The sequence below is a fragment of the Artemia sp. Qi Xiang Cuo genome, chromosome 1 (genome assembly GCF_049724085.1).
Source record: "Artemia sp. Qi Xiang Cuo chromosome 1, ASM4972408v1, whole genome shotgun sequence".
Lineage (NCBI taxonomy): Eukaryota > Metazoa > Arthropoda > Branchiopoda > Anostraca > Artemiidae > Artemia > Artemia sp. Qi Xiang Cuo.
In genome coordinates, this window is record NC_142794.1 from 1 (window position 1) to 67,500 (window position 67,500).

A 67,500-nucleotide genomic window follows, 5' to 3' on the forward strand; every position below is an offset into this window, starting at 1 on the left:
TGCATGTGTTAAACTGTGTTAAAGCCTTAAACTGTTTTTGTTGGTATGTGTTATTATCAGGAAAGACGATATTGTCAACAAAAACTTGAAGGAATGGCAATTTTGATATAGATCTAAAACATGACAATTACGTTTATTTAAGTGATCGATGTTGTTCACTTAACGTTCTACTCCTAACATCTCATCACAGCACTTGGCCGCCTGAATGCTGTAAAAGATGTGCTTAATACCTCCCTACTGCATTCTTTTCAGAACATCACTCTATGATCCATCCATAGAAATTCTCACTTTCTCTAAATCTGTTTTTATGCCCCTCTTCCATTTTGATGATCCCTGACTTTTCATTTTGGTACCAGTTGGATTTCTGAAACGCACCCCTTTGGCAACCTCTGAAACTTCATTCGTAAAATATCCGTAACTGGGAAATCAGTTGAAGAATGGGACAAGCTGGCGCGTTGGGTGACTAAATGGGATGTCTATTCAGAAAATGTAGTTTTTTTTTGGTGCAAACACCAAGAGTGTATAATCTTCTTAGATCAAATGACACTGTTGAAAACTTTCAATCCATTCTAAATAATTTGTTTACACCATTGTTTGAAGTCACCTACAATCCATCAACTCACCCAGAACTACATCGTTTCTTACAGAATGTTGTTGGTTTTGATTCTGTTGACGATGAATCGAAGCTAGAACAAAATAATTTTGGCTGTGAAATCATAACTCCACAAGAGTGGACTTCAACAGAAAACCCACCCTACTGGTACTATGCATTCTACACGTATGCAAACCTTTGTGTCCTGAATCAAGCCAGGAAAGACCATGGCCTGAATGCTTTTACGTTCCGTCCTCATTGCGGAGAAGCTGGGTCAGTTAAACACTTGGCGGTCGGTTTTCTCCTGGGAGAAAACATCTCTCACGGTATTATGCTGGAGAAGGCCCCTAGTCTTCAATATGCATTTTATCTCAGTCAAATTGGGATAGCGATGTCACCTATATCAAACAATCTGCTGTTTTTGAACTATTCCAGAAATCCACTACGGAAGTTCTTGAATAGAGGCTTAAAGATCAGCCTCTCTACTGATGATCCCCTGCTATTTCATCAGACGAAAGAACCTTTAATGGAAGAATACTCAATTGCCACTCAAATGTGGAAACGTTGTTAGAAGAACTTTGTGAAATATTTTTAAAATTTATTGACGAAGAAAATCGTCAATAGTCGACAGTTCTACGTCTATTGGCTATCTAAAAATTGTGCGCTTGATAGAATTTTGGCACTAGCTGGGTAAAAATTGTTGTTTTATGGCAGAAATCGGATGTTTGCTACGGCGCGGTGTTTATCTGTAACACGAAAACTGATTGGCTGGTTCCATTTTGAAACCAAAACGAATCGAGGTTAGACCACTTTTATTGGCCGTTTTCTCTCTTCTTTGAAATTTACTGCTTTCTACTTCAAAATTTATAGATAATTCACTGCTCTATACATGTCTGACAAATATGTGATCCCTAAATAAGAATACTCAATTGCCACTCAAATGTGGAAACTCAATGGGCCAGACTTGGCAGAGCTCGCCAGAAATTCAGTTATAATGAGTGGATTCTCGCATGAAATGAAAAAAGACTGGCTTGGTTTGAATTACCAGGAAGAAGGTATCCAAGGGAACGATAAAAAGAAAACCAACGTCCCAAATGTTCGCATGAAGTTTCGACATGAAACGTTGTTAGAAGAACTTTGTGAAATATTTTTAAAATTTATTGACGAAGAAAATCGTCAATAGTCGACAGTTCTACGTCTATTGGCTATCTAAAAATTGTGCGCTTGATAGAATTTTGGCACTAGCTGGGTAAAAATTGTTGTTTTATGGCAGAAATCAGATGTTTGCTACGGCGCGGTGTTTATCTGTAACACGAAAACTGATTGGCTGGTTCCATTTTGAAACCAAAACGAATCGAGGTTAGACCACTTTTATTGGCCGTTTTCTCTCTTCTTTGAAATTTACTGCTTTCTACTTCAAAATTTATAGATAATTTACTGCTCTATACAAGTCTGACAAATATGTGATCCCTAATAACTTTACTTTCACAGTTAGGATAGTTTCGTTTTCATTTTTTTTTTTTTTTATTTATTAATCTTTAGGCTTTTCTCTTACCGTTTTTGGGTTGCAAACCTCTTATCACCAGACAAATAACCTACGAAAGCATTACGGCTGCCTAAAAGCAAAGGACAAAAACTAAAAAACCTAATTTTTGCAGAAGTTACATTTAAGATTGAAGACCTATACGTCTTGTCTAAAAAATGGCCAATACTAAAAAAAAATATCAATTCAGGAATATCAAATCCTTAATTTGTCTTTTTCCTTCAACTCCAGGTCTTAAAGTACGACAAATTTGGCAGCACAAAAATAATCCAGCAGCAGTGTTTTTCACTTTCTTAATTTCCTAGTTGTAGTTCTGTTTGAATGCTATGTAAATTAATTAATTTTTTGTATAATGTTTTTGTGTAAGGGTTGCATATATTTGTCCATAAAATTGTATTAAACTGCTATATATACCATTTAGGATTTTTATACTTATTTTGATCCATGTCATCAAATCATATTTCCACGATTAGTAGCACCTGCAACAACAGCCCCTCCCCATCTTCCCACCGGCTTTGTGTCCGTGTTTAAATAGCATTTAAATTGGTATTCGTGTTTAAATAGGTACTCAGCAGCAGTGTTTTTCACTTTCTTAATTTCCTAGTTGTAGTTCTGTTTGAATGCTATGTAAATTAATTTTTCGGTGTTCCTTACTTCTTATATTGTATTTTTTGTTTGTGTATTTTCTTTTTTTCTTTATTTACTCCGTTGTGCATTTTTAATGTTTTTAAAGACTCTATTTTTATTAATTCGAAATTTTTTTTGGCAACTTTAACGAATTCGCTACTTCGTTTAATTTTTTTTTCTGTGGCCACAAGACACAGCACAAAATCCTACATTGGACACAAGTAGTCATTTTCGGCAAAAAATTATCCCCATAGTGTATATGCGCATCACCCCATGATATCTACTTTTCCAACTTCATTGAAGAAAGAAAAAATCTGAGAAAAATAAACCCAATTCTTTTCTTACAAGCACGTTTGAGTGCCACACATTTGAGTGGCAATTGGGTATTCTTCCATTAAAGGTTCTTTCGTCTGATGAAATAGCAGGGGATCATCAGTAGAGAGGCTAATCTTTAAGCCTCTATTCAAGAACTTCCGTAGTGGATTTCTGGAATAGTTCAAAAACAGCAGATTGTTTGATATAGGTGACATCGCTATCCCAATTTGACTGAGATAAAATGCATATTGAAGACTAGGGGCCTTCTCCAGCATAATACCGTGAGAGATGTTTTCTCCCAGGAGAAAACCGACCGCCAAGTGTTTAACTGACCCAGCTTCTCCGCAATGAGGACGGAACGTAAAAGTATTCAGGCCATGGTCTTTCCTGGCTTGATTCAGGACACAAAGGTTTGCATACGTGTAGAATGCATAGTACCAGTAGGGTGGGTTTTCTGTTGAAGTCCACTCTTGTGGAGTTATGATTTCACAGCCAAAATTATTTTGTTCTAGCTTCGATTCATCGTCAACAGAATCAAAACCAACAACATTCTGTAAGAAACGATGTAGTTCTGGGTGAGTTGATGGATTGTAGGTGACTTCAAACAATGGTGTAAACAAATTATTTAGAATGGATTGAAAGTTTTCAACGGTGTCATTTGATCTAAGAAGATTATACACTCTTGGTGTTTGCACCAAAAAAAACTACATTTTCTGAATAGACATCCCATTTAGTCACCCAACGCGCCAGCTTGTCCCATTCTTCAACTGATTTCCCAGTTACGGATATCCGCATCTCAGCGCTCTGATATTTATATTCTTCTAAGTCATTCATGACTTCCTTTATAATGCAAGCGAAATATTCGCCTTGCATATAGTTGTCCGTTTTGAAAAAAATTTCTCGTAGCCTGCTACTACCAAACGGGTTGAACTTCTTGTTGAATTTTTCGAAACACTGGAAAGTATTTCTATCACAGTGCATATCCAAGGAATCGACAGTCAAATATGGGTAAGTTAAGTTCAACTCGTCAAATACATCTTTCAATGTTTTACAATTACCATCTTCATCAACCTCCACCACCCGATCGCCTTCATCATGCAATTTCTTTTGCACAAAACTAAGAAAATGCTTGGGATTCATGCATGCAGCTGCATGGACATGCGTATCCACCTTTCGTGTCTTATAAAAGTCTAATTATGAGATATTTTTCTGCTCTGAAAGTTCTTGCTGCTCGTTCAGCAATTCATGCATGTCAAACTTGTGATCCAAGGCATTTAAACGATTACAGCTGAAGTTATTCAAATGTTGATTATCAATCATGGTATAAATGTTCGAGTATTTGGCTCTCTACTTTTTCTTCTGCCCTAAAACCAATACGAGTTCTACAAAATCATGCAGTAAGAATTTTAGCCGGTATATCTCCACGTATGTCTGTTCGAAGAAATTTACCTAACTTTAAAAATTTTGCCGGCTGCAGGCCTTCGTGAATTCTATGTATTGTGGTTTATTTTTGGACTGCAGCAGGATGTTCAGCCTACTTGTTTTGGTGATTTATTGTCCACTAGGTCCACTGTTCATTCTCATGATACAAGGGGTAGCGCGGACTTCTGTGTACCTAGAGGTATATCTTCCCGTTCATGTTTTTCTGTTTTTTATAGTGGTACGCGGAAATGGAATAGTTTGAATAGTGATATTAAGACTATTGGTGACCCCAATATTTTTAGAAAAATCATTAAGGAACTGCTTTTTGCTGAATATGAGTTTTGACTGATTAATTGATTTATTTATTGTGGGGGTTTTGTTGATATGATGTTCCCAGAGCAAGTATAATATATGATATTATTTTGTATTTATTGTTTAGTGTGATGGTATTAGCGGTGTCGGTGGCCAAGTGTTCTTTGTTTTAAGGATTTTGTTTTCTCTACCTCCCCAACGGACAAGCTTTGCTTTTTAGGGCAGGCAGCAATAATTTTTGTTGATATGTTTTTTTTCAATAAATCCTTATTCTTCTTAAAAACCAGGCACTAGAGTAAGAAATGACTTTTTCATATTGAGATGGTTTTTCAGATGAAGGACTGTAAATCAGTTCTTAAGATTTTTGGTCATGGCAATTTTATTGGTATACTTTTCATTTTTATCCGACGCCATTTTTCATGGTTTGCAGACTATTTTTAAAAATAGCAGAAATTTGCTTTCGCACTCAAAATTTACCTAATAAGAGACGTAGTGTTTTATTTTGCTTCTGACTTCTCCCTTTAAGTAGCCCATAAATAAAGTATTAGTCTATCGCGAGAGTGGTAAATTCGACCTATCTATGTTCATCCATCTATGTTTTTTATACAAATTTGGGCTTTGTGTTTAATCACTATGTAGGAAAGATTTTGTAACGTTTGTCTTGATTTGAGTTTTCTGGTGAAGTCATAATTCTAAAAAGTCAAAATCTTGTCGTTACCTGATTTGAAAGTAGCACTCGTTATGAATGTCATTATTTGTTGTTCCTTTTTATTTGTAGTTTGTAACCATTTCTCTTGACTATCTCCTTTAATATGAATGTATTTAGACTGGGCTACATGGCCGGGCAAAATCAAAACATCTTTTATGTATTCTAAATGTATTGAAAGGGACTTGTTTTGACAAAATCAAAACATCTTGTTTTGGCAAAATCAAAACATCTTTTATGTATTCTAAATGTATTGAAAGGGACTTGTTTTGACTGGATATTCTAGATTTTACTTCCCAGAGCAGTGTGCAAAGATATCAGAGGCCATGATTGTAAATTATAAAGTTAAATTTTTAACAAATATTGTTCTTAATTTTTAATGTGTTAACTGAGAAACAAAAACTAGTGTCTGATAAAATAAGAAATTCATTTTTAGCCTATAAACAGAAATTCCGGAGCTTTAGTCATGGCCGTGTCCAGGATTTTTGTCAAATTCGTACAAAAGAAGCAAAAACACATGTAATATATGTCCACAGAAAGATTTTTTTTATGTAATCCTCCCCACCCCCCAACGAAAATCCTGGATACGACCCTTACTATAGTACATAATACGTTTAAGTAACTTTAAATTTTAATCAAATAAGAAAATAAATTTTTAATGTTTATTTTACATATCTTTTCCAATGAGATGCCATTTAGCTATAGCAGATTTTAGAAATACATCATATAGGTAACAATTTGCGATAACAGGATGAATGAAATAAATCCATTGGTTTAAAGGTTACCTGATGGAAGTAAAGAATCTCTTCCGCTGAAGTTGACTGTAAGAACAGTCAACTTTTTCTAAGCTGTTAATTAACTAATCGTTCCTATGCATCTCAATCTCCTCTCTCTCTTTCTCTCTCCCTCTCTCACTCTCTTTCTCTCTTTCTCTTACTCTTTCTCCCTTTCATTATTTCCTGTAAGTTGACTGTAAGAACAACTTTTCTAAGCTGTTATTTAACTAATCATCTCTACACATCTAAATCTCCTCTCTCTCTCTATCTCTCTTTCTCTCTTTCTCTTTTTCTTTCTCTTACTCTTTCTCCCTTTCCTTATTTCCCATGTGCAATTGCTTTGTACGTGTTCTGCTTTCCATTTTCTTCCCTTTTCTTTTGTATAGTTAGAATGAAATGTTACATTCCATTTGAGCCATTTGTATACTCGTATAATTTCCAACATGTATGCGTCATATTTTGTTTCAGATTAAAAATAGCGTGATAATAAACCTATTTAATTTAGAAAAGAGAACAGAAGGCTTTCATGTTTTTGTTGTATTAATTAAGTTATTAAATATCATATTATTAATGCTTGAAGATTATAAATGAACGAAAAGAAGTATATGAGTCAGAATAATTGAATATCAAAATAAAATGAAAATAATATGAAAATTTGACTAAAAAATAAAATAAAAGGGAAAGCTTGAATGTTTCTCATCAGAAAGGCAGGGGCGTAAGTTGCTATGGGTAAGAAGGGTAACTGCTCCCACAGTCCGCCCCCCCATATTAAATTTAGTTTATTCAAAAATTTTGACAAAACTAAGATACGCCTACATAATTCAAGCATCCACAGTTATCTAGAGTATACCTTTGCCTTTATGGTCCTATATAGCCCATTTTTCATTTTTCGCTTGGTGTCATTTTTACTTGACTTGGGAAAATTGGCTCCAAGTTTGCTCTCCCTCCCTCCCCAAGATTTTGACGAAATTGCGCCTCTGTAGATAGATTTTTGGCATTAATCCTTATTTCTCGTGAATTCCCTTATACCTAAGGCATTAAGAGAACCGCTTCGATGCTAAAACCTTTAAAAAGTATAGAGGGGAACTTGGTTAAGCTGTCCTCCGAAGAATTGAAATACTTGTCCCAGTGAGAATCTATTCCATTTTGATTATCCCGATAGTGTTTCAAAGAATCGTTATCAATATTTTTTATTTTTCTTCGTTTTTGCGCAAAATACAATCAATCAATCAATTTATTCAAAAGAAACACATAAAAATTACAGAACTTTAGACCCCCACAAACTGTCTTTGGCTTGAGAACCCTATTGTAGAGGTTTTAAGCTCCTATCTGCAAAAATGTGGAATTTTGTATTTTTTGCCAGAAGAAAGATCACAAATGTGTGTTTATTTGTTGTTTTTTCCCAGGGGTGATTGTATCGACCCTGTGGTCCTATACTATCGGGCATGGGCTCATTTGAACAGAAATTCAAAGTTCCAGTGTCCTTTTTAAGTGACCAAATATATTGGAGGGTAACTAGGTCCCCCACGCCTTTTTTTCGTAAAATCGTCAGATCAAAATTCTGAGATAGCCATTTTGCTAAGTATGGCTAAAAGGCCAAATAACTTTGTCTTTGGAGATATCATGAACACCCACAGCACTTGGGGAAAGGTCTTTAAGTTATAAAATTTGTCCATTGTTTACATATAGTATTTGTTATTGGGAAGTGAGCATATATTTTTTGGTTGGGGGGGGTGGGTGAATTTTCTGTTGGGTTGATTTGCCAGGGGGAGAATTTTGTATGGAGAGAGAAATATCCAGGGGGTGAATTTTTCAGGGGAAATTTTACACTGGGGGAATTTATCAGAATTCCTATATGAAATTCTTCTTATGTCTTGCTTTCTCTTTGTCGTCTCAATTTTACGCGACGGGATGTTAAGGTTAATTGTCCAAGATAAATTGTCAAGGAAGATAAGTCTGCAAACCAAGATTATAATTTTGTAAGCTATAGTGATGACAGAGGTCAAACATGGTTCTGAAGCATGGGTGCTCCGAAAAGCAGATGAAGATTAGCTAGATGTTTTCTAAAAAAAAACTGCCTACAGATTGTTCCGGGTACCTGGCTGACTGACTGTATTTCAAACAGTAGGCTGTACGAAAAGTATGGTTAAATCCCGTTTTTTACGGCTATAATGTGAGAAAGGTTGAGATGGCTAGGGCACGTTCTGCGGGTAAAGGATGACAGATTGCCGAAGATTGTTTTTTTCGGCCAACCGTCTACGGCTAAACGGAAAGCAGGTCGTCCACTGCTGGGGTGGGAGAATGTCCTAAAAAGGATTTAAAGAAAATGGGAACTGCCTGGGAGGGTTTAAAGAGGAAGGTTTTGAATAGATCGGGATGGAGGAAGAACGTGTGTAGTTGTATTGGCCTCAGGCGGCTTGGTGCTGCGGTGAGTTGTTAGTAGTAGTAGTAGTTGTATTGAAATGTCTAGAGAATACAACCTTGGAGAGGAGGGATTTTTCCATGGAGTTGAAGCCAGATATCCTGGCATTATTTAAAAAACAAGTTTTTTCAACTGAAAGTAAGGGGCAACATTAAAATTCAAAACAAACAGAAATTATTACGTACATGAGGGAGATTGCTCCTCCTCAACACTTCGCTCTTCAAGCTAATGTTTTAATTTTGTCCAAATTCTTTAAGAACAACTCCTGAAACACATGGTTCGTTTAGTTGGAACAATACGAAGCTTTTTTTAAGCACAAAAAACTTTTGCGTAAAGAGCGAGGGGTTTGAGGAGGAGCACCCCTCTGATAAACGTAATAATTTCTGTTCGATTCGAGTTTTAATGTTGCTCCTTACTTTCAAATGAAAAAACATGTTTCTTTATTTAATCATAAGGTAGAGTTCAACAAAATATATCATTTTTGATTTGTTTTACTATTTGGAAACAAGCTGACGTTTGGTGGATGAATTTTATCATTTATCAGCGACTCAGTAATGTATGAAACAAAATTCAGTATAAGATAGTCGAATTGGGAAATATTAAGCAAGAATTTCAAATTTTGTTCCCCCCTTCCCCCCGGAGAATACTCCCCCCTTTCCTTCGGCCAAAAATACCCTTTTCCCCGTGGCTTGTTGGTCTCCAGTCACTTTCGACTTAAAAAAAGGACTAAATCTCAATTTCTGACGTAAGTAGCACGCTCTGAAGTTTTTGCGCCTATGAGGAGGAGGTGGGGATAAGGAATGGGCAGTCCCCCTCACATACGGAGTAAGTTCTGCTCATTTTGGGGTTTAATGTTATTCTTTACTTTCATAATAACCGCGTAAAGTAGAAATATTCGCAAAAATCAAGAGGGATAAAATATCAATTTCACATTTTTGATGCGTTTTTTAAAAAGATTTTTATACCGAAAAAAAAGTCCTGATTATGGCCCTGGGGATTATACATCAGTTTTTCCTCAACCCTCCCCTCGTCTCGCCCTTAGAACTAATTCTGTGATTATCTGAATGCTCAATGAGAGCTGGGAAGTTTTGGTATTAAAATAAACCTTTTGATGCATCTCTCTCCCTCTCTAACTGAAAAAAAAATCTGAGCACCCCAGTGTAGAGGTTTAAAGTCCTTATATGCAAAGGCTGGGAATTGTCAAATAACAGGGAATTTACCCAAGACAGTAAAATTTGTTAAGACCTTAAAAATATTTTGGCCTTTAATATTGTTTTCTTAACATGTTTCCTTCTGAATAGCCCCAACTCTAGGCTAATACTCCCGCTGTAACAAAGAAGACATGACTTATCACGAGATGATAAACAATGAAGATATATATTGTTTAGGATTATATTTTGGGTCATCATGGGGAGGGCTGCATTGCGAGAAAAGAAACAATTATATTTTGAAAGAGCGTAACATAAGGAATCTAAAAGTACTACTTTTCTTTGTTTATCTGGTTTTCTTCAGAAGTGGGCAACCACTAGCCTATATAATTTTTGAGGATTTTTGAGGGGTATCAGGATCCTTTTCAAAATGTTTGGAATCCTTTTTTTGTGTTCTGTAATTCGTAACATTCGATTAAGTTTTTCTTTTTGTTGTTATTATTGTTTTGTTTTTATTTTGCCATTTGTGGTATTATGTTTTTCAGCATTATATTTGTTTTGTATTCTGTTGTGTCAATCAGTTGGCACTACGCTAATTGTTTAAATAATTAAATGAAGACTCATTTTTAAGTTTATTGTTGGGCATCAGTTTTGCATTCCAATTTTCCAGAAGGAAACACTTCAAAATTTTTGAAGTCAACGGGATTTTAGCATCTTTTATGCCGTCAGAGATTTTTTCAAGCAACTATCTTTGATATATATATATATATATATATATATATATATATATATATATATATATATATATATATATATATATATATATATATATATATATATATATATATATATATATATATATATATATATATATATATATATATATATATATATATATATATATATATATATATTTTCGAAACGAATTTAAAGGGATTGAAAAGGAAAAAGAAAACCATTTATCACAGAAAATCATACATATAAGATTTTTTATACGGTTAATTTACACTATGCAAATACATCAAACTAGAGCTAGGATATCTCGATAAAGAATTCATTACGACCTGTCAAGCTAGCACGTCCTGACGACGTTCAAGTTTCCTTTCCATTCAAAATTTTATCTCTACCTTAGACGAGCTTAAATATCATTTTCATTGTGATGACTGGTCAAATGTATTTATAATTCCATTAAGAAGTACGTTATTAGAAATTAAAAAAGAAGTACGTCGTGCTGTTTCTCGTTATGGCAAGAATAAATTAAATTACTTAAAACAGAGCAAGACTCAGCAATGGTTTAAGAAAGTGAAAGAAATAGGGGTCGGTCGTGCAAGAACCTTGAGTTTCTTTTGAATGAACCGCCTGAACAGACAGCAAATGAGCTTAATAAACACCTAGCTAGCATTGTGCAAACGTTCCCCCCTCTCTCGAAAAATCGCCTAATCCCTGAAACTCCAAAAGATAAAATCCCGGAAATTTCGGCGAAGCAAATAATAAAAAAAATATAGAACCTGAAAAAAACTAGTATTTGTCCCATTGATATACCAATTGATATAATAAAAGCATTCCCTGATAAACTATTAACACCCCTTGTTAGTATTTTTAATGATATTAGTAATTCCGGATGTTACCGGTTGTGTTGGAAGCTGGGCTATATTACTCCAATCCAAAAGAAGGAAGGCATGAACGATCTTACTGGAGTTCGACCGATCAGCTTAACCCCGGGTTTTTTAAAAATGTATGAGGGTTTCTTAGCTAATTGGTTAAAGGCAGAGATTGTTGAACTTATGGACTTACAACAATTTGGAAACCTGAAGGAGACGTTTACTTCACACTATCGTGTTAGTCTTCTTGACACCGTTCTTAAAAACCTTGAAAATCCTGATACATGGTTGAATCTTTTATTAATTGATCTCCAGAAAGCGTTCGACCTAATTGACCACAATATCCTCTTAAATAAACTGCTGACGGAGTTGCAAGTTAGTCCCTTTCTGGTTAAAGTTGTTGCCTCCTTTTTAAAAAATCATCTTCAAGGGCTTAAATATAAAAATGTTTATTCCGATCCCCTTCCAATCTTTTGTGGGGTGCCCCAGGGAACTCTGATGGGTCCCATTTTATTTCTTATAATTGCTAATAGCCTCTCGACTGACCACACAGAGCGATGGAATTATGTGAACGAACTGTCTGCACTTGAGGTTTGTCGACGAAATTTTAAAAGCTCAATTATGACATTACTTGACGATGTCACGAAGGAGGCTTCTTTGTCGAAGATGAAAGTTGATTCTAATAAATCGTCAGCTATGACAGATATTTTTTTTAAATCACCCCTTCTTTCACAAACCCCATTCCACCCAAAATCTCTGTCACTTGCACTAAACTACTTCGGGTGACAATTACTGCTGACTTGAAGTGGGATGCCCATTTTCAAAATATCCTAGAACAAGCTTCCCCTTCGGTTTCCCTTCTAAACCTTTTGTTAAAACCAGTGTGGCATTTTGGTCTTTCTTTAGTGCATATTTATAAGATTGAAAATGTCCAAAAACGAGCACTTAGTATCATAAATGCTGAAGGGAAGGTTCCACATCATTATCTACTAGGTAAGTTCAATCTCACCACGTCGGCCGTGAGAAGGAACCTCCTATGCCTTCGTTTCGTACCAAGACCCTGTCTGTTCCTTGATTACGTTCCATCATCCCCGAACCCTACATTCCCGCCCGCAACAGACCGTCCCGTATAAAATCCCGATAAGTCCCCAAACTGACTCGGAAGATATCGGAAGAGTTATGTTCCGAGTTTTTTTGGGTTATATAATTGCCAGGAAAACTAGTCTTTAATTTTATTTTTATCTATTTATCTTTTTTTTCTTTGACTTTTTAACTAAGTTTTGACTCATCATATTTTTTTTATGTATTTTCATTAATTTTATTGTTTTCTATTTTGTTTTTATGTTTGATTTTCTAATTAAGTGCTGACTCTGTGAAAGAAATTCTAAAATAAAATTCTATTGTATTCCATTCTATTCTTCTATTCTACATTTAAATAGTTTGCATTTTTTTTACCACAAAACGTGGGAAAAAAACTATGCTTTCTGTATTAGTACTTCACTTAGCGCACACCTCTTTAAAAATTTCTCCCCAGTCAGGTAGTTCTTCCTTCTTTATTTCATGTGCGACCATTGGTATTTTACTTCTTATACACCACCCAAAATAGCCAAATCTCATGGGATTCTAACAGGAATATCAGATGTTCTCTTTGCTCTTTTCGATTTCGAAATTGCCAGTGTCACACTCTGAGTGGGTATGGCATGGCTCGAGGAACTACTGATCGAAATGTGACAGGGTGCTACCACTTTATTGAGATGTGTAGCATAAAAACATTATCGACCCAAACATATTTCTGTTTTGTGAGCCACATGTGTTAGAATAAAGGGTGAATATCTAGGTGGCGTAATAACTTAGCTAGGATGAAATTGAAAACTTTATTTGATGCTTTTTCTTATGCTTTTTCATAATTCAAGAATCGCTTCTGGAGCTAGTTGCATCTCGAGCAATTAAATGGGCCCCAAATATATCTCATTTTTGTAACCACACAAAGAAATTATCAACACTAGTTAAGCTATTGAAAAGTATAAAAATATATCACTAGTTTAAAAATGAGTTGTTCAACAGTAATATATTAAAAAAAATACTTATTTATAACAGTTCAAACCTCATTTATTAGGTAATTCAAATATAAACCGTTTTCCTACCGTTTCAAGTTTTTCGAATGCCGTCAACAAAAATAGCGGGGAGTTTTATGATTCAAAACTTTGCCGTCTACAATCCAGGGTATATTCCAATTCAAGGTATATATTTGCACATTAGGAGGGTGAAGGTTGGTAAATTTCATGGTAAATTTTCAGTGGACCATATAATTGAGCTAGGATGAAAGTGAAAACATCATTTGGTGTGTTTTTTATTATCTTTCATTATTCATATAAATACCTACGGGGCCCCTTTAAGGGTTCAAAATGTAATTAGCCCCGGAAGCGATTTTTAAATTATGAAAGAACATAAAAAAGGCAACAAATGATGTTTTCATTTTCATCCTAGCTAAGTTATTGCACCACCTAAACATTTACCGAATAAAGTGTCAGGCTTTCTAAAGACTCGGCAAGATAGAAAGGCCGAGGAACAAGCATGATGCCACCTCACCTGCCCCTGTATCACCAATTTCTTCATGCCAGAGGTCGTTACTGAACCATGTTTCATTGTGAGAGATAACATGAACTGTAAGATTGTAGATTCAAGCTGCCATTTATAAAAAAACGAGTTTTGTTTTAAGATTTAGTGCTGGTAGGCACTGCGGCAGGTCAAAACACCAGACATCTTGTGTTCCTTTACTAATTTTCGCTGATACTATTTTTTTTAATAGTATGCATTGGTAAAAGCGGAATGATGGGTGGCTTCTTCTGTTCTGACTGCTTCTTTAGCCTAGTCCTTGGTGGCAGAGGCAACGAAAATCCTATGCTGGTGTAGTAAAAAATAAAAAATCTTTTATTGACAGAAAGACTTTCAAATTCCTTTCCATCAGTTATCTAGGCTTCAACACAAATTTTGTTGTTATTTAAAATAGAAGAGAGATACTTTCTCTAAGTAATCTGTCTTGAATAATGAGATTCGTAAGCTAGGAAACTCCCGATTTGTTCTTTTATTTATTTCACACTTTCTAACATGTTTCATTAATTGCTGCTTCTGGAGGAATAGAAGATATAATGCCTTTAATTGATATTTTACAGTTCCCAGCTCTCTTCTTGTCAAGCAAAAAGTTGTCATAAAAAATTTCCTGCAAACCTTTTGTTTTTTTACCCTTGTTATCTGACAAATAATATTTAAAAATTACTGGACTTTTTTGGGGGTTCTCTCCTTTATTTACTTCTGTTTAGGTGACATCCATATCTTTAGGCTATCATCACCCCGCCAAACCAAGGTCACCACCACTATCTTGTAGGGCAACTGGTCGCCAAACTCTATATCATTATCTTGAGGCAGAAAGCTCGCTGAAAAAGTTATAATCTGCTTGATAGCTAGCTCCCAAAACATGCTGAAGTACTAACCTGTGTATGGATAAACAAAATTTATGAAATATTTGACTAAGGTCCTTTCCTTCATTGTAACACTGATGGTGATGGTAAAACTAGAAGTAGTCAGTCGCAGATTGTTGAAAAAGCCAAAATTCATAGAAGTGCTCAGTCCAGGGAAGTAAGTTTAAGTGGACTGAGCACATTTAGGTTTATTTACAAATGACTATAATGGGAATAGGCACGATAATGCTAAATCTCTAGGTTTGAAACTAATGGACTAAAAACTGATCAAATAGACATATCGACACAGAAAAAAAAGGGATTCTACATGGCAATCATAACTTCGTTTTGCGAAAAAGTGGACTGGACACGTTTATGCATAATGGTTCGGAATTATTTTGTATACAATGAAAAATGAATTGTTTCCTTAACATGTTTCCGTCTCTACAGTCCTTTTCTAGGCTTATGCCAAATCAAACATTACACACCCAGAGAAAAATTGTAACAAGCTGTATGTACATAAGCACATTTTAGTTAACTATGACTTCTCTAGTGCTTAACTATGGCCCCTCAGTAGTGCTGGTCAGTATTGACAAGAAATGAGCAACAGACAAAATCGAAATTAAATAGCAATCAGGAATTGGATACAGGCTAAAGGGATTAAAGGGATATTACAAATATTTTTTGTTGTTGCCACTTATGCCGCATTTTGCGGTATAATACCGCAATTTCGAGAGAAATGCCGCATTTTTTTTTTATTACACCGCATACCGCAATTATACCGCAAAATGGCTTTGATCAGTGTATTTATGCTGCGAGATGACGTTTATCACTAAATTTATACTAAGTAATGTCACCATACGGGAAAAGGGACAAATTTTAGCTCCCCACTTCAAATGATATATGGCTGGGTAGGTTACTGCGGAACTCGCGAAAATCCTAACTAGTAATTCATGTGCTTCCAAGAGCAAATATTTTACATATCAGTCAGGTTCCTAAATGAAAATAATTTTTAACCATTAATATGATAAAGGTGTACAGACACTGCAAAGCAGAGCGAATACTATACTAGAATTGAGTAAATAGATAGTCCCGGGCTATCCTTTCTTGCTTTTTTTGGGCATTAACGTTCCACTTTTACAGCCCAATACACTGAATAATATACAGTAAAAGAAGGTCTTGTAAATATGCGTGAAATTGAGAATGCCGAATAATGGTTAAGAAATAAAAATACTATTTCATTTAGAACTTAATACTGTATTCAAATATATCCTAACACTCATTTCCTGTAGAACATGCATTCCAAAATTTAGACAACTATCTATCGTTTTATTTTTACCTAATTTCTTATTACATATTTTTCATCCAAATCAAATGTGAATGCAAAGTTCCAGAGGTGCTGTCCAGAGGAAGCAGATTATAAGCCACTTACTCCTTCTTTTAGCCTAGGCTGTTTCATGGTTCCATTAGGCAGCCCATCTGTAACCTTTATTGTCAGGGGCTAATGAAAATACATAGACTGCTTTGTCTTCTGAAACTCTGCCACTTTTTCGTCACTTTTTCCAAAAACGTAAAGGAGACAACTATTGAGGCAAGGCTTGTCTCATTTCTTGTTGAACATGATATTCCCCATTCATTCACTCAAAACTTGCTGAAGTTCGTGAAAATTATGCCATGGCTTGATTTGCTGAGCCATGCTATTCTGATTAGAATAAAAACAACCAACATTGCTCAACAGGCTCTGGCATTTAATTTTCATGAAAAGCTTCTTGTCAACCTAAAAACTAACCTTTTATCAGTTGAAATTGACTAGACAATAGATCAGTCTGTAGCCAAACAACTCTGTTTGTGTCAGTTTCTGTAATGTTATAATGGATTTACTGGTAGATTTACTTGCTCTGTTAGAGTGTAATTATGGTTCAGTATCTGTTTTTTTTAGTCAGTTGGTTGGAGGGACGGACTATATAAAGAAGACATGCATTCCCATACAGATTTAGATTAGAGATTGCTTCACCAACGGGAATAAATAAATTAGTGAAGAGGTTGGTTGGAGAAAAATAACTATGGGTTGCAGTTGTGAAATTTAGCTGTCATTAATATGTCCTGGTTGCAAATTATAAATGTAAAAAAAATCTAAGAGTCTGAAAGAATTATGCAAAAAATTTTGCAATCACTTTTAACACAGTGGAAAATGACAAAATGCATATAGGAATGAATATATCTTAGTCTTCACTCAGGTGGAACAACACATATTCCTTGCTTTGGCTCCCACCTGTTGGCTTTGATTTGAAAACTTTACAAGGCGTATTCTCGAGTTTTTGGATACTCACACGTTGTATTGGGACTCTTTATTATTAAAGGTCCCATACATGTGTACATCAAACCAATTCTAGATCGTTTTTGCTTTTCTGAAAAGATAAGTAATTTCCTCTATTTTCTGACCCTCTAGTTACGAGATAAGAGTCCCTAGTCATCAGTAATTCTTTTAGTGCTATATCTCTGGTATAATGAATAAGGTAAAGATGGGCCAGGAATGGCAGTTCTTTCCGAGTTTAATTGTATCTGAAGGTTTGAATCTTGAAAATTTGGACGACTCTGACATAGTGGTGTATTTGTGGTGTACATGGTGATGACCTTTGTCTGCCTATGCGAATGATTCCTTTTTACATTTTAGAACCTTTAATATGATAATTATCATTAGAATCTAGTCGTGATCACAGTAAAGCTCTTTTGGTAGCCATTTCGTTTTCAATTTTTCCGTCTCCTTTTTTCAGAAAATGTCACATCTCTGGGTCATTAAACATTATTTCTCCCATAAAAGCTGCAAGAGTTTATTTTGGTATAAAAAAAATGGCCTTAAGGTAACCACAAACCTAGTAAGTGCACATGAATCTAGATGCAATCTTTTCAAGCCTAGTTCTCATGTCTCCAAATACTATGCCATCAACATTTGATTTCGATCAGACATCTTAACTAGGGTTATTCCCGGTGACGGAGTCAAGCTTCGGTAAAGAAAGGGGAGGGCCAAGATATAAAGTTTCAAACATTAATGTCTGTGGCACTTATGTAGACAAGAGTGTCACTACCTTCTTTGCTTTTGGGCGAGGGGAAGAGTAAAAATATGCTGACAAATCAAAAACCAAACCATGCTGAGGATTTTTTTTGAGCAAGTAAATAATATACTCGCTCGAAAAGTTAAAAATTGTAGAAAATCAATACTACAAATTGTATTATTCTTTACATTGATTTCTTTGAAATATATTTTAAGGAAGTAAGTTGCGTAAAAACTGCTTCTGTAACGCAGTGTGTCTAAAATTAAAAAAGGAAAAAAAAAGCATTTGGTTCGAGAATGTCGTTTGCATATTTGCTGAGCCAGTAAAAATTTTAAAAAATAGCATTCTCGTCTTTTGGAGTGCGTCAAATTATCTATTTTCTTTTTTAAAAAATGTGAGGGAAGACTGGAAGTGTAGACTGGCACATTTGTCTCTTTTTTTTTGTTTTCAAGGCGGGTATATTAGAGGATCCAAAAATAGAAAATGGGAAAACGACAGTATACACAGTATTTCTGGAGAAAGCACAAAAATGAAACAAACATTGATAAATAAACTTTTAATCTAGTTTAAAACAGAACAGAGTAGGTTATCCTGCTTCCAATTTTCTAGAGAACGGATGGTTTGGACAAGCTATTAGTGATGAAGAACGGGTGACATTGCCAGAAACTAGGAGAAAGATATGAATTTATCATTGGGGAATATTTTTCCCTTTTATATATGGGGTGTCTATTTGGGGGGTCTGTTTTCATTTTTATTCTACCTTTCTTGTTCAAAGTCCATGGCAAAATCTACTACTTAAAAAAATAATAAAGAACAGTATCCATTTGCTGGAAAAGTAGCAAGAAATTAACTGCTTTTAAAAATTAATTTTTTGTTGAAACTAGTTGTGACGTTTTTCATTACAGGTATCAAAATATACTATAAATTATACCATGTTTGGGTAGAAAGGATACCTCAAAAATACAGCTTTTTTCATCGACCGGCACCACTTTTTGAATTGTTCAGTGGCAGCAGAGGTAGGAATTCTTGTTCAATGGTTCCATCGTTTTCATCAGCAAATTTTGACAATTTCTGAATTTTGACTGGAAAGCATGTTTTTACTAACTTTATGCTAGTGAATTTCCTTCGGTACTTTTTACAAAAGCTAAATTAAAAGTTGTCTTGGCTAACCTTGACTAAATCTAATTTTTTTTTACAGATTGTCAGTTTTGTAGCCGTCCCCCACTCCATAAGCAAATGCTGTAAAATTGTGGAAACTTCTTTAAAACATAGGCTACTAAAATACTTACTTAGCTTTCATAGGCATAGGCCTAATTGATAAATGCAGACTGCTTTGCTTTTGTAGCTTACTTAGAAAGCTGATCACAAGGCTACTTTTAACAGTTAAATCATTAGGGTAATATAGCCTACCACATAGAAAGTAGGCTAGGTTGTTTCACCATTGAATTTGTTAAAACCAGGAAAGTTGTGGTAAAATTCTACTTTAGCTACTTTTGGCTATCTTGGAAAGGGGTTAGGTTAGGCAAATGAAACTTTCAGGGAAGGGTCTACAGGCTAAAGTATGTCCTGGGAAGGTGTTTTGAAGTTGGCTACCTACATTAGATATCCACTCTTTGACTATTGGAAAAAAGGTCAATATATACGAAATCATATTATTGAGTTAGGACTAAAGTGAATACACCATTTGATGCCTTTTTTATGCTGATTAGGCCTACGAATATAATAAGCATTTCTATCGGAAATGAATTTCAACCCCCTCCCCCCCCCTATATATGCCAATTCAGGGTTAGGTTAGGTATAGCCTATATAGGGGGAGGGGCTGAAATTCATTTCTGATAGAAATGCTTATTATATTTGTAATCAGCATAAAAAAAGGCATCAAATGGTGTATTCACTTTAGTCCTAACTCAATAATATGATTTTGTATATATTGACAGGAAAAAATCGGTTTATAAGCTTAGCCTATATGAAATGGTACCATCCAATCTCCTTATAATTAAAAATGTTTTTGCCATCTAGCCTAGTTGGAAAATTTTGCCCATCCCAGGAGAAATAGCCTATATATTTTCCAACTAGTTGACAAGAAACATCTCCCTAGCAAAACTTTTATTTTCCAACCAGTTGACTAATAACTTCTCACAAGCAATAGTTCACTAATAACTTCTTCCCAGCAACACTTCAATTTGCCAACTAGCTGGAAACAAACATTGCCCCAGAAAACAATTTATTTTCCAACTAGTTGACTAGTAACTTCTCCTCAACAAAACTTTATTTTTTCAATAGGCTTTCACCCTGGCCTATTTATTATAGGCTGTGCTACTTGAAACTGTGAGTGCACAAATCTCTAAGAATAGACAGGTAGATTAGTCAAAGTTTCAAATATGGTAAAATTTCAGTTTAGCAGCACTTCTCAAAGAACATGGTAGGCTAATAAAATAAAAATAACAATGTTCTTATTTTACTTTCTTTTTCAATATATTAGTTGTTATCCTGACAACCAAGCAACCCTCCCTCCCTGATGATCCCATCAATATATACAAAACTAAAAGAAAATTTCAAAAAGTGGATGACAATTTGCTAGATGTTTTACATAGAAATTGCCTACAGATTGTTCAGGGTACCTGTATGACTGAACATATTTCAAGAGTAGGCTGTACAAAAAATATGGTTCAATCCTGCTTTCTAGGGCTATAATGAAAGAAAGGTTGAGATGGCTAGGGCACATTCTGCACATGAAGGATGACAAATTGCCAAAGGTTTTCTTTTTTGACCAACTGTCTAGGGCTAAAAGGAAAGCAAGCTGTCCTTGTTTTGGGGGAGAGGATGCCATAAAGAAAGATTTAAGGGAAATAGGAACTTCCTGGGAGGGGTGAAGCTACTAGTTTGAAAATGAACTGTTTTTTGGCGTAATGTTTGTTTCCAGCTACTTGGCAACATTAAGTTTTTCTGGGGAGAAGTTATTTGACTTGTAGGCCCTTAATTCTGCCTAGCTGAGGAATATAGCAGCACTATTTGATATATTAGACACACTAAGTTCCATCATTATACTTGCATTCCAAATCTAAATATTGTATGAGGTGTAACCACAAATCTTCACAACGTCAAATTATGATTTAAAGTACTATTTTGTAAGATCAAAGTTCCCTAATTTTTCATTCTCATATCACTAAAATAAAAACAGAAAAAAAACAAAAACAGGACAAAGCAGCTATTATTAAAACAGAAACAACAGGTAAATGAAAAACAGGCACTTTGGAAACAGAACAGAAAACAGATATAGTGCCCATGCTTAGGGGCTAGTTACCATCCAATCACTTTTAACTCTTCCCCCTCCAAAGCTTATGCAACCACCCTTGCCATATGAATACCTTTAAAAAAAAACAATGATCAAACTTTGAAACCTTATGGCCTTTACTTTATGCAATGCTATAGTGTTGCCTCTGAAAGGGTGGTTACATAAACTTTGGAGGAGATTCATTTGACTGGAAATTGAAAGTTCTAGTTTCCTTTTTAAGAGCCACAAGTGATTGGAGGGCAACAGGTCCACCACACCTTCTTTTTTCCAAGCATATCTGATTGAAATTTTGAGACAGCTTTTGGTCCAAAATTGTCCAAAGACCTTATACCCCTGTCTCCAGGATTGACAGAACCCCTAGAGCCCAGGGGTAAGTTCTGTAAGTTATAACCTGGGGACGTATAAGGTTTTTATGGAAGGGATGGCTAACTTTAAAGGTGGCTTGTTTGATTTTAAGTTGAAAGTTCTAGTTCTCTGTTTTAAGAGTCAAAAGCGATCAGAGGGCAACAGGCCCTTCCCTATGCCTTCTTTCCCCCAAATGTATCCAATAGAAATTTTAAGATTTTGCTCAAAATAGTTCAAAGATTATATATAATGATGTTTTCAGGGTTCACAAAATGTTTTCAGGGTTGATAGTTTTAAATAATTGCAACTTATTTAACATATTGCTATAACTATTTCCTTCAGTACAGTCAAGCTAGATATAGAAATTTTTCCTTTTACAGAAGTTGTGACAAATTTTAATTTATAGAAGATTAAAAATGGATAAAATTTCTTAGATTTTTTTTTGTTTTGGAGGGGGCTAAAACAAGAATTTAGTTCAAATTCCCCCTCAATATTCTGTTAAATTTTCACCTCCATACATGTAGCTTTAATTGTACTAGTATCATAATTGTAGTGGTAATAGCAGGAACAGTAGGCCTAGTAGCAGTAATAGTGCATAAAATTCAAATGAATATGCATTGTCAGTTTAATATACATATGCTGATATTTATTCCTTAAAATCTTAATTAATTTTTTATTTCTAAGATATAAAAGTGAAAACATTTAAAAGAATTGCATTATCGTAGAAACTTCAAAAATGGCTGATTTGATTGGAAATTGAAATTGCTATTGCCTTTTTTAATAGCTGAAAGTGATTAGAAGGCAACTAACACCCCTGCCATGGCCACCATTTATCCAAATACATCCAATAAAAATTTTGAGATAGCCATTTTGTTCTAAGTAGTTGAAAGGTCCGGAAATTATATGTAAGAGGATGACACTTCCCACACAGCCCTGAGGGTAAGTGTTGTAAGTTATGCCTTGAGGGTATATATGGTTTTTATTGAAATGTTGTAGAAACTTGAAAAAGGGCTCATTTGATCATTGTTGTGATTTGAGGGCAACTAACCCCTCTCTCATGCCAACCTTTTCCCCAAACACATCCAATCAAAATTTTTAGATAGCCATTTTGTTCAGCGTAGTTAAAAGTTTTAGAAATTAGGTCTTTGAGGATGATAACCCCCTCAGAGCCCTCGGGACAAGGGTTGTAAGTTATGTCCTGGGAGCATATAGTGTTTTATAGATAGTGATGTTGTAGAAACTTCAAAAAGGGCACATTCTATTGGAAACTAGAAGGGCTTGTGCCCTTTTAATAGTCAAAAGTGATTGGAGGATGACTAACACCCTCTATTTCCTCAAACACATCCAATCAAAATTTTGAGCCAGTCATTTTGTTCAACATAGTTAAAAAGTCTGGAAATTATGTTTGAGGATGACACTCCCCCACACCCCTGAGAGCAAGGGATGTAAGTTGAGTTCTGGGGACATATAAGTTTTTTTTTTGAAAGTTTTTTTGTAGAAACTTCAAAAAGGGATCATTCAATTGTAAATTGAAATGGCTTTTGCCCTTTTTGATAGTCGAAAGTGATTGGACGGCAAGTAACCCCTCTCTCACGCCCACCATTTTCCCAAACACATCCAATCAAAATTTTAAGATGGCCATTTTGTTCAATTTAGATGAAGGTCCGGAAATTATGTCTTTGAAAGTGATTGGATGGCAAGTAACCCCTCTCTCACACCCACCATTTTCCCAAACACATCCAATCAAAATTTTAAGATGACCATTTTGTTCAACGTAGTTGAAAGGTCTGGAAACTAGGTCTTTGAGGATGACAACCCCCTCACAGCCCTCAGGTCAAGGGTTGTAAGTTATGCCCTGGGGAATATAAGGTTTTTATAGAAAGCATTGTCATAGAAACTTCAAAAACGGCTCATCTGATTGGAAATTTAAAGTGCTAGTGCCCTTTTTAATAGTTGAAAGTGATTGGAGGGTAACTAACCCCCCTATCACACCCAACATTTCCCCAAACACATCCAATCAAAATTTTGAGATAGCAATTTTCTTCAACATAGTTAAAAGTTCTGGAAATTAGGTATTTGAGGATGACCCCCCCCCTGTAGGGCCAGGGGTGCAAGTTATAGCCTGGGGGCAATTAAGATTTTTATAGTAAGCGTTGTCGTAGAAACTTTAAAAGGGCTCATTTGATTGGAAATTGAAAGAGCTACTGCTTTTTTAATAGTTAAAAGTGATACGAGAGCAACTAATTCCCCTCTCATGCTCACCATTTCCCCAAACACATCCAATCAAAATTTGGAGATAACCATTTTGTTTAACATAGTTTAAAGTTATGGAAATTAGGTCTTTAAGGATGACAACCCCCTCACATCCCTCAGGGCAATGGGTTCTAATTTATGGCCTGGGAGAATATAAGGTGTCAAAAGTGTCAATAGTCAAAAGTGTTTGGAGGGCAACTAGTCCCCCTCCACACCCACCCATCCATTTGCCCATTATGTTTAAAAACTAAATGTTGCATTAGGATTAAAACAAAATGCACTGTTAATGCTAATTCACAATAAGGCATATCAGCAGTATCACAAGAACTACCCTCAGTATATGTACCCTCAGTATTATGTTCAAACTTTTGGGGCTACTTCTTTGCTTAAAATTTAACCAAATCAAAATAGGGTAAGTGTATCCAGGCTATCAAAGAAGGTAAACAGATTTTTTTTTTGCAAATGGTTTCAAGTTTTCTATTTCAAGTCAACTAGAGGAGGTATGAAACCAAATTAAACACTACTATTTGTGTCCAGATTTTAAAAGGGATGTATGTTGTTAAAAATTGCTGAAAATTTTTCTCCAGCACACAAATAGCAGGCAAAACTATAAAGTCTTAAAAAAACCGAAAAGATTTAAAGAATTATTCTTTTTCTTCTGAAAAGAATATGTTAATATAAAACGAATATAAATTAATTAAAAAACTTTCCACAAAATAAGTGTTTCAAAGAAAAGTAAAGAACTCCATTAAATAATCTACCAAGCATGAAACTACCACATATCAGCATCAATATATAAATGAAACCCAAAACAAACAGAAATTACAATAAATAACCCAGTCAAACTCAAAACGAGCTGAAATTAACATAAGTAGGGCTCAAAACCCCTATGTCCTCCCAAGGCCAGAACATAATTTGCACTTTACTGAAAAAAATGCAAATGAATGTGCAATGAAATGTTAATATTATTTAGTAATAGTAATCAAAATGTTAATATTATTTGATTTATTGAAGTTAAAAAAGTAAAAACATTTATATTTTTTCAGTAAAGTATAAATTATGTTCTGGCATGGGGAATGCATAGAGGTTTTGAGCTTTACTCATGTTAATTTTTGCTTGTTTTTCGAGTTTGACTAGGTTATTTATTGTAATTTCTGTTCATTTTGGGTTTCATTTATTTATCAATGCTGATTTGTGGTAGTTTCACACTTGGTAGATTATTTGATTTTATTTTTGCTCATTTTTGGTTTAATGGAGTTCTTTACTTTTCTTTGAAAAACTTAGTGTGTGGATTTTTTTTCATTAATATCATATAACAAAGCTTTTAGAATTGAAACAAATCCCAGAGATTAGAGGCAACAGTTGCAAGTTATGCCCAGGGGGTGTTTAAGGTTTTTATGGAAGGGAAGGTTGTTTAACTTTAGAAGAAGCTCATTTGGTTGAGAATTTAAAGTTCTAGTTCCTTTTCAAGCATCAAAATTGTTGGTTGGCATTTAACCCCCCCTCTTCTACAACCCCTCTTTTTGCCAAACGCATCTGATTGACATTATGAGATTTTTTTCAAAATAGTCAAAATAGTGGAATGGTTTGCAGAAAAAAATAATCTCTACCCACAATCACAGTCGGGCTTCAGAAAGGGAATGTCAACACTTGATGGATTCATGTGTCTTGAAGAAGTCATCCGGGCAGCCTTGGAACAAGGCAAAATTATACTAGTCCTATTGGTGGACTATGAAGATGCATACAAAAATGTAACTAAACAGAAGAAAGCCCTGCTTTAGACTTATACTGTTAAGGAAGGGGTAGTAGCCAAACCCTTTTTTGTAGTGATTTTGTTTGTTTTAAGCTTGATTTGTAAAATTTGTGGGCAATTTCTGTTTGCTTTTAGTTTCATTTATTCTTTAATAGTAATTTCTGGTTGTTTTCTGTTTGAATTACTATAGTTTTTACTTCAGCTGATTTATGTTTAATATGGCCTTTAATTGTCTTTGAAAAACTTGTGTAATTCATTTTTTCAATCATAATATTGCTAAAAACCTACTTTCAGGCTCATTAGAAATGATAGTTTCTTGTCTGTTTTCATCTGCAATACAACTGCCCTTTGAGAGAATATCTGTGGAGACTTTAAATGGGTATTTGATATGTCTTAAAAGATGGCATTAGCAGTAGGCAGTTTATGGAATTGCAATGAAAATATGTGTGTTATCTTGAATATCAGTATATTGTTATTCACTAAGTGTAAACAAATGTATTTACTTGGAACTTTATTCAAAAGAATTCTTCAGCAAAAAAAAAAAAAAAATGCTGAGACTTGTAGTGACAATGTTTTGTTCAATATAACATGCAGAAACTGATGTTGATGCTATAGGAATAATAATCTTAAGATTGAAGAGTATTCTGGTGTGCTAATAAAGTTTGACTACTAAATATTGCTTTATTCCATGTCTGATGCTAGCAGATTTTAAAATATCTCAAACAAATGAGCATACTTTTAAAATATTTTAAGTAGTAATGATTCAGAAGGTTGCTCTACAAGTTGAAAGTTGTTAGTTCCTATATGAGTTGAGGCATTTATTGTGTAAAAAAAAATATAGCATAAACAAGTATTAAAACCAGAAAAATTAAATATTAAACAAAAGGCTTATAATTAGAGAGTTACAATCTTAAAAGTTACAACCACCAATCACATTTAATTTTGGAGTGGGGGAGTGTCCTTACTCCATGCTCCCACTAAAAAGTTGATTGGAAACTGTTCACCCTTTTGCTTAGAATACTGTTTCCAAATAAACCACTGAGAATTTGAGCCATAAATAATTGAATTCAGAAGGGAATTGTCATCCTTTTGCATATAGTGATTGGAAGAGGCTACAAAAGAGCAGCAGCCTCATCAGTATGATGTCCTTTACATATTTATGGATATTTGTATATAATATATTTAAAAACTTTCCTTGAAGACACAATATTCTCTCATATCATAAACACAGAACAAATGAAAAATGATTTATAGAAATCCACCATTTGGCTGTAATACAATTTTATTAATAAATTATTTTTGGGTTCTGTCTAAAATTTACAAGCATTGTGTGGATGTAACTCAAGGGAGGTTGTACTAACATTCCCTTTCCCTGTAAAAAAAAAAAAAAATGAAACTTAAAGTGCTATTTAAAATGGACATATTTTTTTAAAGGCCATGGACTACTTCTCAGACTTACCTGTTTGACATATCATCAATAGAAACATGCGTTTGCCAATATGATTGTGTGTTTGCCTCATGTAATTGTTGCTTTAATCTTGTCAGATCATTAAGTTGCTTAACCCAAAAAAAAGTGTTTAAATTAAATTCATGGATTCGAAATTGTCTTGCAAAAAGTTTATTTTAACATTCTGCGTGTTAATACAATAACTGATTAGTAGGATAGTTTTCAGGGAAATAAAATATACCTTGTGTTTTTGTGTCTTTCTGCTATTGAAAACAAAAAAAATATTTTTCCAAATCTTGCTATGCCAACAAAATTAGACACTGTACAGACGCAGTGTTTAGCCAATTGATCACAACTGCTTGGGTTGCCTTCTTCTAATATGACAAATGAGCATCTGATTCAAAACTGACGAATTTTGTTAAGTCCATGGTATAATCCAGTTAACGCAATTATACAAAATAATGTTTCATGAAAAAGTAAAAATACAATTTTGAAAAACTAGTCACCAAAGAGAATCATGTAGTGAGAAAGGAATGAATATGTATGTACAGTTTCTCTTGGTATTCTGCTTTGTAAATGAGTTCTTAAACTTGTTATTTTGTTTTCTAGTTGCTGTTTATTAAGATGGAAGATATATATATAACTTATATACCCAAACTCAATCATTTGGAGCGTCTACTTACTTTTTATGGAATCAATGTTGAAGCAAAGAACCGTCTCTTGCAATTGACTAGCTTTTTTTCTAGTTGTTCAAATATATTTCTCCAGGTCCCAAAAGTTGGAAACCTTGTGGCAGGTAAGATCTTTTGTTCGTTTGGTATTAGAATTCAAGGGAGGTTCAAAGGAAGTCACCCCAGAAAACAAAATAGTGACCTAAAAGTTTGTTTTTGGTGGCCCCTCAAGAAAATATCTTTTGACTCCTTGCTTAAGGGTCGGACCTATCATATAAGAGAGGTAATACCTGAAGATTTTTAAGGGGGTAGCCAAAGTGCAAAAAAGGGTATTTCTTGGCCAAAACATTTTAATTTCTGACAAACAAGGGCAAGGGTTAAACCAAGCTTAAGGGGACCTTAATCAAGGAAAAATTGAAAAATAGTGGCCTTCAGCATACTTTTTGACAATTCTATGCCATTTTGGTGGCATGTATGTCTGGTCAGAACCTTCTTTAAAAAAAAAAAAAAAACAGTAATAGTTTCTCACTGTCTTGAGTTTTAGCATATGTTAATTTCAATAAAATATGTGACCCTGAGGATAATACCCCTACTTGAATTGATAAATTTTTTTATGATCTTTACAATATAACTATCAGAGTAAATTATACTAATGAAATAGAAAACACATAAAATATACACACAAAAACCCTATAACAGGGTAAAATGGACCTAATCATTGGTAAGCTTTTTCTTTCAACTTTGAATGCATCTTTTTGTACAGAGTCTATATATCTTTTGTACCGAACTTGCAAATAACCCTACCATTTCATACCACCACTGTAGATAGAATAAATATATACGGGAATATAAAACTTATATCCCGCACTTCAATACCATGCAGCCCGTGCAGCCATTTAAACATTTGCCTCTCAATTATTTGGACTATCTGTCTTGGCTTTTCTCTTTCTACAATTAGCCATGTCTCGATGCGTCCTACTGCAAATACTTGATAACTTCAATTCAAAATCAACGGATGTAACTAGCATTATAAAATTGTGCAAATTCACAGAAAAAGAATGGAATGATGACAATACGTTGGATAAAGTCCTTGGTTGTATGAGAAATTGGTTTAGTACTTTTGCATAACCTGCTTTAAGATTATTCTTTACATCAGCTAGCACACTTCATGGGACCACAGGCCTACTTTGGTTTTCGCATTCGAATCGAAGATCAAATCGAATTCGCGAATTGAAGATCGAAATCGAAGAAAAAAAAACATAAGATGATGTGTGCATAGTGCTATCGATGCTATGAATACTGCTACAACTAGTGCTACTACTGAAGCTAATGGTTTTAAGGGGACGTTTTCTGGGGATATTTAGAGGATGTTTAACTAAATCTGAACACACTATATGCATGTTGATTGTCAAAGAGACGCACCCTTTATAAGACAGATAGTAAAACAGAAGAGGAAATATTAATAATTGGTCAATGCAACGAACCTTAACTGAAAAGGTTCCACAGGGTAAATCAATGTAAGTTTTGGCGTTTAGGATCACCAAGTAATTGTTCGCACTTTACAGTGATCAATTTCAGGCGTAATTCATTAAGTGCATGGAAATAAGCTGGGTCGATTTTTCTAGGCTAAACTTGGTATGGCTAATAAGCAATACGTCAACTCTATTGACACTATATTGACAAGTGTGTTGATAATTATAAGGTAAGTCTGCTATGTTTGTCAGACACGAGAGAGTAATGACGGTCGAACGCAACACTAAATGGGTAATGAGCTGTGTTCATTTTTGCTTTGTGACCAACAAAAATTGGTGATGTGAAAATGCACTTATTTTTCCAAGCTCAAAAGTGTTCAAATATAATCTTCATGACTCCATGTGGAGTGATTGCTTCTAGTCTGCTTGGAATTTACTGTCATTAATGACCAACAAAAATTGGTGATGTGAAAATGCACTTATTTTTCCAAACTCAAATGTGTGACTTGGCTCAAAAGTCTGACTCCATGAGGAGTGATTGTTTTTTATCTACTTGCAATTTATTCCCATAGATATAGGTGATAGGGACCTCAATTCGTAGGTAAGCAGCTGCTGAAATCCATCTCCAGGTCCATTACTTTGGAGCAGATTTAGTCTTCAAATTATCAATTACCAGTCAGTAAAATGTTTTTCCACCAGAGATTGGCAACAAAACATTAATAAGGAGTCTGTTCTCCTAAGGAAGCTTATACTTTTGGACAATAGATTTCAGTTTGTGGATTTTAAGGGTGTTAGCTGTTTATTCGAAAAAGAGGTGCTGTAAGGTTTCTTTTGCAAATTCCAGAGCCCATAGTCTGTATTGCTGTTTTGATCTGTATTCTTGTTCTCTTAGCTTTACTGCTAAGCTTTTTATTTTGAAATATGCCCAATTGTAGTCAAATTCTTTGGAGCTTGCATTTGGAGCTGGCATTGGAGCTTGGGATTAATTTTGAAAAGGTGACGGTTTATAATTGTTTCTTGAAGGTGGGCGTGTAACTGAACCACCGTGTAACCGAACCACAAGCAACTGAACCCCTGTAACTGAACAACCGTGCAACTAAAGTGCCGTGTAAATGAACCCCCGTGCAACTGAACCACCATGTAACTGAACCATCGTGCAACTGAACCACTGAACTTGGTTTTTTAGTATTCTAAAAATATTAGGCAATATCATTGGGTAAAACATAAGTTAGAATTTATACATGCTCAACCTTGTTGGAATTGTTTGTTTTTTAAATTCATGATATAAATCGCCTGTCAAGATTACTCATAAAAAAGCTTTGTTTTACTTTTGCAAAGAAAAAAGAAAATCCAATGTCACGAACCATTAAAGCTGATTTATTTCTCTTTTTTTTAGATGAATCAGACCTTAGTGGACGTTAAGTAATAAACATATGCGTTGAAAATATTTGACCTTTGTGAATCTAGATAACGAATTTTGATCAGATGTCTTTGAGGAGATTGCAGCTACAAAGGACATGGGAAGGGGATTGGATGCTTTCCTAGCCCTTTTTTCAGACATTCCTTCAACATGCCCTGAAAGTCTTAGCTTCATACCCTCGAGTTTATACCCTCAGCTGTTCTCGACACATTGCAGATACAACGTCTTTTAAAACTGGATGTACATAGTACCTCTTGATTTAGTTGAAGATGCTCCTAAATATTTTCCAAACAATGTGACGGCTGATACCATCAGCCATTATAAATATTGCTGGTATTTCCTTTTCACAACCAACAAAGGAAAAATATTTTTTGATAGTTTTTGGCATTCTTAAAGACTAGACATTAGATAAAGACTTAAGACATTAGATAAAGGACCTTTGAAATTTAGTATCCAATTGGCAGACGAATTGCAAGAAATAGAGAATCTCAGCACAATGATTGCCCAGAATTATAGGTTACAGCCTTTGACAGAAGCTCGACAAACGTTCCCATGTATAGCCCTATCACCTTCAGATAGAAAATATTACCGTGCTGTTATATCTAAAATCAAATCGCCTGAATCTGTACATTTGTACTATGTAGATTACGGACATAAAGAAGTGTTGCCTATTGACCATCTATATGAGATACCAAGCGAAATTCTAAACCCAAAGACTTACTCTGTTCGATGTTCACTTATTGATTTCAATTCAGAAGCAATTTTTTCAAGAGAAGGCTCAAAGCGGTATTCAAGCATTTGAAGTAAGTTTTTTTTATTATTTTTTTTTTTTTACTTTAAAAAGTAATTGTACTCTAATGTTTAGGTCAGGTTTGTTTAGGATTCCATAAACGTATATCGAGTTCATCATTCACCAAGGAAAATTCTGACAAATACAATTCCGTTCTATAAAAATCCAGATGTTTGGCTCCAAAAAGATCTCTTATTTAAAAAATTGGAAATTTTAAGGGTTAATTCTTCTTTAATCTATATCTTGTCAATTGTTTTTTTTTTTTTTTTTTTTTTTTTTTTTTTTTTTTTACAATATTGTTCCTTTTTTGGGGGGGTTCCCATACAAAAACATTGGTGGTTCTTGACTTTCTTGCGCCTGGGGAAAATCTTGATTAACCACTCCCTCTCTCCCACAATATTTCAGGCCAAATTTTAGCAAATTTTTATTTATTAACAAAATTATTTTCAATTTAACAATTAATTTTTTTATTATTCTTTTGTTTATTATTTAACTGTTTTTTTTATCATCTAATAATTTTTTAGTTAATTTTATTTATTAACTAATGATTTATTGATTGTTTTCATTGATTAATTGTTTTAATTTATTAACTGTGTTCTCTACTTTATTTTAATGAAAAAAAAAAATTTCAAAAATTACCAAATGATTGTGATCGTTAGATTAGTGTTCGAAAATTTTTGCCTCTAAAATATCGGTGTCCGTGACTGCCTCTGTAAACAAATTTAAACATTTAAAACTGTAGAAAAATAGAAATCCCATACCTGAAGCTTTTTCGAATTAAGTGTTATCATTATCTTTTTCAGTTCGATAAATAATTTTGCAAACAACTGATTTTAATTATAAAAAAGCTTTCATCCTTGAAAGTTTTAGTACAACTTGAGTGAATATACAACAAAAAAGCCTTTATAAATTCTAGAATCTTTGAATCAAATGTTTCCAAACCTTTCTTGAAAATTCAAAATCGTAAATATTTAAAATACAAGATATATATATATATATATATATATATATATATATATATATATATATATATATATATATATATATATATATATATATATATATATATATATATATATATATATATATATATATATATATATATATATATATATATATATATATATATATATATATATATGTATATATACTATATCTCTTTAAACGAGTAATAATTTTGTTTGTGTGCCTATTTATTTATGTGTGAATTTTTGTTTATCGAAAGCGGCTCCATGTTTTTCGAGAAAATTGGCATCATGCCTGGCATCATGTCGGGAAAACTGGCATCATGGGATTTTGTTGCATAAAAAAACGAGAGTGACATCATGATTGCCCCAGTAGTGGTTAGATCTTTCTAAATGTCTATGATGCAGGCAACAGTACACAAGAAACACATGATTGACGTCGTATTTATGAATACATTTCAAGATAATAAATTACATCGCCCCCCCCAGGAGTGAATGGATCGTTTTTATACCTATGACGTGATAGCGAGAAAGCGAGTATCAGAACGTGTAAAAAATGGAGTGAAGAAGAAAGAATGACCTTCTAACAGCACAAGTAATGTCTAGAAGACAAGCAACAGTAAAAATCAGAACGAGTTCAACATAGAAGTGAAGAAGAAAGAAATATTACGTTTGAAGAAAAACTCCATCACAATCTTCGACGCCAACAAAATGTGGCATAAAACCCAGTACAAACCTACAAAAATCCCATAAACTACGCAAACTCTGGATATGGCGTAAAACTAAGTAGTAAGCAACTCTCTGATTTAGATTTCGTGGATGACCTAGTCTTGGTAAAAGATTCTAAACAGAGGTTACAGCAGCTACTTGATGCAATTAAGAAAAATTCAAAATAAGTCTGGCTAACCATTAATGTTGACAAATCAAATAGCATGTCCATCACATGCTCATCACTTGTTCTGCATAACAAGGATACAAATCTAGAACAGGTGAAGGATTTCAAATACCTGGGTAGCTGGGTCGGTTGTGATGGTGGAACAATGACCGAGATTAAACACAGAATTGGTCAGTCGACCGGAGGTTTTAATAGACTAAAGCCCATTTGGAGGAGCAGCAAATTTTCTTTGCGATTTAAGTTCCGTTTCTTCAGTAGCAATGTGCTCTCCATACTCCTCTACGCTAGCGAGTGCTCGCAAATGAATCAACAGCTCGAAAAGAGAGTTCATGCATTCGAAAATATGTGCCTAAGGAGAATTTTAAATATAAGCTGGCAACAGAGAGTTAGCAACTCTGAAATTCATAATAGAACTGGCCAGCCTCTCATTACTGCTGTTTCAAGGAAGAAAGGGTGAACATATTTAGGATATGTACTCCGCATAAAAGAAGGCAGCCTTTCTCGGACGGCCTATGACTAGAAATCAGGCGACAGAAGAAGACAAGGTCTTGCAAAGAACTCTTTGCGGTGAACTTTTGACCGAGATCTGAGGATGGCTGAGACTTTGTTAGTATCTGAATGGGAAGATGTTACCGCTTCAGCATCGCTCCGGGACGAGTGGAAAGAGTCCCTTCGACCCAAGATTTTCTGATAGAAGTTTCAAAGCAGTCAAAAAAATATTTTTTGATCTCAATTTTCCAGCTGTTAATCCTCTCATCTGGCTAAAATGAATCTGTTAAGATCCTATAAGGTTCAAGATATTGTTTTTCGGTCTTATTGGATCTCTCCTGTGATTTCCAAGTTTCGCACATTGCACCATTTTTTATCTTCTTTTTTTTTTTTTTTTTTTTTTTGGTTTGGCTTGTATCTTTCGGGCAAGTTTCATTACTGATTTGAATGCAAAGCATGTCAATCGTAAACAAGATTTCACGAATGAAGTTCCTAGAAGCATTGGGATGGCGCAGCCACCCAAAAAACCTGTTGTAATTCAAGATAATTGTCGATCCGTCATGAAAAAAGTGGGGTAGTAAAGAAGCAACGCTACTTGGCAGTTTTCAAATCTGCCGGCAGCTTTTGTCCGAAAATACCATTTTTACATAATATACTTTTTGCACAAAGAAAAGCTGTCAAAATACAAGTTGTGCTGCTAGTGTCGGTAGATTTTGGAATTCTATTGAATTCTCCTACTGGCAGCTTTAGAGCTTGTTCATACTTGCTGTCGGTGTGTTCTTAGTTTCTTACTATGAAGGCTGCCATTCACTAAATGTCTGCTTCTAATCTCTGAATAAGCCTTTTTAGATGATATTGACAGATGCATTTCACCCCAGCAGCTAAATAACCAAAATCTTTCCTGTCTCTCCTTGAATATAACCAAACATAGCACGGTTAACGCAGAAACAAATTTTCCTTTTAAAGCAGTTCTTTAAAAGAACTCTAAGTAAGGAACGACTCGGGCGAATGGACAATTCTTCTCTGGGTGAAAAACGTCATGGTTTTCTATCTTCCAAATCTGGATCAGTTAAAATATAATTCAATTTTTTTTAATAATTCCAATCACAAATTAAAAAAAAAAAAATACACCATATTTAAAAGGGGGAAAAGAATTGGATAGAAACAGTGTCATCTTAAAAATAAAATTTATTTTTGTATTAAATCATCATAAAAGAAAATTCTCCACACTATAAATTTCGAAAAATACTTCGAATTCAATCAGAAATTAAAAGCTCAAGTTATCTTCATAAGAAAAAAAATCGAAACAAATCGTTGCCTCCCCCAATTTTTTCGTGAATCGGCAGCTTAAATTTCCTACTTTTCACCCCAGCAACCAAACAGCCCAGAGCTTAGCTGTCTCTCCTTGAATATCACAAAATTATAGCACCGTGATTTGTTTGCATGTTTCGTTATTTCTATTTCTACGACGTTATGATTACTTTCTGAAGTCTTGTTGGTGTGTCGTTCTCTAAACTAGCAAAATGCTCGAAGAATGCCATTTTTTATATTATATTTACATTAACATGGAAGGGAGTTCATTCAATCAGAAATTAAAAGCTCAAGTTTTCTTTTTAACATTTGAAAGATATTGGAGGACGATCCGTTCATGTCTTATTCCCTTTTTTGCCATCCAATCTCCCCATGGTCCCCAGACATACAGAAAAAAAAAATCCCGGCAAGCATTTCGTTCGAAATATTCAAAAGGTCCACATTCAAAATCCTTTTACTCCTGAATGGATTTGCGGTAGCAGGTTTAAAACTAATAAGGATTAGTTTTAAACTTGCAGCCGCAAATTTATTGCCCAAAAAGCCAATGGACATTGTTCCGTATATGAGGGGGTCTGCCCCTTCCTCAACCATCACTCTTTACGGTAAAGTCTTAAGTTTGTTTATAAATACCTCTCATTCAAATTCAACAGCCCTTATATTTGAGCAGTCGTAAAGAATCAAACAATTGTTGGTAACGAACTGTAAGTAAGGAGTGATGCGGCACAGTAGTAACCAAAACTAAGAAACTGAGATACATCTAATTTTGATGTATATTCAAAATATATGGTATTCATCAAGTTTAATGTTACCCATCAAAAGTTACGAGCATGAGAATATTAGGCAATTTTGAACAACGGGGAAACACCCCCAAAACATCAAGTGATCTTAATGAAAACCACATCATCAGATTTAGCATATCAGATAACCCTGTATAGAGTTTTCAAGTTTCTATATACGAAAATGTGGAATTTTACTTCTTCTTTTTTTTGCCATTTTTTTTTTAGTTTTTTTTTAGGGTGATCATATGGAACCAGTGATCCTAGAAGATCGGGAAAGGCTCATTCGATCGGAATCGAGTGCCCTTTTTAAGTGACCGAAAATATTGGAGAGCAGCTAGCCCCCCTCCCATATCCCTTTTCCTCCAAAGTTGTCAGATCAAAATTTTGAGATAGCCATTCTGTCCAGCATTGTCGAAAGATCTAATAGCTATGTCTTTGAGGATGAATTCTCCCCCCCCCCACCTGAGGCCCCGGGGGAAGGGCTACAAGCTATGAACTTAGCCCATTGTTCGCTTATAGCATAGGTTGTTGGGAAGTATTCAAACATTTTTCGGGAGGGGGGGATTAATGTGGGAGGATCTTTCCATGGAGGAATTTGTCGTGGGGTAAGGGAATTTCCCATGGAGGAAGAGCTGGATTTCCCGGTATTATTCAAAAAACGATATGAAATTCAATAAAAAAAACAAGGTTTTTCAACTGAAAGTAAGGAGCAACATTAAAACGCACAGAAATTATTATGTGTATGAGGGAGATAGTCTCCTCCTCAATACCTCGCTTTTACGGTAAATTTTTTTTTAAAACTTGTAAAACAACTTTTTCTGATTAAACTGCTTTTGTGTTCCAGGAGTCATTCTTAAATGATTGGAACAAAAAGTCAAGCTTTAGCGTAAAGAGCGAAGTATTGAGGAGGAAGCAACCCCCTTTATATACCTGATCATTTCTGTTCGTTTTAAACTTTAATGCTGCTCCTTACTTTCAATAAATAAAAGTTCAAATAGGGATAAAATCCTTTTAATAGACAGTGATGATGATAACAGTGATAGAAATTCACAAAAATACCAGATATTTCGGTCACATATACAGTGACCGTCATCAGTAGTAAAACTGATCAAAGTAGTGACTGATGACGGTCACTGTATATGTGACCGAAATATCTGGTATTTTTGTGAATTTCTATCACTGTTATCATCATCACTGTCTATTAAAAGGATTTTATCCCTATTTGAACTTTTATTTATCGTCATTGAAAGGCAGTGTGGTCTCCGAAATTATCTACGTCCTTACTTTCAGTTGAAAAAAAAAAAGTATTTAACCGTGACAAAAAGTCACACTTTAGCGTGATGGTTGAGGAAGGGGCAGTCCCCTCATATACGATTAATTTCTGTCATTTTTAATGTTGCTCCTTGCTTTCAGTTATGAAAAAGATTATTTTTTTTATTTCCAACCATTTTTTCAAATCGTGCCTGAATTCCCCCAACCCTCCCTGTATAAAATTTCCCCTGAAAGGTGCCCCCAAAAGCTTTCCATGGACCCATCCCCATCCAAGAAAAGCTCTATATATGCTATTTCCTCGTATTTCCCAATAACAAATACTCTATGTGAACAATGTGCAAATTGCGTAACTTACAGCCCTTTTCCCAGGGACTAAGGGAAGGGCTGTAAGTTACAATGTCATCCCTAGAGGCACCGTATTCTTGATAGGAACTTGGAATCTATATAGTTAATTTATCTGATAGGCTAAAGCTAATGCCATGATTTTTATCAAAATCTCTTGACTTTTTCGAGGTGTTTTCTCCCTTTTTCAAAAATTAGGAAATTATTCTCGTGCTTGTAATTTTTGATAGGTAACACTAAGCTTCAAACTATTTATGTCTGGAATCAGCATAAAAATCTAATTCTTTTGGTTTATCCAATGTTGTCAGTATTTCTTTTTTTAGAGTTTTGATTGGTATTAGGCTGAGTCGCTCCTTACTTGCAGTTTGTTGCCACGAACTGTTAGATTAGGTACTCTGTTCCATTTGTTAATGCGGGCAACGTAACGAAGTCAGTGGTGGTTGAACATGTCCAAAGTGCTCGTATCTTCAGCTTTTATTGGCTGTGTCTCACAAGCATACTGCAGTATAACTTGGACAATTGCATTAGAAGCTGACTTTTTTTTTATAAGGATCTCTAGCCTAATTCACCAGTTTTTTTTGTTTTTTTTAGAGAAGTAAAGGTCTCCCAAGCATTTGCTGTGTGAGTATAAATTGACCTCTCAATTCCATCAGCCGGTGTCTTAAGAAAGCCAAGACTTTTTATAATTTCTTGGTGTTTATTATTGGATCGGGTCCAAAATGGCTAGGATTTGATTAGTTGAGAGCCATTACTTTAGCTGTTTGGCCTGTGCTGGCGAGTTTGAAGTCTCTGAAACACTTCAGTTGTGTAGAGCAGTTACCCTACCTTTTTTATTCCTTGTGACAAGTTGAACAAAGTTAGTCTAAATTTTTATCCATATGTTTGCACTTAAATCAAACAAAAATACTACTTATTATAATAAATTATTTCCTGTTTGTTTTCTTGCAGGCGTTTTTGAACTTGCCTAATTATACAAGCAACCTGCAGCAGATGCCGGTTAGTCAAATGTCCGCAATGAAACCGTGTTTGGGTGCTGTGGGACCAAACTCGCAATATCAACGTTGTCTTATCCTTATAGAGCCTACAGAACCTAGAGTTTACCTGAAATCTGTTGACACAGGGATTGTGAGCTTTTCAGTGTTATTTGCAATCTAGTTTGAGTCTTTCCGGATTAGAAATTTACAACTCCCTAGTTTACTCCTGTTTATATATTTTTTTATTATTATTTTTTTTTATCCACTCTCTTGGAAAACTTCTTTCCAGAAATCGTCTTTTCTCAGAGTTTAGGTTCATGTCATACATACGCACTCTTACGAATATTGTTTTGAAACCTAGAAAAATGATCTAATTTTGTCCTAAAATTACGCTGTTTGAGTTATGATATATTTAACCCTTATTGAGGTATCTCTCTTAGGGAATGGACGCTTCCCCAAAAAGCATCCTTTATGCTTAAGCACCCTGAAAAAGGGTCTTGTGTCGATGTCGATTTTGATGTCTTTATTTTTGATGTATTATTTTTGTTGGGATTATTATTTGGTTTTGGGGGGATTTATAGAAAAAAAATTTCCACGGTGATATTCTGCTTTGCATGAAAACATGAAATTGGTTATTATTGAACTGAATTGGAAACTTTTTTTTTTCTTTTTTTCTTTTTTTTTAAACATATCTTTCTTATTTAGTTGCTGATTTTTAGGCGAAAACTACAATTTTTAGAAAAGGGGAAATATTTCTTATTTAAAATTATAATATATTTACTGGGAATTAAAAAGCAAAAGAAAGAAAAAGCAAATTTTTGGTGCTGATTACATAACTAGTTTTGATCTTTAGCTCATAAGTAGGTAGTCTGTGATTGAGATGTGAAATTTACCTCATGAATTAATTTTTTATATTTGTATTTATTATGACAGTTCTGCCTTAGATTTTTTCTAGGTTTCCTAACTTTTATCTATGTTTGAGGTGCTGATACTTTTTCATGAAAGTTATTATTAGTTTTTTTTTTTTTAGTAAGACATAGACATAGACATAGGTTTATTAAGATCGAACAGCGTAGCCATGGATAATTTATGTCGTCTTTACAACAATATGAAAAAAAAAATAAAAATAACACTATAAGAACACTAACACGTGAATTCAAATAACACTAAGTCTTGTTGTATGCTTCTACGAAAAAGGGGACAAACGTGTTTTTTTTTAGCGGTTGGTCCTGCAGACAGGGGGTTGTAGCTTCGACTGGGATCTGGTTCTTTGGTTAACAGGAGCATCAGGTGGGAGGATCAGTCTGTGATGGGGCGAAGATAGCAGTGACTTGCCGAGGGACATGATCAGTGATAATCGTCTGTCGCTGAGAGATTCAAGGTTCAGTTCTTGCAAGAGTTTGTTGTAGTCGTCACTTCTGTTACCAACGATTATGTTAACAGCTCGTTTCTGCAAAGATTCAAGGTCATCGCAAAGGTAGTGGGTGCTCTTGACAAAAGGTCCCCAGACAGCGACGGCATATTCGAGTAGAGGTCTCACATACGTAATATAGGCATTTTTTAGGCTTTGAGTGTCACAGCCAAACCTGCGCATCAGGACTAGGGTCTGAAGTAATGCATTGCCAGCTTTAATAACCTTTTCCACGTGTTCGGTGAATGTGCAGTCCATCGATAATGTGACTCCGAGGATTTTTGCGGATGGAACAATAGGGAAAGGGACTTGCGGGAATTCCAGATCACGATTTAAGGGGCAAAACCTGAGGATCATTGATTTATCTGCATTCAGTGTCAACTTGTAACGTTCACAGTCCTCAGAAAATGATGCCAGAAGGGTCTCGCTGAACTGACGTTCGATTACACCTTCTCTCACGAGGTATTTGAGGACAAATGATAAATCGTCGACGAATTTGAGTCGCTCTTCGAAATTCTGAAGGAGGAAGTTGATGAGGAAGATAAATATAAAACCAACAAGTCTTGTACCCTGAGGGGCTCCACAGATAAGTTTAGACCAGTATGAGATCAACTCACCTTCAAACAATGGAAATACACACTGCATTCTGTCCTGAAGGAAGCTCATCACTAATGAAAGAGACCGCTTCTGTGCGCCCATGGCTCACATATTTTTTGCTGCCGTAAGATGACAAATCAGGTCAAATGCCTTCCTGAAATGGGCGAGAGCTAGGTAGATGAAGGTACTGCCCTTGTCAAGCCACTTAAAGATAATGTCAACTAGGCGCACGAGGTATATCGAGGTATTGCAACCAGGCTGCCATACTGGTAACGGTCTATGTTTTCCCGCGTTTGCTTGAGCAATTCACGCAGGATGAATGACTCGGTGACTTTTGCAAAGGTAGATGTGATTGATATCGGTCGTAAATCGTTGCAAGATTTGGGTGTTTTAGTCTTCGGTATAACACGCACAAATGCGCGTTTCCAGCACGACGGGAAAGTTGACTTGGCAAAACATTCGCTGATGATGTGTCCAAGTGGCTTGGCCAGGAAAAGAGAGAACTCTCGTATTAACCTTATAGGCAGCTCTTCAGGAAAAGAGCTACTGGATGGACACAACTTGTTCAGCTCTTTGAAAACTTGATGCTCAACTATTTCGATTTCACCTTTGTCAGGGCATATTGACAGTAGATTCTCTATTTCAGTGTTAGTTGGGGCAGGAAAGGATGTACAAATGTCAGTAAAGTAATTGTTGACGTCATTTGCACTCACAAGTGACCCATCATCGTTCAGAATACGGATACTGGATGATACTGTTTTTCCAGTAATCTGCCTTACTAGACGGTGCCATTTACGGGGATCCTTTTTTATTTCAGGGTCCGAAAGGGATTTTCCGAAGGACTTTCTTGCCTCGCGACAAAGGCTAACGATTTTGTTTCTTAATAATCGTAACGACGTTGCGTCACCACTGGACTCCCTTACAGTGGTTTTTTCGCGAATCAGCTGTTTTATTTTTGGAGTGATCCAGGGCTTGTCAGATTCGCTCACGACAAATTGCTTTTCCGGGAAAACTTCTAAGTATTTGTCATAGAATAGGGACTGAAATATTTCTGCTTTCCTGTTGACATCGCTTTCGTTGTATACTTCGCTGAAGCAGTGAGTAACTGGGAAATCAGTTGAAGAATGGGACAAGCTGGCGCGTTGGGTGACTAAATGGGATGTCTATTCAGAAAATGTAGTTTTTTTGGTGCAAACACAAAGAGTGTATAATCTTCTTAGATCAAATGACACTGTTGAAAACTTTCAATCCATTCTAAATAAATTGTTTACACCATTGTTTGAAGTCACCTATAATCCATCAACTCACCCAGAACTACATCGTTTCTTACAGAATGTTGCTGGTTTTGATTCTGTTGACGATGAATCGAAGCTAGAACAAGATAATTTTGGCTGTGAAATCATAACTCCACAAGAGTGAACTTCAACAGAAAACCCACCCTACTGGTACTATGCATACTACACGTATGCAAACCTTTGTGTCCTGAATCAAGCCAGGAAAGACCATGGCCTGAATACTTTTACGTTCTGTCCTCATTGCGGAGAAGCTGGGTCAGTTAAACACTTGGCGGTCGGTTTTCTCCTGGGAGAAAACATCTCTCACGGTATTATGCTGGAGAAGGCCCCTAGTCTTCAATATGCATTTTATCTCAGTCAAATTGGGATAGCGATGTCACCTTTATCAAACAATCTGCTGTTTTTGAACTATTCTAGAAATCCACTACGGAAGTTCTTGAATAGAGGCTTAAAGATTAGCCTCTCTACTGATGATCCCCTGCTATTTCATCAGACGAAAGAACCTTTAATGGAAGAATACTCAATTGCCACTCAAATGTAGAAGCTCAATGGGCCAGACTTGGCAGAACTCGCCAGAAATTCAGTTATAATGAGTGGATTCTCGCATGAAATGAAAAAAGACTGGCTTGGTTTGAATTACCAGGAAGAAGGTATCCAAGGGAACGATAAAAAGAAAACCAACGTCCCAAATGTTCGCATGAAGTTTCGACTTGAAACGTTGTTAGAAGAACTTTGTGAAATATTTTTAAAATTTATTGACGAAGAAAATCGTCAATAGTCGACAGTTCTACATCGATTGGCTATCTAAATATTTTGCCCTTGATAGAATTTTGGCACTAGTTGTATGAAAATTGTTTTATGGTAGGAAATGGCAGAAATCGGATGATTTAGTCTGCGTGGTGTTTATATTTTACGAAAAAAGTGTGGATGTTTAAATTTTTAAAACAAAAATAGTCTAGGTTAGAAATCTTTTTTAAGGAACGTGTTATATATTCTTTGTAATTTAATGCTTACTACTTCAAAATTTAGTGCTGTCCTACCTTCTAGTCAAGTTACTTCAGATCAAAAATCATAATTTTTTCTCCGATGAGTGTCTAGTCAAAAGTTGTGCAATCTTCTAGATTTTTCCAAATCTCTTGGGAAGGAAGTTCTACCTCTTAAGGTGACGCTTAATGAAGTGATTGCTGGTAGCAGCGCCGCTGGGTAAGTCCTTCTCTAGTATTCATATCTATCTCTTTCATTTGACATTTAGGATCAATTGCAACTTTTGGCAAGGGATATTAAATTGGTGAGCACGTATACATTTATTGGGAAGGGATATGTTTAAAAAAATAAATAGTCTAAAGCAGGCGAAATGTCTGAAAGACGAACGCGGATCAAGTAACAAACAAATCAGTCTTAAACATGATTTATGGGTAAAAGCTAGTTTTGGCTTCGTATATATGCAAATATCTCTTATCACACAACCGTGTCCAAAATGAGGCACTTGTGACGGACCTATGCATATATAGCCGAAACATGGGGTCAATTGAATTTAGTCCTGTCATATTTAAGCTGAAAATCTTGAAATCCTGTTTTTTTTTAAATCGCAATTAATGTGATAGAAGTATATGAAGGTTTTATTGTTGGTGCCCTGGTCCTTTTCCCTGGAAATGTCGGGGATCTTGAAACGGTCCTACTATTCCCTGTTTTTTTCATGCAATTGACCTGTTTTTCTGTGTCTTATTTAATTCCCCCTTCCCCCTGACCAAAATATAAATATAAATTGGGCATATTGTGTTGACATTGCCTTGTTCCCTCTTTCCCCCTTCGCAATTTAAAATATTTTTCGAGTTTTCCTACAATTCACTGCATTGTTTATACACTTGGGCTGCTTCTTTTTGTGTCCTTTAACCTCCTCGCCTCTAACCTCCTCGGAGTAGGGAAAGAATTTTTCCTAGTAGGGAAAATTCTTTCCCTACTCCACAAAAACAAATTCTGCGAGGGTACTTGATTATGCTCCTGGCCTAAATTTTCACATGCCAACCAATACTTAAAAGAAAAATGACATACGGGCTTTCTAGAAGTATTGAAAAAATTGAAATCTTAATATAAAAAAATTGAAATAAGCGTTGCATTGTATTTTTTTTCTCCGATCAGTTGAATTTTCGACTCCTCAAAGATGGATTTTAACGATATATAAACTTATTAAAAATGATATTGAACTTTCTTCCAATCCTGTTGCGCTATCTTCAGTTATAATTAATGAATATGTTCAATAATTAGATATGACGTACCAGCCTTGGAAGCAAGTTTCAAATAGTGTTGTTTCCTCCGTTTACTATTCATTTATTTTCAGTCTTCTTCTTTAGAATCGAAGTTTCAAATCGTAAATGGGGAAGACTTTACATTTCTTATGGTTGTGCTATAGACTGCTTGTCACTTTTTTAAACTGTAGTAAATTCTTTCTTACTAATAGTCTGCATTTCAAAAACGAATTGGCAACCTATCCGTTCTTGTCCAAAAATCAAAATCTAAAAAAGGAAGAAAAATATTGAAGGTTTTCAAGCTCCGTTTTGAAATTCTCGAAAATTTCTTTTCGTAACTGCTGCTACTACTACCAACAACTCAGAGCAGAATCAAACCGTCTGAGGCCAACGCAACTGCGCACACTCCTCCTCCATTCCAATCTATTCATAGTTTCTCTCTTTACACCCTCCGAACAAGTTCCCACTTCCCTTAACTCTTTCCTTATGACGTCCTCCCGCTCCATTTGAGGACGACCTGCTTTTTGTTTGGTGATAGACGATTGCACGACAGTCAATGTTTTGAAACCTGTCATCCTTCATCCGCAAAGCGTGTCCTACCCCTTTCGTCAATTCTACTCTGTTGCATCTATCTTATATCTCGGAGGTTAGGTTATATGCGTGTATTTCGACAGAGAGTGCTCCCCGTTAATCCCCATGGGAAGAGTAACCTTTGCAGCCGGGAGAATTTTATCAGTGAGAAGTTTTTGTGGAGTTGGCAAAATTGGATCGCGGCCCAGGTCTCAAAGACACTTTGTCGCCTTACCTCAGGTGGATGAGCTTGATTGGTCTAACCTCGATTCGTTTTGGTTTCAAAATGGAACCATCCAATCTGTTTTAGTGTTACAGATAAACACGACGCCGTATCAAACATCCGATGTATGCCATTTTATACCATATAAAACAATTTTTATCCAACTAGTGCCAAAATTCTATCGAGGGCACAATATTTAGATAGCCAATCGATGTAGAACTGTCGACTATTGACGATTTTCTTCGTCAATAAATTTTAAAAATATTTCACAAAGTTCTTCTAACAACGTTTCATGTCGAAACTTCATGCGAACATTTGGGACGTTGGTTTTCTTTTTATCGTTCCCTTGGATACCTTCTTCCTGGTAATTCAAACCAAGCCAGTCTTTTTTCATTTCATGCGAGAATCCACTCATTATAACTGAATTTCTGGCGAGTTCTGCCAAGTCTGGCCCATTGAGTTTCCACATTTGAGTGGTAATTGAGTATTCTTCCATTAAAGGTTCTTTTGTCTGATGAAATAGCAGGGGATCATCAGTAGAGAGGCTTATCTTTAAGCCTCTATTCAAGAACTTCCTTAGTGGATTTCTGGAATAGTTCAAAAACAGCAGATTGTTTGATATAGGTGACATCGCTATCCCAATTTGACTGAGATAAAATGCATATTGAAGACTAGTGGCCTTCTCCAGCATAATACCGTGAGAGATGTTTTCTCCCAGGAGAAAACCGACCGCCAAGTGTTTAACTGACCCAGCTTCTCCGCAATGAGGACGGAACGTAAAAGTATTCAGGCCATGGTCTTTCCTGGCTTGATTCAGGACACAAAGGTTTGCATACGTGTAGTATGCATAGTACCAGTAGGGTGGGTTTTCTGTTGAAGTTCACTCTTGTGGAGTTATGATTTCACAGCCAAAATTATCTTGTTCTAGCTTCGATTCATCGTCAACAGAATCAAAACCAGCAACATTCTGTAAGAAACGATGTAGTTCTGGGTGAGTTGATGGATTGTAGATGACTTCAAACAATGGTGTAAACAAATTATTTAGAATTGATTGAAAGTTTTCAACAGTGTTATTTGATCTAAGAAGATTATACACTCTTGGTGTTTCCACCAAAAAAACTACATTTTCTGAATAGACATCCCATTTAGTCACCCAACGCGCCAGCTTGCCCCATTCTTCAACTGATTTCCCAGTTACGGATATCCGCATCTCAGCGCTCTGATATTTAGATTCTTCTAAGTCATTCATGACTTCCTTTATAATGCATGCGAAATATTCGCCTTGCATATAGTTGTCCGTTTTGAGAAAATTTCTCGTAGCCTGCTACTACCAAACGGGTTGAACTTCTTGTTGAATTTTTCGAAACACTGGAAAGTATTTCTATCACAGTGCATATCTAAGGAATCGACAGTCAAATATGGGTAAGTTAAGTTCAACTCGTCAAATACATCTTTCAATGTTTTACAATTACCATCTTCATCAACCTCCACCACCCGATCGCCTTCATCATGCAATTTCTTTTGCACAAAACTAAGAAAATGCTTGGGATTCATGCATGCAGCTGCATGGACATGCGTATCCACCTTTCGTGTCTTATAAAAGTCTAAATATGGGATATTTTTCTGCTCTGAAAGTTCTTGCTGCTCGTTCAGCAATTCATGCATGTCAAACTTGTGATCCAAGGCATTTAAACGATTACAGCTGAAGTTATTCAAATGTTGATTATCAATCATGGTATAAATAAACTGCAGATCCTTCCTGAAGGTTTCCAAGTTTGAAGGGCCGTTGATAGGGTAGTCTTCTTCAGTCGTGAGTTCTTGAAGAGCTGCACTTTTTAATATGTTGAGTTTTGCAGCTTTGTGTGTAGTTTCAGTTATCCTCTTGGTGAGTATTTTGTCTTTAACACAATCTAACAACCTGCCAGCCAGTTTGGGAGTCGGCTGATTTGCCATCTGCATGTAGCGATGCCGCAAACCCAGCGCTTGCACCAAGAGATATGAAGATGCTCTGAACTCTTCTCCAAAAATGCCCTTCATTAAACGAGCTTTACTTATATATTCCAAGTGAGTTTTTCGTGCACTAACTGTAATACCGAAAATGTCCTCATGATAACGGCCGTTTTCCTAAAACAATAAACGATTAATTAGTAAAAAAAGCAACTCAATACTCTATCATCAAAAAGTAGATATTATTTCCCTTCCTTTTCCCTGACTACACAATAGTTGAACCTACTGACGGGTGACAGGTGACACGTCGTCACAAACAAACACACACACGTCGTCACACACACACACGTCGTCACACACACACACACACACGTCGTCACACATACACACACGTCGTCACACACACACACACATACACGTCGTCACACACACACACACACGTCGTCACATACACACACACACACGTCGTCACATACACACACACACACGTCGTCACATACACACACACACGTCGTCACACACACACACGTCGTTACACACACACACACACACGTCGTCACACACACACACACACGTCACACACACACACACGTCGTCACGCACAAACACACGTCGTCACAAATACACAGACACACACGTCGTCACACACACACAGAGATCTTGAGATATACACACAGATCTGAAAAATTCAGATCTTGAGATATGATACAATGCTGGTTTTGCTTTCTTTTAAAAAGTAATAATTAATTTGCTACCTCAGTGTTGATAACTGTCTTATAAACGTGACGATTTTAGATGTTACCTTTATGCATAACAGCAACGATATTCGGATGTACAGTGTATAATCTATGTGTGAGATAGTGTATTTTCTTGTGCAGGCATTGAAGTTAGTAACACTTGAAGTTAGTAGCTGTGTAGACGGTTTTTTTGTTGCAACTTGAATTGTTTATTTGCCTAGTTTTCTATTATATGATATTTTGTTTTCCTTTTTTCTACTCGTTTTGGCCCAAGCTGTGTAATCATCTCGAGCTGTTGATTTTTTATTACCTCGTATTATTTAGCCGAATAAACATATTTTTCGAACTTTATTGCACGTTTTTATGTATTCCAACCACAGTTTATAGAATTATTATTTGAAAAAAACTGCGTTTTTTAAAGAGTTAAAGAGGCTGAGTCACAAGTTCGAACCTTAAAACGTACAGGGATATCGTCACACACAAACACACACGTCATCACACACAAACACACACGTCGTCACACACACACACACACACGTCGTCACACACACACACACACACGTCGTCACACATACACACACGTCGTCACACACACACATACACGTCGTCAAACACACACACACTCGTCGTCACACACACACACACACACACGTCGTTACACACACACACACACACACGTCGCCACACACACACACACACGTCGACACACACACACACACGTCGTCACACACACACACACGTCGTCACACACACACACACGTCGTCACGCACAAACACACGTCGTCACAAACACACAGACACACACAGATCATGAGATATACACACAGATCACGTCACTTAGAAAGGTTTTCTTAGAAAGGTTTTTTCTGATACTATTTTAACTATACAACAAAAGATCTGCGTCTTTTTTCCATAATAAGTATTATTAATACCACCCAAACATTTACACACGTCGTCACACACACACACATACACGTCGTCACACACACACACACTCGTCGTCACACACACACACACGTCGTCACACACACACACGCACACGTCGTTACACACACACACACACGTCGTCACACACACACACGTCGTCACGCACAAACACACAAACACACGTCGCCACAAACACACAGACACACACGTCGTCACACACACGTCGAGGAGGGGGGGAGCCCCTCCTCCCCCCCCCCCCCTAAAAGAAAAAAAAATCCCGTCAATAACTAGCTAGCATAAATTTACCAGGGTAGAAAACTTAAAAGGTGCAATTAGAGTCACCTTTTGTAATGATGCAGAAGCAGGTTCTATTCCTGGAAGTATGCATGGTAGTAGAAACTTTTCTCAAAATCACAGGGTCCTACATCTTGCTTATTTTGAGTTCACTATGGCCTCTATTTAGACCATAGTTTTTTTTAGTAGCAATCTCTATTGATTCTCTGACCTTCCGTTTAGTATCTTGGGGAACACGAGCCAAGGAATTTGTTTGACCAATGAAGGTCTTACAATGATGGTTAAGATTTATAGGCCAGGGTAAAAAGAGTATATCATGATACCTAGATATGTAGGTTTCCTGTAAATATTTATGGTCAAATGCATTCTCCCTTTTAGAGATGAGGATATTAAGACAGGGAAGATTTGTATTTGCTTCAAACTCCATTATAAAGTTCAATAACAGGAACTTTTTAATTAAAATGTTGAGCGGAGATGCTAGATCATCTTCTGAATGTGAGATGCATCAGTAGCTTTTGTAGTAAAGATCCTTGGATTTGTTTGGATCAACTTACTAAAAAAACAATGTAAACCACAATCTTTTCATCACTCAGGAGCCCTCTGTCCAGAACCTTCCTCCAGAACTTGAATTTCAAGTCCATACACTCCAAGGAACTTATCCCCAAAAGAATCAAGTCGATTGGCCTAGATCTTGCCAAGTTGCAACTTTTTTTGTTGCAAATATCTTTGTTTTGATCTTGGATGGTAAGAAAATATTGCAGCGATTTTACTAGCGTAAATTGAATATACATAAGCCTGACAACAGGCATGCTCGTTTTCGATGGCAAACAGAAATATGTTTAGTACATAGGCCATATTTTTCGAGAACAAATGGAATAAGACTGTAAACACAGTTGGAGTATGGTAAGAATACAGCTTTGCCTGTTTGCGACTGCCCGTGCTGAATTGCATGATCGCCTTACTTTAGTAAGTAAGTATGACGGCACTAGACCCTTAAGGTCCAAACCCGCGGTGCTGATCTCCGTTTCGTGGCCCTCAGCCAGTAAGTTCAATGGGGGGCTGGGGGCCAACCATCCTGTGCTTGCGCACACCCTTCCAGCTTACCTTCCCCAGATTTCTCCAGGTACCCATTTAGAGCTGGGTCGCCTTACTTTAGATTGTGATCAAAGACATAGAATGCTAAAGACCCCTAAAAAGTTATTTTAAGCAATCCTTTTGCGTTTTTGTTTGTGAACAGAAAACACTTTAGGGGAGAAGAACAGCAGAAAGAATACCAGAGAAAGAACAGGACAATAGAATGAATGTAACTACAATTCCTGAAAAAATTTTGCCTCTGAGAAATTTATATCATCTCAACGTAAATTTACGAATAGTTGGATTCCATTGATTTAAGGCATTTGAAATAAGGTATCAACTCTAACACCAAACGCCTAATTTATGTTGATTTGAGGACCTCAAATGATATACAATGCAAAATATGACAACATTGTATGAAATATTGTGCTTCTTCTACTTGGGTGCAGAGGATTAGGGGTACATCTTTTCCTTAATTTTTGAATACGGTCACAGGGTAATAATCCTTAAAAATATTTGGAAAGTTCGAAAAACTGCATAGAGAGGACAGAGGAAGAACAAGAATCAAAAGAACGAGCACACCAAGGGTAAAAAAAATAGGGAATACACAGGATAGGGACGTGCGCAGGGAAGGGGGAATCGAAACTGCCTCCTCTGAAAATCCAAAAATTTCCTGAAAGTTTATTCCAAATTATCAAATAATTTTCTTCTAATATTGAGGGCCCCCCCCCCCAAAAAAAAAACGCGTACGTGCCTGACACTGCGAGTGAGGCCCGAAAATGGTGGTTCAAAAGAGGCTGAAATATAAATAAAATTTATTCGTGACTTTAAAGGGAGTGTGACTTGAATTCCTGACGTGAGTCTGGGGAGTTTTAGGCACAAAAAATTCCCACATAACATCTGAAATTGAGATAAAAGGTCAGGTGGCAAACCCCTAGTGCTCTGTGGTGGATCAAGGGGGGCGAGGGCCCCCCTCTAGCGTGGTCTAAAGTAGTGTAATTTATTTAATTAACTCAAGTTTGCGATAATTAAACTTGCTCCTAACGCCAGTTTATCGGATCAACCTGTTTGCCCCCCCCTCATTTTTATCGGATCAACTTATTTTGCCCCCCCCCCTAAAAAAAATCCCGGATCTGCCCCTGCTGGTGCTACTGCAAGATCCAGGTCAAGGAGACTTCCCCTTAACCTTAATCCATTTGAGAGCTCTAAGGAATTGAAGGTATTATTTATGTTACTATTATTATATACCTAATTATAATTATTATTATTACTATTATTTACCTCTCAGTTATTTGTCAAGAAAATCACATGTTAGTCATTTAAAACCTGTCCTTTTTCATTTCGTCAGATGACACATACTAGTTTTTTGTCTTCTTTGCTGGAAGACCTGTTTAATTGCGCATTAAAATTCAAAAAGTATTAGAGAAGGAAAGCATCAACAGCAGAAAAAAATGAGAAAAGCGTTGAGTCAGGTAGACCATATTTTCTAATTATTGGCGACTACTTCTTATGGAAAATTCCTTTGTTTTAGTTCGATAGGCAGCAATACCTAATGGTATCTAGTAACTGTTGATCGGTTATTCTGAATATTTGATTATCTGTAAATTAATCAAAAGCAAATATGTATCTCTTCTACTAGTCTATTTATTTAAAAACCAACATGTGAGTGAGTAATCTTTTTGTAATTAGTTGTAATTGGACTTGTAATCTTTAAAGTACCAAGAGCAGTGAAAATACAATCTGATCCTTTGAATAAGTGGGAACTTACACAACTGTATGTGTTTTAAAACTTAGAAAAAATCGGGAATTAAAGTTTGAATGACTAAGGCCACTATATGCAGTTATACAGCTTTTTGGCAATAACAGAAGCCAAATAAATAAAAAATTGCGGGGGGGGGGGACCAGCAAAAAACATATGACACAAAACAGCTTAAGAGAGTGTAGTTTTCCTTACAAGGTATAATATCCTTTGTGAGTAGACACATTGTTAATGTTTGAGTTTTTGCGGACGAAATGCGTTGTGATATTTAATTAAAAATTAGAGCTAACGAATTTAAATTATATTTTGACTGAAGAGCTAAGTTTATAATAGTTTAGAAATAAATTTCGGCTATATATTTGCACATCGGGGGGGGGGGGTAAAGAATAGCATATGTTAAATACGTAGCCTAACCTAACCTAGGTACCTTTTCCCCACTAAACCACAAAAAACTAAAGTTCTAAAATTTTCAATGTTATGACGGTTCGAGGTTCTGAAGGATTTTTTGTCGATGTTATGACGGATTTTGTACTGCTCCTGACGGTTCGATGTTATGACTTCTTCCCCAATTTTTCCTTTCTAATTTTTAAAGATTGTTAATTGGGTTATGTGCAATTCAAAAACATAATCGAATTTTCCTCAATATTAAAAGTTTTCATGAAGCGATTTATAAAAACATAAGAAAATGAAAATTGTTTGCTGAATAACTAAAATCTACGAATAAATCAGAAATTTTCATTAACCCTTTCAGACCTGAACATTGAAGGAGTGCTTGAAAAATTCTGAAACCTTGCAATAAAAATCAACGTAAACTTCGATTCAACTTAATTTCAACTTCAATTATTTATTTCATTCACAAACTGAAATAGACATGGATACCATATGGTCACCTTAGGATAAAAAAGATTCATTTCACTTAATATCGAAGGTCATAAAACAGATTCTGTCTCCATTCAGACACAACAGTACCTTACATTTAACGCAGAGAATTCGACTAGCTGCACCCCTTGCACATTTTTCGTACCGGCTGCGTCCCTTTTCAACTGTGTCGGATAGACGGCCAGCAGTGTCATACGGCACCGATTCTGACTGCATGCCTGAGTAGTAAGGCATGTATTGATTGAAAACTTACATCAAAACTTACACCTGAGACACTACAGTTTCACGTGCACATTTTAAAAAGTATTTATACCTATAAAGTGGTCAAACACGTTTTGAGAGTATAATTGTTTTTTGTTTTTTTTTTAAATCGAAAACTAGAAAATGTCAAATTGCGTATTTAGGAATGATTTTGTAGGAAAAGCTGTCTATCACCCATGCATTATCCACTGTTCCATTTCTTTGAAGTATATGCTATCAAGAGTGGCTTATGATTTTTTTGGACAATTGCCTTTAGTCAATATTAGTTTTTTAGGAATTTGCCGGCAGATAGCATTTGTGAATTGGATCGTATGAAGGTGGAGAAAAAAGGGGTTTAGCATCTGCGAATTGGACTATACGAAGGATATTAATTGAATAATAGGGAAAAAACAGAGCTAGATAGCATTTGCGAATTGGATCGTATGAAAGTGGAGAAAAAAAAGGGTTTAGCATTTGCGAATTGGACTATACGAACGATATTAATTGAATAATAGGGAAAAAACAGAGCTAGATAGCATTTGCGAATTGGATCGTATGAAGGTAGAGATAAAAGGGTATAGTACTTACGAATTGGTGATTATCAGTTAAGGTAACCCCTCAGGGGTGTTAAGTCTTAGCGTGTTTATTATAAATGTAGAACAATGTCAATCTATGGAAATGGATTAACGATAATAAAATGGTCTTATGATTTGAACTGGCTTAACTTCATCGATGTGTTCTGTATAATACCGAAGTGGTGTTCGAACAGTATTGTCAATTTAAAATAGAGTTTAATGTTATAGTATACTAAAAAGTTGATACTAAGAGAGATGTAGATGGCAAGAAAAGAATTTTAATAATGGATAGCTTTATTTCTTCGATGTGTTCTGTATAATACACAAGTGGCGTTTGAACAGTTTTGTCAGTTTAAAATAGAGTTTAACGTTATAGTATACTAAAAAGTTCATACTAAGAGAGATGTAGATGACAAGAAAAGAATTTTAATAATGGATAGCTTTACTTCTTCGATGTGTTCTGTGGAGATGGGGGGATGAACATTTTAGTTATTCATCATAGGAAGGCAGTGTAGTCTGGGAAAAGGAAACCTAGTTTAAGGTATCACGTCGAAAATAGTAAAACTTAACTTTAAAGTTTTTTGAACATTTTATTTGTTCATCATAGAAAGGCAGTGTAGTCTGGGAAAAGGATACCTAGTTTAAGGTATCAGGTCGAAAATGGTAAAACTTAACTTTAAAGTTTTTTGAACATTTAGTTGTTCATCATAGAAAGGCAGTGTAGTCTGGGAAAAGGATACCTAGTTTGAGATATCAGGTCGAAAATGGTAAAACTTAAATTTAAAGTTTTTTGAACATTTTACTTGTTCATCATAGAAAGACAGTGTAGTCTGGGAAAAGGATACCTAGTTTAAGAATCTGGTCTACGATTCAACTGTTGGGGTAACAAGACAATTTGGTTTCTACCAAATTTGGTTATCGTTGTGACGACACTGCCTATTATGACTATAAACCAAGTGATTTTTATTTGGCAGTTACCGAATGTGATTCAAAATTTGAAAACACTGTATGTGATATTGCTTCAAATAGACAGATTCAAACTCTTGAATTTCATAATATGAATATAAATAGTATCATTGACTATACAAAGAGATATGACAAGAGTGAAGTTACATTATACTGTTGAAAATGTGACCCTGACTTTGCAGTCGATCAAAATCAATATATAGTGAATCCAACTGATTTACCAGCATTAGTGGTTCACGACAGTTGCCTATATATCGAAGAAGAAGAAATCTAAAATGAAGATTTAAAGACATTGTTGTATATACATTTTTTCATTTATTAATAAACAAATTCACATACATTTTTTAAGCACTTTACTCTTAGGGCACCGAAATCAATATTATACAGGTCTGAGAGGATATTTTCCACCATAAAGTCGTTCAGACGTGGATTGTCTACATAAATGTTGAGAAACTGCTTGTAAGTATAGCCGCGACATCAGAACACAAAATATAGTAGTGCAAGGAAGCCACAGCTTTTAGTCATCAAATCCTGCACTCTCTTCCGATTTTGAATAATAGCTTTCCCACTGCTCTCAATATAGTTGCTGATGTGTGGAGTGTAGAAAAAAATTTATTATTGCTATAGCTTCTGGCAGGAATCCTACGATCAAATAACAGCTATTGTCACATCCAAACTAATACAATTCATACGGGGACTTGATGTTTTCAATACTATTGAACCGAACTCATGGTTGATTATTGATCATTTTGCTGAATCCATTGAACAGTTTTGACAGCAAATGCTGCAGCTGTTTAACGTTTGCTCTGATCATGAAAACATTTCCATAACCCTAGTTCTACACAATCTCTTTCATCAGAGCAAATGTATAAGAACTCTTGCTTTGAATTGGACCATCTATATCATCCATCAAATTGCTCATGAGTCTAGCTTAATAATTGCTCTCAATGAGCAGAATTACCCAAGTACTCCTAAATGTGCCAGCGTACACTGACGTAACAAATAAGCCCTATGGGTATGTTTTGGTATATCTTAGTCAGATCACCCCCGAGGATATACGTTTAGTCACAGATATTTTAGGTAGAGAAATTACTGTATATCTTCCAGCGAACAGCAGAAAAATCTATTAGTTACTATTATGACACTGAAGAAACTACACGAACAACGGCATTTATTTTCCGTTTTAGGCACGTCAAAACCTCCACTCAGGAAGGCTATACTCAAACATGGTGTTGACAATAATTTCATTAATATAATATCCGAACTTTGTTTAAATTAAACTGAGGGCAATGTACACTTGTCAGAAGGTGTTAGACAACAGACATAGCGACATCGTTCCACTGTACGCGCCTTGGTTTGCAAAAACAAGGGGGAAATTTTTAAAAGAAAACGTCTCCTTCAAGCAAGCGGTAGATTTTTAACACTTTTACTTTCAATAATTGCAGGACTTGTAAACAGTTTTCTCTAGAGAATGGCTAAACCCTATAAATTGACGCCATTTGAACTTGCCCTCTCGCCCGTAGAACATTTTGAAGACAATCTAAGCAAATTCATTAATGATGAGAATATTGCCGATGACAAAAAGCTAGTTTTACTTCAAGATACATTGCGACATGTGGACAAACATAGACCTTATCGTGAGCGATCCGCCGCCATCGTCACAGATCCCTCTAAACGGGAAACATCTCAAGATTCAGCAGCTGTGCAGTCAAAGGAGAAGGAATTGAATTATATAGTGTCAACAATTGGAAACCTATTGGCAGTGACCTATCGAAAACAGAGTAAAAGAGTATTAACATATCTCATGTTGGAAACTGCTGGTGATGATCAAGTTCAAGTTGACAGCGCAGAGAAACGAATTATAATTCAGGGAAAATGTTAAAAATCTAGTTGATTTAATTTGTGATATGGTGACGAATCGTAAAGGACTTTTATCTTTTGACAATAATCTCTACACCTTTCTAAATGCATCAATTTTTCCCAGAAGTCTTATTGGTAATAAGCAAATTCTAAAGAAACTAAAAGAATATAGTCTTCCAGCAACACTAACACTACCACCATTTTAAAAAGAATAAGATCCAATCCTGCATAGTATTAGCAGCAGCAGCAGCAGCAGCAATCATTTGAAACACCGACCATATTGACTAGTCAAAACCGTAGACGTATTAATTTACCCTCCAGTGTGCAAAAGGGGATTGGACATTACACTACGTGTTTGTGTTCAAAATAGATGAAGTTCTGAAGCATGTCTATGAAAATTGGTGAAGCAGGAAGTCTAAGTTCCCCCACAACGCTTTCTAAAGTTGCCTCTGACAGATGGCAGCACATTAAAAAAAGCAAAAGATTATCTACAAAATGAACCGAGTTACACACTGCATCGGAATTGCAGGCTTCGTGGCAAACATTATCGACAACCTAAAGCCTTTTTACCTCTGCATATAATACAAACTGAGCTTTTAACTTTAGACACGATTCAATGGCGTCAAAATGCACCCTACAAATATATTCTAGTGGCAATCAGTGTCTTTAGTCGCTATGCCTATGCCTTTCCATTGCAATCAAAGAGAGGTGTTGAATTTGCTCATGCTTTAGAAAGTATTATTGAACAGGATTGCTATAGAAAAATTCAATCAGATCGCGATAGCGAATTTGTTAATCCCCATGTGCAAAAGGTTCTGTTGAAATATAATACAACACTTTATCATAGTCAGAGCCCGATAAAGGCTGCATTGGCTGAACGATTGATAAGAACGATCCTTCTATTAATTTCAAGATATTGTACACTGAAAAAAACACCTGCTTTTATTCATGATTTAGATAAAATCATGCAAATATATAACCAACGATCCCATCGATCTCTGTCCAACTCAAGCCCTCGGGAAGTTCATTGCAGTGAAAATACATTTGATGCTTTTCTTAAACAATATTCCAATGGCAATGAGAAGAAAAAGAAGAAATTCAATGTTGGTGATACTGTTCGAATTAATAGAACCACCAATATTTTTGAAAAAGGGAATTATTTATGGAGCACTGAAATTTTTAAAGCGTCCAGAATCCTAGACACTACACCCATGACATATCGACTGCGAAACAACAAAGATGATGAGATTCTCGGCGGTTTTTATGAATATGAACTGAAAAAAGTTAGAAAGACTAGTGAATTTTATAAAATTGAAAAGATATTAAAGAGTCGTACTCGTAGGGGCAAGAGACAGTTGCTTGTTCGCTGGCTAGGATACAACTCTGAGTTTGATTCTTGGGTCAGTGCTGAAGATATTAACAATGCCCAATGATCTATATGTGACCTTCATGTCCTATGTTTCTGATCCTCTTTACAATGACTTGAATAGAACAAGTGATTTTTGGACGAAACTCTCCCCCACCATCAAATTCGACGACAATTGAAAGTATAAAGTGGCTCTTGTCGACTGTATTCTCAAAAATACATATGACATCCTGAGAAAAGATCGTAAATATTAGATAAAAATTAGACCTTATGATTGGCCGCCGCCACCCTCAGGTGATCAAGAACAAATTCAAAAGATCAATTGGATAGATTATCGGTATATTGAATTACCCTACAAAGAACTCATCTGTATGAATGATTTATGTCGTTCTATTAATAAAAGAATTTCCGTTCGTAAAAAAGCAGCTTTTCATTTCAACTATTCAAAGGAGGAGGGAAAAATCTACATTAGTTCACCTATTGCCAATGAAAAGGTTATTCTCAATGATAATCTAAAAGATGTTCTTGGCTTTAAGTTCAATATAATCAACGGTAAAACTGCCGGAAACACTAATTTCATTTTTGCTGACTAACCGCCTGCCTTCTCCACGGACACCTGTATATTTCTCAACGCTTCATTTGTGGAAACTCCCCTGGTTGGCAATAACAATGTTCCCCTCCTACGAGTTCTTGAACGAAAAACCAATCAAGAACATATTCAAAACTACAATATAAAGCATCTTCAGTATATCCCCGTAAACACTTCCTATTTGGAACTCTGTCAGTTAACACTAAGAACTGAATTAGGTGATCCCCTAGCAATTTCAAAAGTTTTGGCTGTGATTACATGCCATTTTCCACCCATCGTTCAACAAGATGTCTAATAGAAAAGTGGTATTCATTTGTCCTGATATTGACTGCTATGTTAATACTCTTGGCCCAAGACAACAAGGTAATGGAATGAACTATTACAAAGGTCTCTCGTCAATGTCTGGCTACGGTCTTGGCAGTTGGTTTGCTAAGCTGTTTCGCTCTGCACTACCTCTGGCTAGAAAATATATTGTACCGGCAGCGACAGATTTTGCATCCTCTACACTATACGATTGGGGCTCTGGCAAGGATTTTAAAAAAAGTGCTTCGGAAAATCTTAGGTCCAGTGCGCGAACCCTTGGCGAGAGATTAAAACAAAATGGAAAAGGTTTAAAAAGGTCGATAAACAATGCATCACTCATCAGCCTCTACCCAGGACAGAAACGAAAGACATCAACTTGGTCAAAGAGAAGAAGGAAAAACCGATACACACTGTAAACATTAGAAGATGAGGCCCCAGGAAGAGAATTGTTAGATCAAAACTAGTCTTCTTTTCCTAAGATGTCATACCTACCGCATAAGGATTCTCAACCTTCAATCACCTCCTCATTGAATCTATTCAATGCAGAAAATGTTGATGTGAGTGTAAAACACGGATACTATGAACAATTTTATGCTCAACAACCCCTCTCTGATAATATCCACTTTCAAATTTATTCCAATGAAGACTACTTTATGGACATGTCTTCGACATTTATATATTTACAAATGAAAGTCCGGAAATCCGATAATACATTGCCAATTCTTGCCGATAGAATATTCTATGAAAATTGTATATTGCATAATTCATTTCGTCAAATCAGTGTCTACATCAATGGCACGCTGGTGAGCACAAGCAATAACCTCTCAAATTATACAAGCTATATGCAATTCATGCTGATGACACCCAAGTCATACAAGAAATTGAGAGGCGCCTCCAATGAATATGAATATATTACTAATACTGATAGTAAAGATGCACTTAAAATGCTACAACTAGTGAATTACATCTAGTTGCAAAATATATCATTAAATATTTAATATACCCCAATGGCTACCACCCAATCTTAAAGTGGATATAAAATTGACGCTTGCACCATCCAATTTCAAATTGAGAAAAGAACTTGCAGCCAATCCGGATGTAACTCTCTCTCTTACCTCGGCAATACTTCATGTACGCAAACAACAGGTCATGAGTTCTGTTGCTTTGGCAGTGGAAAAACAGAGAGCCAGTGGAAATAATATTAAACTACTTGTTCCTCATACAATTACGAATCAACGTCATATTGCCGTGGGGTCACGCACCTTCACCGACTCATCCTTTATCAATGACGAAATTCCGTCAAAACTGGCCTTGGCATTTGTAAAATGCGCAACTGCAGTAGGATCGTGGACTGGATGTCTGCATAAAATTGAAATGTTTGGGCTTTCATCTCTTGTCTGTAAAGTAAAAAGAATCCCACTCTACAATCTATCTTTTGATAAATCCTATAGAACATTGTATGAGTTGAAAATGGTATAACCGAAGAAATGTTTGCTAAAGCACATGGTATCATTGTATTGGATTTGTCTGGCACCCAGGATATGAGTATAGTACGTACAGGGAGTGTGCGTTTAGAGTGTGCGTTTAGAGTGTGCATTTGCCGACCCATTAGCTGAGAGTATTGCACTAATCTCGCTAAATCAATATGAAACCTATTGAGAAATCACTCCCAAAGGCAGTGTTCTACTAGACTTGCCAGTCTATATTTTATATTTTTTGGAAAAAAATATAAAAGGAGGGAGAAAACTCGACTCACGACGTAAAGAACCTAATAAGGCAGTGACACAGAGAAAAACTAACACTGACTGTGTTTAAGAGCTTTCTGTGCAGTACTTATAGTTTGACTGTAACATTAGGAAAAATTACTTTTTTAGTAAGAGGCAGGTTTTTCATCCAAAGCATAAAAAACAACAAAACTTAATTAAACCTAAAATAATTAATTCGGCTTCTTTTTAATGTTGACAATAATCAAGGCCGTATCCAGGAGATGGGTAGTTTGAACCCCTCCCCCCCTAAAATGTTTGTCGAACTCGTAAAAACGTAACAAAAATGAATATAAACAAATTTTTGATGCATTTTCTAAAGTCTTTTTTTTTGTAAACACCACAAACACACAATATGTGTGAAGCAACATAAAGCCACTATGAATGCGATTTCTTTCAAGAAAAATGTCCAACCACCTTCATTGAATTAAAGTCAATATACAAAAACACTTCACTGTCCATAAATTCAACTAAGAAAAACAACTCAAAGAAAAACAACTCAAAATCAAAGCTCTGTCGTAAAAAGACAGTAAATGCGATTACTAATCCTCTCTCCCTAGTAAATATACTCTCCTCCCTCTTTAATATATTTTCAAATTGCTGCAGAAGTTCTGCCGCCTTAATACTACTCGCCCAAAGCGCATTCAAACACTCAGTCGTAAATGGCGAATAGCAAACACTGTCTAAGTACTCTGCCTATGCTGAACCACGACGTTACCTTTATTGCTACAACTATTATTTTTATTACATAAAAAACATCTAGGCATACATCATTCCAACATTAGCATAAAAAATTGTAGCCCAATTATCCCCAAGCTACTAAAAATAATTGGTCTTTGAAAAACCACCATGATCCTTACCGAATAGTTCTACTTCTGCCTCTGCAATTCCAAGCTTATTAGCAGCTCTGCATTGATACATCCCAAATTGGCGTTTTTCAACCGAAAGGATTCGAAGCGTTGTGTCAGTATACTCGTCTGCAGTAGCAAATTGAGAAATTCTAAAATGATACATGAATTAACACTTATTGACTGCTAGAACAAATCAAATACAAAGAAAGTAGACAACTACGCTCAAACAGGGGGTAATGCTTCCCCTAAGGATTGGTCAAAATTTACCGGAAAAATTTTGAGAAAATTAAAATCTGAGCGATATCTCAGTGAAAAAAAGAAGAAGCGAAAATAGTCGAGTGTGGGCATTAGAACCATCTCCTTGAAAACGTATTTCCCTCCAAAAAAATGGCTGTGTACAACCATTTTAACAGATCTGGTTATTTGGCGAGATAAAAAAATTTTTGTACCCCAAACTATTTCCTTAAAGTTAGGAAGATAAAAATGAAAAAAAAAAGCACCTGCTACAGATGGATTTCTTCACTTTCCCCATGTCCATCGGAAAGAAGTTTCTGAAGACAGACTTATATAGTGCTAATTTCACTTTTTTACAAGAGATGGTTCCCGATGAAGTTATGAACACAAACTTCATGCTTCTCCGAAACATCAAGATTGAGATATATAGAGATTTTTATCTGCTTGCTAGGACAAATGAGTATACATTAAGCCAACCTCTTCAATTCAGAAGTCTGCTGAATTTATCAATTTCGAATGAAATTAATCCTACATAGAATTGAGTCTTTTAGAAAGGACTTAATCGCCTTGCAGCATTATTTCAGTGGAATTATCATGGCAAACACTTGTAAATTTAAAATATAATCAGAATTCAAAGACAAAAATCATATCAAAATTTGTTAAAATAAAAAATTATCTTTTTTCAGGAAACCCATTCCTTTTTTTCTCTTTGTTTCGTACCATTATTTCATTTACCTTTTATATTTTATTTTCGTCAAGTCTTTGAGTCTTTCACCCACAAGAAGAGTGAGACCTAAATTATTGATTATCCTTGAAATTTCACTTTGTAATCATTATAAAAATAAACACAAGAACTCCAAGGCGATTGCTCAGAGTAACCGTGTCTACCTACAGATGGCGGAGGGTAAAGTGCTTGGACTCAACTGTAACATCACTATAGTTGACAACTAAGCACTCATTGATAGGTGATCAAGTCAAATGACAGGATTTGGGCTTAAAATTTGACAAGTTAGACGAAAAATCGTCCGTTTCCTCTCATTATGATCTCAAGATGAAAGTTCACCTATTGTTTCTAACATTTCGTGCAATTTACCTCTTACTTCTGGCCCAGCCAGAATATTATTTAGTTTTATTGAGAAAACCAAGAAAGACTCATCCACACTTTGCTGTCCCTATCATTATCAATATCATATCTAGTGGTTACACAATGCCTGAAGCAACCGGTACATCAACGTCCACAAGCAATTTACAATTCGTCGAATTTGAGGATGACATCACGGTTTAATAAATCTGATATTCCTGCCCCACAGGCTATACCTGAGGAAGACGATAATAATGAATACAAGTGCGAAGAACCGCTAGCAGTAACTCCATCTGAAGGCGTTCTCCAGCTACTTGACCTTTTATTTCTCATTGAAGAAAAGGGACGGGTTAATTAATAGAAGAAATAATCGAGTTTAGAGAGGCTTACAAAAACACTGTAGTTGTATATAATCTCAAAATGAAATGAAACAATAAACCATAACGCAATATGTTTCAAAAAATGAAAATGTTGCACTTTTATAAATAATACAAATCATATTTAAAAAAAAAAAAATTTGAAGGTTTTAAATTCGTTGGTAATAGAGGCATTTAATATGCGTCCATATTTGGAATTGATTGGTTTGATATGCTTTATAAGGAAAACCTGAGGACTGGGTAAATTTTTCAAGGTCCCTTAAAATTTTGCTAAAGGGCAGGTTGTACTGTATATTGTTTATTAGTTCTATTTATGTTATTGATGAATTTGTTAACCACTGAAAAAGAACGTCTCCAACACAAAAATGAAAATGGACATATGAAAGTGAATTGATAAAATAAAGCATCACTGAATTATAATTCACCTCTAATTCTTGAAATAAAAAAAATGTTTGTACTCTGTAGTGTGATTTCTGTATTTAAATGTGCTACAAATCGTTGAACTTCTACTGATACCAAAAAAGAGAAAAAGACCAGCATATGTAAAACTGTATTACAGTTCCTATAGCAAAATATATGACATATTCAGAGTCGTCGATTGGGAAGGGAAAGGGGAGAATATACCCTCTCTAGTGTTTTTTAGTCCATAAGATTAACTTCAACTAGCACATTTTTTGTTTTTGAAAGAATAGACATGTCAAACACAAGGCAAAATGAAAAAACTGCCATCTAAACTGTTAACAATAAAGTCGTAGGTAGCCCTAAACTGTAGTGTACATATGATACGAAAAAATAAACAGACTAAAAAAGAGACTATGTCTTTGAAGTTAATTAAAGTCTCTAAAAAGACCCCTCATATGCAAAAAAAAGGAGACACGCCAACAGAAAGACTCTTTAAGTCTCTATAAGCCAACTAAAGTCTATAAATAGAGATTTTATATACAAAAAGAAACAATCTTATAGGCAAACTCTGTAAGTCTCTACAAGAAATTTTTATAGCAAAAAAAAGATACAGTCTTGTAGAGAGACTTTCTAAGTCTCTAAAGCTTCTTTAAGTCTCTAAAAAAGGACTTTACAAGAAAAAAAGACAATCACTTTAAGAGAGACTTTTTAAGTCTCTGCAAGTCAGGTAAAGTCTCTAAAAAGAAACTAAATGCAAGAAATACATACTTACAGAGAGACTATCTAAGTCTCTAAAAGAGACTTTACGTACAAAAAGAGACAGCTTTACAATTTCATAGAGTGACTCTCTAAGTTTGTAAAGTCTTTGTAAACAGACTTTACATGCGAGAATAGAGACTTACACGTATGTTGGTTACTTGACAGCTGCTGTTCGCCCTTGTACCAGGTAATTGCAGGTGGGAGATATGCTTCTACAAAACACTCTAAATCCATGCAGTACTGCAGCGCTTGTCCAAGCCGTGGTTTTGGTATATTAATAACAGGTGAAAACTTAATTTCAACAGCAGCGACGTAATACAAATGAATACAAATTAAAAATAATACAAGTGAATGTGTATTGTCAGTTTAATATACATATATTCATATTTATTCTTTAAAATCTTAATAATTTTTTATTTATTAAAGTTTTTAAAGTGAAACAATTTTATTTTTATTCACTAAAGTGCAAATTATGTTCTGGCCTTGAGTAGCCATAGGTGGTTTTGACCCCTAATCGTTTTATTTTCTGCTCGTTCTGAGTTGACTCAGTTATTTATTGTAATTTCTGTTCATTTTGAGTTTTATTTATTTATTGATGCTGATCTATGGTAGTTTTACACATGGTAAATTATTTGAAAAAAAATACCAGAACTGTCGAAAAAGTTTTTTTTAGTTAATTGTCAGTAATAAATGAAAATACATTGGGAGAAAAACGTTTTCTTTGAATTTTTTTTTTATTAAAGAAACAATAAGATCGATGAATAAACAATAAGAATGAGACCAATAAATATCTGGTATTTTTTGTGAATTTTCTATACACTGTCTATTAAAAAGGATTTTATTCCTATTTTGAAAAAAAAACTTTTATTTTATTATCAAAATTTGTGATAGGCGGGAAAACATTTTCCTATGAAAATATGAAAAAGATCATTTTCAAAATAGTTGCTGGTGTCCCAGTAATTATACTGTACCTTAGGTCTGTTTTTCCATTTCTTAGAAGGAAACCTGGAAAAATTTCTCCTGGAAAAACTACACAAAAGTTTTTCTTCTCTGAATCGGGGTGTTCGGGGTATACATTTTCGGAGGGGGCGGGGTACACTGAATGTCATTTTATGTCTGAAATTCCTCTCACAAAGCGAAGTTTGGTCTCCTAGTACTGCTTATTAAAACCGATAACCACAGAAAAAGAGTACAGATTGATATCGCTTATATGTGCGTATATTTTGGAACTTTTCAACTATGCTCAACAAATGGCTATCTCAAAATTTTGATCAAACTATTTTTGAGTAAAAAAGTCATCTATGAGGGGGGGGGGGGGGCTGGTTGCCCTCCAATTCTTTTTGATTACATATAAAAGGGCGCTAGAGCTTTTAATTTCCGTTCAAATGAGCCCTCTCCTGATGTTCTAAGAGTATTGGCTCGATACGATTATACCTAGAAAAAAAAAATACACATTCGTGATCTTTCTTCTGGCAAAAAATAAAAAATTCAACATTTTTTTGCAGGTTAGAGCTTGAAACCTCTATAGAATAGGAAGTTATTCGTGCTTATTAGGCATTTCAATTACAAACAAGAGAATTTGGAGAATTATTGGAGTATCGATTAGATATAATAATAATAATAATTTATTTTTGACCCACTAACAATTATAAAACAAAAGTGGAGTAACAAAAGAAAATAAAAAGTAAAGACATACAAAAACAAAACACATGCAAAACAATATCAATATAAAAACTACAAATACAAATCAAAACAATCGCACAAGAGGATGAAAAGGAACCAACCGCTGACGATTAGTCCAGTGACGATTTGAATGATTAGACAGAGTCCTCGCAGGGATCCGAAGTTTCATCAAATAGAGAGATGGGCCGGGACAGGTAGATCCACTATATAATTGTTTAAATTTTTCATTTGTGGGAGATTAGTGATTCCATATACAATTATAATACCTAATACCCGACGTTTCTATAATCTTTATCGTTTTTGATTTTTATTTATAATTAACACTAATAACCCTATCCCTATATCTAAAAAATTAGAAGTAAAAACTAAAACCATTAAACAATTCCCAGAGGAGATACCCCCCCCCCCCTTACTCCCTACCGACTTCAGTTATCAAACTATAATCGGTTTAACCTATCTAGTTATATTACAAATCTTTTTATGAAAAGTCCTATTTCATTTTTCAATAATTTCTTTTTTTTCATTCAGAAAATTATATTTAATGTATACCTACCTTCTTTTTTATCGATGACTCCATTTCCGATCTATTTGCAGATGTAGAGGGTGTATTCATATCCAATCCACTTTCAAAGGTTTTAACAGAAGAAAATCTAATTTGGAACTGATAGATTATTGAGAGCAAAAACCTTAAATATGAAGAAAAAAACTATCTTGAGCAAATGCTGTTAAATAGGAAGTATATAACATATTTGTAATTAACTAGGTTCGCCTATCCTCTTGATGAGAACACTCTGAGGGTTATATCTTATATAGTGCGAAATCGGAAGTTTCAAAGGTGGTATATTTGCATAAATAATAATTTGGCACATATTGGGAGGTGTAATGGACCAATTGTTTCTATTTTTTTTATTAGTTAGCTTCCTGTATGCTTTATTCGATTGAATAATGAATCTATGGGCTATATCGTGAAAATCACTAGATTTGGAAAAAAACTAGGAATTCCTAAAAAAATCCAGAAGACTTGTAAGAATCCCTAAATGAAAAAGTTTGGCCCTAATAGACCTCAAAATCCCTATTATAGGGGGGAAATCCCTAGAATAGAAACACTGCTCAATTGTGTAGTAAATTCTAACTTTCACTTTTATAGACTAAGAAAGACTTCGTCAAAGTTCATTGATGGTCAGTGGCCTTGGAGGGCAGGAAAATCTGCATGATTTATTCGATTGAACAATGAATCTATCCGCTATATCGTGAAAAATCACTAGATTTGGAGACCAAAATAACGTGGGGGGGGGATGGAAACACTGCTCAATTGTGCAGCGGATTCTAACTTTCCCTTTCATAGACTAAGAAAGACTTCGTCATAGTTCATTGATGGTCAGTGGTCTTTGGAGGGCTGGGAAAGGAGGTCGTTGATTCAAAACACCTTCCCAAGACATAATTCAGGCTCTAGTGGCACCAAATATTGAGGGGGAGTAAAATGTATTTTTCCCAAAATCAAGTCTGGAAGGTGAGGAATTCGGAACTCATTTATGGTTGTCCACTTCTAAAGGAAGCGTGTCAAATAAATGAAGTAACATTAGATTCTTTATTTCATGCTCTTATCTCTTCATTGTTTATCTTCTCGTGATAAGTCATGTCTTCTTTATTGCAGCGGGGTATTATCCTTGTTACAGCGGGGGGGGGTATAAGGAAACATGTCAAGAAAAAATATCAAAGGCCAAAATATTTTTAAGGTCTTAACAAATTTTACTGTCTTAGGTAAATTCCCTGTTGTTTGACAATTCCCAGCATTTGCATTAAAGACTTTAAACCTCTACAATGGGGTGCTCAGTTTTTTTTTCAGTTAGAGAAGGAGAGAGATGCATCAAAAGGTTTATTTTAATACCAAAACGTCCCAGCTCTCACTGAGCCTTCAGATAATCACAGAATTAGTTCTAAGGGTGAAACGAGGGGAAGGCTGAGGTAGAAACTAATGTATAATCCCCAGGGACGTATCCCGGCCTTTTTTTTTGGTACAAAAAATCTTTTTTAAAAACGCATC

General features: G+C 35.4%; 1 protein-coding gene, 1 long non-coding RNA gene and 4 pseudogenes across 2 annotated transcripts; 4 read left to right on the forward strand and 2 right to left on the reverse strand.

Annotated features, from left to right (window-relative positions):
- Positions 1–408: 408 nt before the first annotated feature.
- On the forward strand, positions 409–3,028 carry LOC148955869 (AMP deaminase 2 pseudogene; annotated as a pseudogene).
- Positions 3,029–3,103: 75 nt separating this feature from the next.
- On the reverse strand, positions 3,104–4,397 carry LOC148955870 (AMP deaminase 2 pseudogene; annotated as a pseudogene).
- Positions 4,398–19,020: 14,623 nt separating this feature from the next.
- Positions 19,021–31,413, forward strand: LOC148955871 (uncharacterized). The gene is made up of 3 exons (XR_016142083.1): positions 19,021–19,103; positions 27,678–27,864; positions 30,608–31,413. It is a non-coding gene; the product is annotated as an uncharacterized LOC148955871 (long non-coding RNA).
- Positions 31,128–39,933, forward strand: LOC148955872 (uncharacterized). The gene is made up of 3 exons (XM_089097942.1): positions 31,128–31,256; positions 31,387–31,434; positions 38,423–39,933. Exons 1-3 carry the CDS (start codon positions 31,128–31,130, stop codon positions 38,627–38,629), a joined length of 384 nt encoding a protein of 127 aa, XP_088954068.1. The 3' UTR covers positions 38,630–39,933.
- Positions 39,934–41,557: 1,624 nt separating this feature from the next.
- On the forward strand, positions 41,558–42,529 carry LOC148955873 (AMP deaminase 2 pseudogene; annotated as a pseudogene).
- Positions 42,530–45,016: 2,487 nt separating this feature from the next.
- On the reverse strand, positions 45,017–47,157 carry LOC148955874 (AMP deaminase 2 pseudogene; annotated as a pseudogene).
- Between the last annotated feature and the right edge of the window lie 20,343 nt (positions 47,158–67,500).

Bases quoted from the DNA above. Each gene is read 5' to 3' on its own strand.
- LOC148955872 (XM_089097942.1), top strand. From the start codon at position 31,128: ATGATTGCCCAGAATTATAGGTTACAGCCTTTGACAGAAGCTCGACAA. The intron at 31,257-31,386 runs GTACATTTGTAC...ATTTCAATTCAG, and splicing joins AAATCAAATCGCCTGAATCT to AAGCAATTTTTTCAAGAGAA. The intron at 31,435-38,422 runs GTAAGTTTTTTT...GTTTTCTTGCAG, and splicing joins GCGGTATTCAAGCATTTGAA to GCGTTTTTGAACTTGCCTAA.